This window comes from Martes martes (genome assembly GCF_963455335.1).
Source record: "Martes martes genome assembly, chromosome: 8".
NCBI lineage: Eukaryota > Metazoa > Chordata > Mammalia > Carnivora > Mustelidae > Martes > Martes martes.
The window spans coordinates 104882602-104938476 of NC_137895.1; the positions used below are offsets into that span (position 1 = coordinate 104882602).

The 55875-nt window shown below is 47.9% G+C and overlaps 1 protein-coding gene and 1 pseudogene across 6 annotated transcripts; both read right to left on the reverse strand.

Moving 5' to 3' along the window:
- Nucleotides 1–1732: 1732 nt before the first annotated feature.
- On the reverse strand, nt 1733–34621 carry SLC6A13 (solute carrier family 6 member 13). 5 transcript variants are annotated; one of them, XM_080811745.1, is made up of 15 exons: nt 34433–34621; nt 33724–33879; nt 23578–23712; nt 20394–20534; nt 16839–16923; nt 16068–16200; nt 15018–15152; nt 9353–9456; nt 8310–8434; nt 5636–5748; nt 5172–5309; nt 4355–4457; nt 3778–3878; nt 2619–2789; nt 1735–2274 (listed from the first exon to the last, which is right to left on the reverse strand). In XM_080811745.1, the coding sequence occupies exons 2-15, from the start codon at nt 33797–33799 to the stop codon at nt 2152–2154; spliced, it is 1683 nt and encodes a 560-aa protein (XP_080667871.1). In that variant the 5' UTR covers nt 33800–33879; nt 34433–34621; the 3' UTR covers nt 1735–2151. The 5 variants fall into 5 exon arrangements, with proteins under 5 accessions (XP_080667872.1, XP_080667871.1, XP_080667870.1 ...); XM_080811744.1 differs by having other exon boundaries at nt 33724–33902; nt 34433–34593; XM_080811746.1 differs by lacking the exon at nt 23578–23712 and having other exon boundaries at nt 1733–2274; nt 34433–34594.
- A 530-nt stretch (nt 34622–35151) lies between these two features.
- LOC308347159 (sodium- and chloride-dependent GABA transporter 2-like) lies at nt 35152–36086 on the reverse strand (annotated as a pseudogene). The gene is made up of 2 exons: nt 35798–36086; nt 35152–35208 (listed from the first exon to the last, which is right to left on the reverse strand). The product of its transcript is annotated as a sodium- and chloride-dependent GABA transporter 2-like (transcript).
- Nucleotides 36087–55875: the final 19789 nt, after the last annotated feature.

Consider the following 55875-nt stretch of genomic DNA (forward strand, 5'->3'; position numbering starts at 1 on the left):
TTAGAGCAGATCACCCTCATTCATCCGGTCCAACTGGCTTAATGACCTCACACCGCTTGGCACTGAATGACTGAAAGGGCTCTCACACCCATGACCACATTTGAGCCCTACAACAGGACCGCATTTAGGTGGGGGCACGGTATTCCCTCCATCAGAAACACGCGAAGACTTCAGTTGCATGGGACTGCCATAAAGACAAGTTAGAGGCAGGTCAGGACTGGACCCTGCATCTCTGAGCCTCGGGCCAATGGATTCTTTTCAGCCTGTATTAATGAATCTCCCGTCTAGGATTCGAATAGCCATCACCGGACTGCAGGCAGGCATCCCCTCCCTGGCCTCACAGCTGCTTGCAATTGTGGTCAGATGGCTGGCTGGAGAGCCAGCACACCCTCAGAATGGCCTTCCCAACCCCCGCCCACACCTAAACCAGCAGCCTCCTTCCCAGACCCCATCCCTCCTTCTCATGGCATTTTGCTTTTCCTCCATAGCATCGGCCACAATTTGTTATTGCAGAAATGGTATCTATTTTGTACCATCATGAAGATAGCACAGTGTCCATAGTGGTGTTCTGGAAACATCGTCAGATGGATGGAGACGCCAGGTTTCCCTCGCACATTTTCTCCTCCCACCTTACTACGGTGACTGAGCCTGGCGCACTCAGCAGATGCCCAGCCAGGCACGGTGCAGGAAGGAGCAGCCGACACCAACAAGCAGAAGGGTCACGACCACTGACTTTGATAATTTCTCCAAACAGCAACAAAAAAAAAATCAAAACCTGAAAACTAGCAACAGTTTCAGCGCACTTTCCCACTAACCCGTAAAACAAACTAGGGAAATCACGCAGAAATACTGTGCGCCCTTAGTCCGCAGCTCTCAGATTCGCAGACGCTCCCCCAGACACCAGCAGAAGAAGAACCATCTGAGCAGAGGTGGGTCAGGCAGACACCGAAGCCTCCACACTATCAAGGAGAAAGCACCATGTTCAGGCACATACACACACACACATACATACACACCAAAAGATAAGTGTGCCCCAGCTCCACACATAAAGGCTGCAAACACACTCGTAAGTGTCCAGGCCACGCCCACTGCCCCCCCTCCCCCCCTCCCGAGGAAGGTCAGGATCTGCCTGCCACCTGGATCCTCTCTGCAGCCCGACCCTAAGAGCTCCTCCGCAGCTCTGGCCCAGACCTCAAGACTTGGTCGTGGCAGTGCCGCCCCCTTGTGGCCACGTCCAGCAGTGCCGAATCCGGCAACCGCCCTGAGCAGAAGAGCGAGGTGGTCCTGAGGAAGCAGGGTCCCTCTGCTGGCTGAGCTGGGGTAGGACCCGTTCTGCCAGGGCTGGTCGCATCTGCTGCCTCAGGTCTGCAGTCACTGCTGTCCCTCGCGCTCGCGCTCGGGTCTCAGAACCTGGGCGGGCATGCGCGTACACACACTGTTTTGGCAGGTGGGGTCAGGGAGGGAGGGGGCAAGGGGAATGTGGGGGGAAAGAAGCCCAAGCATCACGCTTTCCTCTTCCTTCCTCCAGCTAGGGCTCAGTTCTCCCTCATGTCCCCCTCCATTGCCCTGCTTAGTCCTTGGAGCAGAGGAGGAGGGAAAGGGCTCTGGGGAGGTGAGAGCATGGACGGAGTGTGACAGACCCCTCTGGTGTGAGTGTCTGAAGATGGAGGGTCTCAGTTGGGTCCCACTGTCCTTCCCCTCTGCCCCTGGGCCACAAGAACTGAGGGAGGGAAGGAGAGACGGAGCCGAGAGGGGGCAGAGGGGGGTACTCCAAAGCCACAACTTTAAAGTGAGATGGTGCTCAAGGCAGCCCAGGCAGGAACCAGGTGGGACAGCCGGCAGTCGGTGGGAAGAACGTGGATTTAATGGAATGAAAGGTAAGAGGGACAGGTCTCCCGCTCCACCCACCAGCCCTCACCCGGCCTCCCAAGGCCTGTCTCAAAGGGGGTGCTCTCGATACCAGCATCTCACACCTGTTTGGCCAGCCCTGGAGCAGGAAAGTTCTGGAGGGAGGAGCCTAGCCCCAAGCAGATTCCAAACCATCCCCTTGTGTCTCATCTACCACAGGTGGAGGCAGAGATGCCCAGCGGAGGGGCTTCTGCAGCTGGCCCCCAAGCCAGGCCCATGGGCATGATCCCGAGCCCCACGGCCCTAGCAGTGAGACTCTAGCTCTGTGAGTATGAGAAGCGACGTCCTGGGTGTGGCAGGGGCCGAGGGTTCTGCTCGCTTCCATCCAGGCAGGTCCTCAGCTGGGCACATGAGATGGCGAATTCTCTGCAAGGCAAGTGGGGGTGGCTCTCGTGAGCTGGTGTCAGGGGCATGGCTGCCCGCCTCCTTCAGCAGCTTGCCAGTGTCTGCCTGCCACCCCCCTCCCCAACACACACACACATACGTGCCCTCCAGGTGGCCGGGTGCCAACCCCCACGTCCCAGCCTGTGACTTGGAGGCATCAGTCTCTTTCTGAGAGTTGTAAGAACTCACTTTGTCCCTCCCCAGCAGCCTCTCCAGGAGTGGTGTCACCCCTGTCTCCCAACTCCTACCCTGGTGGGTATCGGTCTATCCTCATGGGGCCCTATGTCATCGTCTCGTGTTCCTGTCCCTCGCCGCAAACCCCCTACCTCTCTGAAGGAGCCCTTGAGGGTCCCAAGTTTATAGAAGCTCCAGGCGGGAATGCAGACCATGGAGGACAGAGCCAGGAACCAGCCCAGGGCATCACCCCACCACGGGTACGTGTACTTTTTGTTGTAGGTCAGCGGAGTGTACTTGATCAGAGAGAAGAGGAAGGTGGCCTGAGGAGGAGAGGAGAAGAGAAAGGGTCTGGGAGAAGGAGCCTTGTGCCCCCCACGCCCCCTGGAAGAGCTGGCAGAGATCCTTCACTCTGCAAGCCTGGACTGGCCTCCAGGCTCATCTGGGTCAATCAAACCCCAACCCCGAACCACATTCTACTCAAAATCCACACCTTCTCAACAGAACATCCAGGGCGCCTCCCCTCTCCCTGCAGGCCCCGTGCCCCTGTGCACCTCTACTGGAGCTGGCCCTCAGCTAGGAAATGGTCATGAGGCTGCTAATGTTTTCAGGTGCTTAAGACTCCAGCACCATCAGGTGGGGCTGTGAGGGCCTCAAGGGCAGGGGGTCGTGCCTCCCTCCCCCTGAGCCGCATTTACACCCTGTGCCCCGAAGTGGGCACTTGGGGAGCAGCAGACATACAAGATAAAGCCCCAGGAGGCAGCACGCCGGGGCTTATTGCTCAGAATCTGGAGCCAAGCTGCTGGGCTTGATCCTAGCTCACTGCTATTTCCTCGCTAGGGCAAATGGCTTACCCTCTTTGGCTTCGGCTTCATCCATAAAATAAGTATAATAGTAATTCTTCATGCAGTCCTTGTGCAGATCAAGTGGGTTAAAACGTGCAAAGCACCTTATTCCTGGCACAAAGTGTGAGCTCTGTAATGGTGTTCTTATAATTGCTGCGGTTACTAGTACCACCACAAGCAGCCCAATGCCCTTGGGTTGCTGTCCTGATTGTGACATTCGACTCACATCGTGGTGTTGGTGAAACCATCTGGCAGCTCTGGATCTCAGTTTGACCTTCTGTGAATTGGAAAGGAAGCATCTACCTTGCTAACCGTTTTCTAGAATCCAACAGGAGGAGGAGTGAAAATGTAAAATGATTTTCAGTCCCCGTGGAGAAGTCCCTTCTAGAGCTAACAGCCTATCTACCCTCCTACGACCACCATTTCTCTTTGCCTTCATGTCGCTTTACCCTTGAGGTTCTCTTACCGTGCACACAGCTGGGGTGAGGAAAAGCCAGCAATATTTGATAAGAGGCCATGGTCTGTATCCAATCATATCTTCAATGTTGTCATAGAAGCGCCCGGCTCCTGCCAGGAAGAAGAGAAGAAAGGAAAGGGGGAGAAAGGACATTCTTCAGCATCCAAGGCACGGGCCAGATGGGCAAGGACCAAGAAATAGACGATAACATGGTTGTCTTTCCAAATGACTGCTGGGAGACTCTCTTCCCCAGGGATTCATAGGCATACACAGCAGGGGGCAGACCTTAGCATAGCAAAGACAATGACTTTCTGATCGTCAAGGTCGTCAAGGGCTGAAGAGGTTTGGCTCGGACAGGATATGGGCCCACTCGGGGCAGTCTGGGTACGGCTATGGCCAGGAGGGCGCCGAACAACCTCCGGAGGGCCCTTCCAATGGTAGCGATTTAGGATTCTTGAGATTTTTGAGGTCAAGCAGAGGGGGCGTTCCAGGAAAAGGTGTGTGAGAACAGCAGATGACTCTTTGTCCAAGGGCCATGAGATGGCAGTGAGCCCTGGGGTTAGGACCCGGGGGGAGGGTCACTCACCATAGACCCAGGCCACACAGAGGGACTCAAAGATGGCCACAAACAGGAGGCACATGCCACTGGCAGCGTAGTAGTCAAAGAGTTGAAATACGTACATACCGCCCTGCCAGAGGAGAGAACAGACCAGAACTGTATCCGGAGGAAACAGATTTACTCACCCTGGCCTCCAGCCTCACACCCACAGGCACAGAGCAGACCTGGTGATCATGGGAGACAGATATTAAAACAGAATATAGTTTGTGAGCTGGGAGGCACTAGGGCCAATAGGAGACAATATATTTTTTTTTATTATTTTCGGAGGGAAGATAGATAAAACAGGCGGCTATTGTTAGCTCATCCCTGAGAACATTTAGGGATTGACCCAGAAGTCCGAGACGACGTGTGTACTCTTTGGCGGAGGATCAGGACAGAGGCCGTCATCAGTACTGTGAAGATGACAAACTCCATCTCCTTCCTTCTCCCTTGAGACAAAACACAGAATAGCACCCATCCCCAGGGCTCCCTTTCTGCCTTTGAAGTCTTTCCCGGGAACGTGGTTCAGCTGCCTGAGAAGTCATGGGAGCTTGCTGGAGAGGCCATTTTTCCTAACCCAGAACTTCCTGACCATCCTTCTCATACGTCTTAGCTTACCGTGGAGCCAAACCACCCCTAAGCCGCCCCCAGATGTGGGTGGCTGGTGTTTCCAGGCCAGAGAAAGGCCTCACCTACTTGGTGCTGGCTATGGCTGGGAAGGGACGGAGTCCCAGGGCCCTGAAGCCCGGGAGCTTGGCTTCTCCTCCTCCCCCGGTCCCCACCTTCACACCTCCCGGACCCTCACCTCTGTGAGCATGACCAGCCCGACAAAGAAGGAGGTGACAGACACGCCCAGAATGAGGAGCTCCCTCCGGTTCTTCTTGCGGAATACACGGGGGTACATGTCCACCAGCGCTGTCACCAGGCTTTCTACGCACACAAACTGGATGAGAGGGCAAAAGAATTGGAGGGAAAGAGAGCTCCCAAAATATGCTGCTGCCGTCAGCCACCTCTGGCTTCTTGCTCCCAGGCTCAGCCCTGCCCCGGCGCTCAAGTACTCGGCACCGTCCTGGTGTGCTCAGGTCTGGACCTACCCTGCAGAGTCCCTCTTGGTCCCTAGAGGGGCCTCCACCTGAGACATTCACCCGGTCCCCAATTTTCCTAAGGTCCCGCAGGACATCGGGCTCAACCTCCTGTCCACAGCTACCCATCCTCCAGCCCGCACAACCCACTTATCTCTCAGGCTCTCGCATAACTGCTTCTTGATACCTGGCTGTCCAGTCCCAGGAGGACGACCATGAAGAAAAAGCAGCAGGCCCAGAGAGGAGAGAAGGGCAGCATCACCACGGCCCGGGGATAGGCGATGAAAGCCAGGCCGGGGCCTACAGCAAGGAGCAGAAGAACATGGCCCAGTGCCTGGGCTGCCTCCAGACCACATGGGATCCCAAGGCTGCCCGATGCGGGTCATGGAATCACAGGAGCCAGAGGAAACCTCCCCGCCAAGTTACCATCATCAACCCCAACCTAGCCTGGGAGAAGCCACCCGAACCTCCACCCGGTGCCCACATCTCCAAGGCACCACCTGCTGTGTTCTTGTTGGCAGGAACAGAGCAGAACCACCTAGAAGCTGTGGGTGTAAGGGGCTTTGGGAGACGGAAAGGGGGAAGATCACCTGCATTTCTGTGAGCTCTACCCCAGATCCTCAGGGCTCACTCTTGGGATCTATTGCCCCAAACCAGAGGTTTCACCCTTAAAAAGAGCTCAGAGGCCAGGCAGGCCATGTACATTTGTTTGTTTGTTTGTTTGTTTTAAAGATTTTTATTTTATTTATTTGAGAGAGAGAGAGAGATCACAAGCAGGCAGTGAGGCAGGCAGAGAGAGAGAGAGAGGGAAGCAGGCTCCCTGCCGAGCAGAGAGCCCGACTCGGGACCAGATCCCAGGACCCTGAGATCATGACCCGAGCCGAAGGCAGCAGCCCAACCCACTGAGCCACCCAGGCACCCCGGCCACATACATTTGTGCCGCTGACCCAGGGTCAAATGAGCGCGGGCAGGAGTTGATGAGACCTGCCGCTATCATGACTCCACCACGGCAATCGGCGAGTTCTCTCTAGAAGACGCTCCCAAAGAAAATACCTCCAAGGACTAGATTGAACCTGGGGCCACCAGTTTGCCACCTCTGCACCCAGAGCCTTTTCTGTCATTCAGAAAAGGCTAGGAGTGATTGGGCATTCATTTCAGAGTATCACTGACGTAACAGTCTCTCAAATTAGCTGGCTCAGACGACAGGAGCTGATACACCTGCCCACGCCTGGCTTCATCCAACAGAAGCTTCCTCGGAGAAACAGTATGACTGGGATCTTGGATGGTTGTTTACCTCCTCGAGCCCCCCTCACCACACTGGAGGGATGGGGATAATCCCAGTTCCACCTCAAAGCTTTTCCGTTGCTGGTGCAGGCAAACTGCTTCCTGCAGTGCCTGTCACTGAGCAAATGTTTAATAAAAGTGAAACAATAGTGGGATGCCTGGGTGGCTCAGTCAGTTAAGGTTAAGCATCTGCCTTTGGCTTGGGTCATGATCCCAGGGTCCTGGGATCGAGTCCCGCATGTAGGGGCGGGGGTTCCTGCCCCGCAGGGAGCCTGCTTCTCCCCTATGCCTCTGCCTGCTGCTCTGCCTGCTTGTGCTCTCTCTCTCTGACAAATAAATAAATTTTTTAAAATTCTATTTTAAAAAAAGTGAAAAAATATCGGGTTTCCTAAGAATCAGTGATGTCAGTTCCCAGTGCTTGGCCCTCTGTGTAAGAGGGCATGCTTGGGAAGGCGATGATGGAACGCTGTCTTGTGGCAGAGGGCGAGAGGGTGGTCCTCAAGAGTAGGGAAGGGCAGGAGACATTGACAGCTCACTCAGGTAGGGGACTGGTTCTTGATTAAAAGCAACAATAGGGGTCGCCTGGGTGGCTCAGTGGCTTGAGCCTCAGACTCTTGGTGTCAGTTCAGGTCCTGATCTCAGAGTCCCGAGACTGAGCACCCCCCATCCCATGGGACTCCGCACTCAGTGGGGAGTCTGCTGACAATCTTTCCCTCTGCCCTCTCCCCCCACTTGTGTGAGCACTCACACACTCTCTCTCTCTTTCTCTGTCTCTCTCTCAAATAAACAAATCTTTTAAAGAATAAAATTAAAGCAACAGCAGGGGCACCTGGGTGGCTCAGTCAGTTGAGTGTCTGCCTGCAGCTCAGGTCATGATCTCAGGGTCCTGGGATCGAGCCCTGCATCAGGCTCTGGGCTCAGCAGGGAATCTGCTTGAGATTCTCCCTCTGTCTCCCTCTGCTCTCCATCCCTCCCCCTGCTCATGCTCTCTCTCTCCCTAAAGTAAATAAATAACTCTTTTAAAAAATAATAAAAAATATAAAAGCAACAACAACCATATTTTGTTGACTACGGCATGGTGAAAAGGAGGAAACTCCACACCAACATAAACTTATCTTCCAGATACATTTTGGAGTGGGCAAAACAAGACAAAGGACAGAACAGCATCTGTAGTATTCTATCAGTTGGTTTTCTAGAAGGGGGGTGAGGAAATAGAAATAGTACTATGTGCTCAGCTTGTATGAATGTTCACATACGTGCGTATGTGTATGTGTGCCTTTCTCTTCTCACAGATGCCTAAAGTGTTTCTGCAAGGAGAAACACGAGCCTGACCATGTTGGCTGCCTCCAGGTTAAGGAAGTGGAGGCCAGGTGTGGGCAATGCTCCCCGTACACCCCTCTGCCCTTTGAAGCTGGGGTGAATGTGGATGTGCTCCCCCAGGTCTTCCCAGGGACGTGGCCACCGAAGGGTGAGCACCTCAGGGTAGGTGACATTAGAAACATGTCCAGACCCCAGTTGGCAAAGTTTCAAACAAAGCTCCCAGAACCCAGTCCTGGCACGCAGCCCCCAGCACTCACCAGACTCGGCCACCTCAGAGATGGGCACCCCCTGTTCCTGAGACATGAAGCCCAGGACGGAGAAGATGGCAAACCCGGCCACGAAGCTGGTGCCACTATTGAGGAAGCAGAGGGCAATGCAGTCCCTGTGGGGCAGGCGGGGGACAGAGATGGGCCGGGTCAGCACGAGGATGCCAGCAGGAAGCCCTTCGGTGGGCAGACAGCCCCAGCCCTTCACTCGGGCCAGAGGGGGGCTGCCAGCAGGATCCCGACGAGCATTCCAGGCCTGGGTTCTGCCCCCACACCCGCCCCCCTCAATCTATTAGCTAAGACTTGGACTCAGTCACAGTGGTCCCAGAAGAATAAGGTTCTGAGGAAGTAATACACTCATCTAAATATTAGGAACTGCTGCAGAGCTCCCCCCCTCCACCCCTGCCCTATTGCCACCACCTCTCTCAGGACGCTTCCGCTCAGACACAATTCAGTCTGGCATGCTGATGTGGAGGCTATGGACATGGGCAATCCCAAGCAACATGTGATTCTCATCCCCCAAATCTGATTTTGAAAGACAGAACTTGATTTTTTTTTTTTTTTTTTTTTTTTTTTTTTTTTTTTTAGCTTGAACTTGTCTGAGAAGCTCTGATATGAAGCCAGGAGGCTGGAGGGAACCCGGCGGGGGCGGGGGCGGGAGGCATGAGATGGGGAACAGTAAGGTAAAAGTAGGTGAGGGTTCAGCGTTGGCTGGGGCAAATGAGGCTCCACTGCATGGCACAATGAATGACTTCCCAGGTTCGAGGCCACTAACCTCTCCATCAGCCCACAGGGCTGGACCAGCTTCCCAGCCAACGACAACCACCCCAGCCTTTGGAGGAAATCCCTCTGCCCATGCTATCCTTGGCTCCCCTTCAGCAACTGGTGGCCCTGGGGCACGGGAAAGTGAGGTGAAGATGGGTGGGGGAAGGCAAATCCATGAGCTGTTGCACACTTCAAAGCACCCAGACTTAGCACACTGGCGGGGCAGGGGAAAGGCAGGATGGGGGCCCAGGCCCCACCCCTCCAATCACCTGTAGCAATTGTTGTTGTACTTGTTGTAGCTGCCCAGGGCGGTCAGGCACCCCAGACAGATGGCAAAGGAGAAGAAGATCTGGGTGCCCGCGTCCATCCACACCTACACAGGGAAAAGGCAAGAACGTTGCACCCCAGGAAAGCTGGGCTATCAGGGCTCCATGGCGCACACAGGCCTGTGGCTGAGCCGGGCGCTGGCTAGCAGTGGCTCAGCCTGCAACCCGACTATCCCAATAGGCCCCCAGAGGGCATTTCTTGGGCACTACCAGGATGGCGTGGGCAGCAGGCTCTGGGAGAAGCCTGAAGGACCCAGGGAAGAGGAGTCTGGGAGGGAGTTCTAGGACTAAGCCGGGCCTGGCACCAACTTTCCACAACAGAAATAAGGCCCTGGTTCTTCCTCTACTTTCTCCCTTCCTGGGTCCTCCTCGCAACGGGGTTGGAAGGAACCCAGAGGACAGGATCTCTGGACCTAGGGGGTCCTTCATATCAGTGCCATGGCGAGAACATATCTTTGCCCCGCGCCCCTCAAAGTCCTCTATCTGGAAAGCAGAAAGAGTCATCCTCAGCTCACAAAAGCAAGAGGCTGAACAGGAATGCACGTGCTTTGTACTCCTTGGGGGGAAGAGCTCTGCGGCTAAACCGGGGGCCCGGTGAGGACCATTATTGTCTCAGCTGGCCGAGCCGGCCCGGACATGTTATGATTTAGATTTAACAGCTACAATAACATCCCGAAGAGAAAGCACATCAAGGCGAGCAGGACTGGGCAATCCTGCTGATCTGCAGGAGGTGGGGTCCCTGGGCCACAGACCCTTCCCAGGCACCCCCTGTCTTCAGAGGATGCAGCACCACAAGGGAACACTAAGCTACGGGCGCAGAAAACATCAGGCCTAAACTTTCTGGGGTCCCCATCTCTTGCCTTTGCCTCGCCCTCCCCTAGCAGCTCCCAAACAGACCCCTGCTTTCCTTCCTCTCATGTCAAGCCCCCAGTACCCACATCCACCGAAGCCCGCCTCTCCCTGCTTCCCTGACCGTCACCCCCGCCCCGGCCTCCCTTGCGGTCTTGTCACATGCGCCCTGCCAAACTGCCCATTTCCCCCAGCATTGTGGTGGGGCCCGGGGACCCAACAGCAAGCTCCAGTTGCGATGTCAGGTCTCTAGGACTTAAGAAAAATGCAGAAATCTGTATTATTTTCAGAGCTTCCTGAATGATCCTAGTGTCAGCCAGAGGCTGGAATCCCCGCCCTACAGGCCCTGAGAACCAGCGCCTGGAACCCACCCAGGGCACCTACTCCTCTCATTGTATTCCACTTTTGTGGGACGCGGGGCAGAGTGGGGAAAGACAGTGAAGAAAAGGGGAGACCATCTCTGGGCTCCTGTCCCTTCTGCTCACTGTGAACCCCATCCCCACAGAGGCTGTGAGGAGAGTCACCTCAGGAAGTCAGTGACTGCGGGTCCCTCTGTTCTGTTTCGTTCCTGCTCAGTGGGTTACTGGTGGGACCCTGCGGCCAGAGGCTCTGAACTTGTGCAAAGGTCTGACCCAGACCCAGAGAGGGAAGGCTGGGAGACACCCCTCTCTACCTGGGGGCCCACAGCCACCAGCCTAGATGACCGCTCCCCAGCAGGCCATCCAGGAGATAGCCCAGGAGCCTGCCCAGCCTCGGGTCTTGGAAGTTTGCTTCCCAGGCCTGGCAGTGCCCATGAGTTACCGGGGAAACTCTCTGCTGCCCTCAGAGACATTCTGCGGCTGCCCACACGTAGGCAGGGGCCGCAAATCCCAGGTGATGAAGTTTCACGAACTTGGCCTTGGGAAGGAAAAAAAGAAAGATTGTGACTTGGCAGTTCACCCTGCCCTGAGGGGGACAGACTACGACTGGGTTGGGGGCAGAGGTTAATGAGAACAGAGGAAAATGCAGCAGGAGGGCTGAGAGTTCAGAGGGTGAGGGTCAGACCTGGAGCCTCTGACTAAAACCTGCTCCCCAGCAGCTTGGCAAGCCCCCCGCTCTTGGCCCAGCTGTGGCCTGACAAGCCTGCTGGGATGGGGAGAAGAAAGGGGTCAGAGGAAGGGCCGCAGGAACAAGTAGAGCTGGCTGTTCTGTTCCCCACCGCAGGCAACCTGCTCCCTGACCACGCCAGCAGTTCTGGTTTCTAAAACAAAGCCCCAGTGTGTCTTTGGCTGCGACAGGAGACTGATCAAGAATAAAACAAGTGTGAGAAACACCTGGTAGAGTGTGGGCAAAAGGAGAGCGCGATCTTTGTGGGGAGCAGAGGACAGAGACCTCTAGAAGATCCAGGAAGGAGGTTTTCGACTTTGAGCTCAATCCCAAGGATGATTATGTTCACTATTTTTAGGAAGGCACTAGTGTGTAATGGAAAAAGCCTGGGCTTCGGAGTCGCACTGAACTGGGTCCAACTCTTAACTCTATAAATTCCTAGCTGTGTGATCTTGGGCCAGTCCCTTAACCTCTCCGAACCTCACTCTTCTCCTCAGGGAAATGGGTACAATAACAAATAAAATAATATATGCAAAATCCTCAGCACACAAATAAGTATTAGTTCCCTGTCCCATCTTCTGGAATAGTGAAAAGCAGCCCTGAAAACCTTCACATTCATACTCTTTGGAAAATGTATATCATGGTCATCAGGACAGCAGACTCCTTAAGACCACTTGCACAAAACCCAAGCTCCCCCGCGTGCTAGTTTTTGTGGACTGGGGCAAATTTCTTAAGTGTTCTATGCTTGAGTTTCTTCATCTGTAAGATGAAGCTGACAGGCATTCATGGGGCTTCGTGGGGACTCCCCGGCGTCATGCCTTCAGTAAAAGTGCCTGGCAAACAGCAAGCACATAATAAATGTGTCAGCTCCTGCTGCTGTTTGTGGTTACTCTGGTTACTTCAAAAAGGCAACTCACCTTTCAGTGATCATGAGGTCCCATAGAAGTCAAAATAAAAAGACCCATTCTAATCAATGTTCCAACCGCCTCCCTAAAGAAGCCCTTCATTAGAAGAGCTTAACGTTGAGATTTCAAAGGTTCCAAGAGGGCTCTTTGGACACCCTAAGCCCCTATCCATCTACCGAACAAAGGCAGCAGAACAAAGCGCCAGGCAAGGGAAAGAAAGGATTGCCCAGGAGAGTCCTGGTCACCAGGAGCGCCTCCTGCGTGTGAAAGGGATGAGCCCCAGGGAACACTGGGAGGGCAGTGACCTGCCTGACATGCAGCAAGTCTGGCGGGAAGAGAGGAGGGAGCCAGATAAACCCAGCATTGTCTCTGCCCGCCTCCCCGCTCCCAGACTGAGTGCTTGGCAGACAGAGATGTCTTTGGTCTTTGTGTTGGCTAGCAGGAATTTCGCACCTTTCTCAAGTGCCAGGCAAATGCCAGTTGGAATTCTCACACTTCCTGGGGAGTGCCAACTACATTCAATTAGGGCTCTGGCAGGGCCATCACACCTGCGGGCTGCTGCTCTGTTCACCAACAACAGAGGCCTGGCTGCAGCCGGAGATGGGACCCAGCGGCCAAGACGGCTGCTGGGAAGCCCAGACCAAGCCCGGCTCTGGAAACATCTCCCTCCTCATGGCCTCAGGGGACTTGGAAGGCACATGTTCTCTGCACAGCCTACAGCTGGTTGGAGTTGGAAGGGTGGTATCCTGGATGGCAGTGAAAAGAGGTTTTACTCCCCGCAGTGACCCAGACACAGAATCATGGCCTTGTTAACACTCAGAGTTAAAGGCTGTCTGGTCCACCTCCTTTGCGTTTGCTGGAACAAACCTGTCGCATAATAAATAGATGTTGAGTAAACTTTTTGCTGACCGAATGAGCTTTGAGAAAAACAAAGCTGAGCAGATGAGGACTTTGCCCTCAAGAGATCATAAAGCATATGGGATTTGTCGTCATTCAGACCCGGGTTCCAGCTGCAAATGTGAGGATGAAAAATGCATTAAGCTCTCTAGGCCTCCCTCTCTTATAAAATGGGGTCAGCTCACTGACCTGCCGAGAGGGTTAGCTGTGACACTGCACGTAATGACGATAGGGACATAGTTAGGGCTCAGTCACTGTCGACTATAAACAGCTGATTAGAACAAATGAGGCATTGATCACCGAAGCCAAAAATCCGTTCAAGAAATACCAAAGCCCTCCTTTCCGTTTCTCTTTCGGCCTCCCTGCCCGTCTCCCTGCCTGAACACGGGCTTCTCCTTTCCAGCCCAACACCCCAGACGAAGGCAGACGGCAGCTTAGCCCCCGGTTCATCCCTCTGCTCTTCCAGAACAACACTGGAGCCCTCCTGCTCACGAGACCCAAGCCAGCCTCTCTACCCCTGGCCTTCAAAGCTGGTCCCCACAACCTCCTGCTTGCCACGACCCACAACACTTCGGTTCCAGAGACGTCAAAGGGCTTCCGAATCACAGAATAAAATTACACTTTGTTTGGCCAGCCCCTTACTTGCTGTGTGACCTTGGGCCTTGTTTGCTCATCTGTTCAATGAGGAGTTTGCCCTGGTTGATCTCTGGGGGCCTTTTAGCTTCAACGACCACAGTTCTACGCTTTGCTCCCTAGCCGGACTACGGCCCATGTGCCTCGCGTGGAGATGAGGCAAAGGCAAGCCGCACCTCCGCTGTGTCCAATAAACGGGGGAGGGAAGGATAAGCCCACAGTCCCCCAGATCGATGAGCAGGACCTGGTACGCCAGGCTGCCAGACTCCGAGAGAAGCTTTGGAAGACGAGTGCCCTGGTGACTTCCGGTCGCCGGCAGAACTCAGGATGGCAGGACTCAACTCAGCTGGGGTGGCTGGGAACCGTGAGAAAAATGCAGCTGCTGGATCCCACCCCCACCCCTGTTCCAGATCCTGCCCAACAGGGACCTCAGCATTTGCAACGTGTGCAAAGCCATTGACTGTTCTCGTCTCTTCTATGCTGGGAGCCTCCCATCTTGTGTCTCCTCAGGGCCCCTTTCCAGACACAGAGAGCCCCTCTAGCACCCAAAGAAAGGGTGACCTCGGTGCCAGGAAGCCACAGCACATAGGCGGGGCTCGTAGCTGGGCAATGCATTTTAGGAGCCCAGGGGTGGAGCTTACCCACACTCCCCTCTGGCCCTCGACACCTCCTGGCTTTGCCACCTTTTCAAAATGGCTGCCAAACAGGAGAAGATAAGAAATCTGTCAGGGGTGGTAGCTTTTCTTTCAGGCCCTGCTTTCCAAACCCCTCCAGGAAGCAAGCAGCAGCACCCCCTCCCCGGGCCAGGCCACAAAGAAGCTGGCTGAAGCAGACAGGACGGGAGGGAAGGCGAGAGGAGGGAGGAGGCAGGGGCCTGTGGACAACTGATGGAAACTCAACACCAACCCAGCTGGCCGTGGGAGGGGCTGGGGAACTGGGGGACCTTGGAATGGGCCACGTGGGCAGAGGGAGGAAACCAGCAGGGCTGGTGGAGGGGTAAGAAATCGAGCTGAGAACACCAAGAGGAAAAGTGGGAAAGTGGGGACAGGCTGGAGCGCCTGAGGACGAGGCCTGGGCTCCCTGGCGGCTGCGAACCAAGCTGGGGACCACAGACAGCTGCTCACACGTGACCAGAGACCCCCTATGCCACCATATACGCCACCACAGGGTTTGGGCCAGGATCAGGGAAAATGTCTCCAGAGCCACGGGATGGCTGGCCCCTGTCTGTGGCTTCTTACCTGGGGATCCCACAGACGTGTGAGGTTGGGGTACAGGTAAAACTGAATTCCTCGGGCTGCCCCAGGCAACGTCACCCCTCGAATTAACAGGACCACCAGCATGAGGTAAGGGAATGTGGCTGTGAAGTACACCACCTAACCAGAGGGCAGATGAAAGACAAGGAACCCGTGAGTTTGGGAGGAGGGGCCCCAAGACCCACCAAGACCAAGACCGGCTGCAGAGGCAGGAGGCAGGAGCTCCTCGCTCTGAGCACACAGAGGAGGTCAAGACAGTTTGTCTCTGCCCCCTCCTTCTCACCCCTGCAGCTGTTCCGGCTCCATCTGCCCTCGGCCCAAAGCCACAGCCTCCCCTAGCCCCCTCTCCCTCCAGCTTAACGCACCCACCTCCCCCTGACACGTACCCTGTAAATATCTGTTAAGTGAATGAATGAACTCGGGCATGCTCCCAGCAAAGGTGCTTAGATTTTTGGCAAGGGCTGTCGGGTACCAAAAGCTCTCTAACACGTGATCCCTGTCCTCACAGGGCTTACATGCTTAGCGCAGCTGGGCAGCCAGATCAGGAAGGAAGCCTTGTCAGAGGCCTCCAGGACAAGAGTCCAGAAGAACTCAGAATGCCCTCCAATGCCTCATACACTCCACGGCAGAGAGCGCCCACCCCCAAGTTCTCGGGGGGTTGCGGATCATTTTGAGATGAATTGTCTCAGTGGGATTCTTTTTCCAAAGAACGGTTGAATAAATCAGGGAGCCACGATGGGTGTTCATTTTGCAACGTGCCCCCATGTGCAGCAAATTACAAGATCACGTTCCTTGGAGCTGTCCTTCCTGCCTCTCTCTCTCCCGCCTTTCCATTCCATTTCCCCACATACCAGAGTGCACAGGAGCGAAGCAAGGAGAGGCCCAGAATCAAGGGAGCCACGTACAATCTTGAGGGGCTCATTCCCTCCCGTCCCTGACCAGGTTACAGCTCTGGGAGCTCCTGGGTGACTGGGCTGCCAGGGAGGGCAAGGAGTCCTGGGACAAGAGAAGGGCCAGGAGCTCTCCAGCACACACCTTGCCCGTGGACTTGACGCCCTTCCAGATGCAGAAGTAGCAGATGACCCAGGCGAGCAGGAGGCACAGGGCCAGCTCCCAGCGCAGGGCCCCCAGGTCATGGATGCCATCAGAGATCTTCAGGACCCGCCTCCTGGGGAGAGAAGTTTGGGCTGGGCTCCGCCTTTGCCCCCAGCCTCAGTATTGTGGCCCACGTGTCTTAGGCAGCAGAGTCATGCCTGCAGGCTCTCGTCCAAAGGCTCGTCAGCTTTTTCGCTCAGATCTACAAGGCTCTCCTTTGCCCAGAGATGGGGATAGATAGCAAGGGAGACAACTAGAAACTGTTCCCAGGTTAAGTGTGGTCTGGGAGGCTGAGCACCAATTTAACCTAGAGAGGGAGGTGCAAACACATATCTTCCCAACCAGGGTTTCGGGATGTGTTGGTGTTAGGAATCACTAGGTGAACATGGATATGAGGGAGGGGGGCTAGGAGGCAGCCTACAGGCAGCTGCAGGGCAGAGGGAAGTAGGAGTGTCCACACACAGGCATGTGTGCCATCTAACATGGGGGTGGGGATGGGGGGAGGGAAGACAGGTGTGGCCTAAGAAAAGTTGCAAAATTCTCATCTCTGAAACCCATTCTGCATTAATCACGAATACAAGCCCAACGGGGGGCGGAGGGGGGGGCAGGGGAAGCCACTTAGGTGACAGGGCCACCACCACACGAGCTCATCCCTATGCCCTCTTTTCCAACACACAGCCCACACTGGGATGGGGAGAGGGCCTCACTTACTCCCAGAACTCGATGACAGGAGAGGTGGCATTCTCAGAGGTCACATTCAGGGAGCCATTGGTCCTCTGGAACTCTACACAGTATTCTACCCGTGGGTCCCAGGGAAGGAAGCAAGAGAAAGGTCATTCACTATTTGGCATGGCCAGAGAGAGGGGTGTGAAATTATAGGGCAATGGGAAGGAAGGGATCTGGAAGGAACCGGGCTGAAGTTGTCCATACACAACATCCTCAAACACAGATAACTTCAACAAGCTTACTGCGCCTTCTCCCGCATGACTTTACGGGCAGGTTTCTAAATGTCTGGGGACATACTCTTACTAAAGCATCATAAGATGGGATCACGAAGGGAGCTCTGCTTCTGCCTTCTTCAAAGTTTGCAAATATATCTAGGTCACTGCCTTGTATGAAGGCACAATCTCTGAAGGATAATAACACTTTCTAGGGAAGACATGTAGTGGAGCGGCCAAGAGCTCAGATACAAGGTCAGAAAGTTCTGGCTCGAATGCTGACTCTCTGGTTATTTGCTGTGTGGCTCTCTGACGTCACTACGCTCCATCCCAGAATGCACACAGTGATACCCAGTTGTGAGACTGATGGGGGACTAAATGAAAATCTGAGTGTAAAGCGCCCGGTAAGTAGTGGCTCTTAATTATTTGTAAATGACCTTGGAGTTTCACGATGGGGGAGGGGCTTGCATTCTTTTTTATGTTATGTTAGCGTAATAATCCTAGAAAACGTTAAACCAGATAGTTTTCCCCGTTGTACACATGAAGAAAGGAAATCTTCTTAGAAATGGCCTGTCGTAGTTCGTAAATGACTAACTGAAGGCTGGAATCCTGCTTAGCAAATCGTATGCCTTACCTTCAAAACACCTGCCATCAGACCGTTCTCATTACAGCCATGACCAGTGCCCTGATGTGGGTCCCCACCATTTTGTGGCTCCTCCGCTGCCCTCTGCTTCCTACCCTTGCCTCCCTCGTGCAATCTCCACAGAACAGCCAGAATGATTTTGTTAAAATGTAAGTAACTCTACGTCACATCTCAGTGACATAAAACTCTCCAATGAGCTTCCCACTCCATGCAGAGAAAGAAGACATGACCCCTATAATGGTCTCCAAGGCCCTTTTCAATCTACCACCATTACTTCTGACCTTGTCCCCTGGGGGGTCCCCACTGACCTGCTCCAGCCATACCTGCTCCAGCCACACCCTGCTGTTCCCTGGATGCTATAGGCACAAGGCCACCTCAGGGCCTTTGCACTGCAGCTGACTCCCCACCACCCCTCCTTCAGACTCCTGTGTCATCTCAGCAAGGCCTTCCCTGATGACCCTATTGAAAATGACAACTCCCACCCCTAAAACTCCCAATTCCTCCTCCCCGTTGTATGTTTCTCCCTAACCCTTCTTCTAACATAATACATATTAGGCATTTAATTTTGTTTACGGTCTGTGTCTCGCCATTAGGACAAAACCTCCATGAGGGCAGGGACCTTTGTGTGCCTTATCATAACCCCAGTGCTTAGAACAGAGCCTGGCACAGGGTAGGAACTCAATAAATATCTGTTGAATGAATGCCCATGGAGTCTTCTTTCCATGGAAACCCTTTCTCTCCTTGAAGCTTTGGCTCACCCAGAAAAGTGGTGTTTCATCTTGACAGGATGGGATGTCCTCTGCTACAAAAGATGCTAGGCTCTGAGTAAAACCAGACTCACTAGGAGAAATGTAAAAAATATCAAGAAGCAAAAGACTCGGGTATGGAATGTGCCTTGAGATTGTCTCAGAGATCCCCCAGTCAACCCCAAGGTTTGTAGGCCTCACAACACCCTGAAGCAAAAGCCCTAGGCCACCAGAAATTTGCAACATTTCTACAAAAGGAACTCCCCTGAGATCTGGATCAAATCAACATCTGACAAGCTGGTTGTCAAGGGTGATTTCAGGATAAATAGAATGAAGGAGGGACGGAGTGGGGAAGGAAAGAAGGGAGGAGGAAAGAAAGAAAGAAAGAAAGAAATAATAATAAAGAAAATACTAGAATAGAACCGATTTTTAAGACTGGACTCATCCAACAAAATATTTTTTTGAGTGCTTATGATGTAGCCAGCACCAGAAAGTAAGGTAAGTGCCACAGTGGAGTCAGGGCTTGGGGCAGGCACCACCAGGCATGTTTAAGAAGGACCTAAGGTGGGGAGCCTGGGTGGCTCAGTGGGTTAAAGCCTCTGCCTTTGGCTCAGGTCATGATCTCAGGGTCCTGGATGGAGCCCCGCATCAGGCTCTGCTCAGCAGGGAGCCTGCTTCCCCCTCTCTCTCTGCCTGCCTCTCTGCCTACTCGTGATGTCTCTCTCTCTCTCTGTCAAATAAATAAAAAAATAAAATAAAAATCTTTTAAAAAGAAGAACCTAAGGAATCTAGGGCTGTGGGGGGAGGAGCCTCCAAGATCGGACTCTTCGCTTGCCAACTGGTGGAATAAAGGTGGCGAAGATCAGCACCAGAACTGCCTGGAAAGGGATAAGGGTCTGAGCGCCAGAGGGGCCTTGCTAAGCATTGCCAAGTGTGCCTCCTTGGCAAGTAAAGGGCTCAGACTCCAGGTCGGAACTGAATACCTCACCTAAACAAAACAAAACAAAACAAAAAAAGGAGTCATGGCACAGGTCGGGCCCCCGTGATGAGCACTGAGGGATATTGGGGCCGTGAGAGCAAGTGGAGATATTGGGTCCAGACAGGACAGCTCCCCACCTGTGCTGTCCTTGGGTTGGCCGCCAGCCCCATGGGGCTACTTACATTTAAGCTACTTAAAATTAAACAAAAACTTAAAAACTCAGGTCCTCACACACATTGGGCCCATGTCAAGCTCTCCACGGCCACGTGGAGCTGGCGGCTACCATGTTGGAGAGTATGGAGAACTTTTCCTCATCGCAGAAAGTTCTCTTGGACGGCACTACCCTAGGGATTTTCAATCTTTGTACTTTCTACCAAGTCGACTCAGTAGGCCTGTGGCCACGGGTGGCTCCTGTTGTCTTCTAAGAGAGTCACAAGCAGTCTTACAAGCACAGGAGAAATCAAGCATGTTTATAAATCATAAGGAAGACGCACAAAACAGCTTATTCCCTGGTTAAACTGAGATGGACCGTGAGATCGAAAGACCCAAGATAGTACCAGAAAGAAGACGTGAGGAACAAAGATAACGGACAAACAATACATATACCGAAGTGATCAGACTTCAAACTGCAAGAAATAAATGGCTAAACTACATAAAAAGAAATCAGGTCTATTTGCATAATCTGTGACTTCATAATCTATGAATTGAATACACTAATTTTTTAAAATTTGAGTACAGGTGAGAGACCGTTTTTTTTTTTTAGTGTGTGACATTTTGCCCGTGATGCTGGTGAATTCTCATGCTGATTTGATACAAGATTTCTGTGACCTACTTGGCGGATTATCTAGAATGTCCCAAGTTAAGGTTGGGGATGGGGTGCCGGGGATATACGGATAATCCCAGTCCTGGTTTATGTGGCTGAGTGGCAAGAGGAAGGGGACTCGCCAGGGGTGACCTTACCTGTATTCCACTCGTGGTGGCAGCTTCCCCAGGGAAGGTCGATGGTGAAGCTGCTAAAGAGGTAGAAGAGGGCCCAGGCCAGGACAATGATGTAGTAGATGTTCAGGAGGACGACAATCATCTGGGAGGCATAGCCAATGCCTGCAGGGGAAAACTGCAGAATTGGGCTAGGGACAGTGGAGAGAGTTCTCACATGCCCCCCCATCCCCGTCCAGGAGAGGGTTTGCTCTCCACTGTCAGAGCCCTAAGACAGCACTGGGCCCAGGCATCCGGCTCTCTCCTCTGCCTCCCTGGCAGGTGACAAGGGGCTTTTCTCCCTGCCTTCCGTTGCCCTCTACCTTGGCTCCCTGTGTCCTTCCATCTTTATCAGTTCTGAAAATTCACTGATTTAAAGTTATTTTTTAAATGTTAAGGCTAACTTGAAGATTTCAATAGTAAATATTCCCTGGAATTAAGTTGATGTTTTTTTGAAATATAAAAATACATGTTAAGAGCAGGAACAGGGGTGCCTGGCTGGCTCAGTCCATAGAGCATGCAACTGCTGATCTCAGGTTTGTGAGTTCAAGCCCGACATTTGGCATAGAGCTTACTTGAAAAAAAAAAGTGCACGTATAGACAATTCACATGGGAAAAAATACAACTAGATCCGCCCTAATATTTGCGGGTGTGCCAAAGGAAATGATGGTGAGGTACCATTGTGCATAGATAGCCATAGTGAAATTTTTTACAAATGATGTAACTCAGTGATTTCCAGATTTGTCCACATATTAGAATTACCTGGGAATATTTTTAAAAATTTCAAAGCCCAGACCAGACCTAAGACCAATTAAATCACAATCTTTGGGGGCAGGGCACAAGCCTCAGGATATTTTGAAGGTCCCCAGGTGACTCCAATGTGAAGACAAGTTGGGGAACCTCAAATACCCAGAGTTGTGAAAGATACGGGGGAAAGGTGCTTACTCGCGTATAATGACATGGCAAATCAGTATAACACTTGCATAGGGCAATTTAATAAGCCAGATCAAGAGACATCAACTTGATTGTCCATTTGATCCAGTGATCCTAATCCTGGAAATTTATCCCAATGAAATAATTCCAAAAAAAAGAGAGAGAAAACTATCTTAACAAATACACATGACAGCAGAATATAACAGCTTTACAAGTAATTGAAAATAAGCCAAAAGCCCAAAACAGAGAACTGTTAAGTAAATTATGATATATCCACTCAATTGAAGTTTATGCAATCATTAAATTATTGTTATATAGAAAATGGAAAATAAGGGTGCCTGGGTGGCTCAGTTGGTTAAGCATCCCAACTCTTGATTTTGGCTCAGGTCATGATCTCAGAGTCATGACAGGGTCATTAGATGGACCCCCGAATCATCAGCCTCCACACTGGTTGTAGAGCCTGTTGAAGATTCTCTCTTTCAGGGGTGCCTGGGTGGCTCAGTGGGTTGAGCCTCTGCCTTCAGCTCAGGTCATGATCCCAGGGTCCTGGGATTGAGCCCTGCATCAGGCTCTCTGCTTAGCAGGGAGCCTGCTTCCCCCTCTCTCTCTGCCAGCCTTTCTGCCTACTTGTGATCCTCTCTCTGTGTCAAGTAAATAAATAAAATCTTTAAAAAAACAAAATTCTCAAAAGATTCTCTTTCCCTCTCCCTCTGCCCCTCACCCATCCTCTGTCTCTAAAAAAAAGAAAAAATGAAAGGAAGGAAGGGAGGGAGGGAAGAAGTGAGGGAGAGGGTGATAGGAAGGAAGGAGGGAAAAGAAAGGAAGGAAGAGAAAGAAAGAGAGAGAGAGAGAGGGAGGGAGGGAAAGAAGGAGAAAGAAAATGGAAAATAACACTAACTGGAAAGTGGGGACATAAACTGTGTATATCCCGGATTAATAGATATGTAAGCTCTATACAGAGAGAAAGAATGAATGAAATAAATCCCTAAAACTGGAAATAACACAAATGTTTTAAGGTGGGTGATGGTTAAACGAACTGTGGTATGTCCATACCATGGAATACTACTCAGCAATAAAGAAGAATGAACTCTTTATACAAGAACCTGGATGGATCTCAAGGGAACTGTACTGAATAAAAAAAGCTAACCTCAAAAGGTAAAGACTGCACAATTCCATTTATATAACATTCTCAAAATGACAGAATCATAGAGAACAAATTGGTGGTTGCCAGGGGCTGGGGATGGGGCAAGAAGGGGCAGGTGTGACTACAAAGAAGTAGCATGACAGAGACCTTTGTGATAATGGGACAGTCTGTATATTGATTGTGGTGATGGTTAAATAAATCTACATGTGATAAAAATAACAATTATACACACACACACATACACACTAATGAGTGCATGGAAAACGGGATATTTGAATAAGGTCTGTGGATAGTACCAATATCAATTTCCAGGTTATGATTTTTTTTATAGTTAAGTAAGACATTACCATTGGAGAAAACTGGGTGAAGGGTACATGTGACCTCTCTCTACTAGTTTGACAACTTTCTCTGATATATAATTATTTCAAAATAGAAACTTAAAGAAAATCCTATGTAGAGAGAAATATTGAAATAAAACACCCTAAAGTTTAAATAGCTGTTTTGTCAAGACAGTAGAATTGTTACTGGTGTTTTTTTGTCATTTAAAATTGTCTTTTTGGTCCTCCTGGGTGGCTCATTCATTAAGCATCTGCCTTCAGCTCAGGTCATGACCCCAGGGTCCTCAGATCGAGCCCTGCATCAAGTTCCCTGCTCGGCGGGAAGCCTGCTCCTCCCTCTCCCACTCCCCCTGCTTGTGTTCCCTCTCTCGCTGTGTCTCTCTCTGTCAAATAAATAAATAAAATCTTTTAAATAAGTAAATATAAATATAAATAAAATTCTCTTTTTAAATGTCTTGTAATTAATTAAACATTTTGAAACAATACAAAATCATTTGTTGTACATTTGTAAAATATATAGCTAAAATAGCTTTGCACTCTACTTATTTAATCTGAAATCTTTTTCTCCATCCTCAGCCCCATCTACTCCATTCTCTGATAGATCAGTGCAGCACTGGGCCCACAAGTGGAGGATTTAACATAAAGACACAGAGTATTAGGTCAACCAGCACTGCTACCAAAGCACTCAGTCATCCCAAATAAGGTTTATAACCATGTATGCAGGTATCCTGGAATCAGGCACAAGGCTACTCACCCTCAAAGATGGGGCAAATCTTCCTCCAGGCTGTGATGCCTCCCTGGCTAGTGTACTGGCCCAGCGCTGTCTCCAAGAGGAAGACAGGAATGCCACAGGTAAAGAGGAAGATGAGGTAGGGGATGAAAAAGGCACCTGTGGGTTGGAAACAGGTTTTCCATTACCTGGCACTAGCCTCCTTGTGGTCCACATTCATCTCCTCCCATTACCACCCCGCACTGCCAGTCAGAATCCCCAGGGGTGCGGGATGTGCAAAACTGTGGGGGATATTCCTCCGGATATCTGGAACCATAGCAGAGATCAAGAGTCACCAAGTTACCTGACCAGCCCTTTCTTTCACTCTGAAAGTTTCGATCTATACCTACCAGGGTCTGCTCCCCATCAAACATCAATTATGCCTTCAATTATCCATAACTGTGCCAACAGCAAGGAGCTCATTGAATAATGGACATCCCAGAACATTAACATAGCCCACAGACTATAATTCTTTTCAAGGAAATTACTGTTTTGAATGCTAGATAGAGACTTTGAGCAGATTGAAATCAGATTTCCCTTTAGTAATCCCTTCTGCTTCAGTTTTCACAATCCTTTCTGCTCGGCTTTCTGCTGAGACAAGAGTGCTGATGCTGGAAATGCTGGCATTTTCTCCACTGTAAACCTCTGTCTGTTGCCAAGGTAGACAGAGGAGTTCACAGAGTACCAAGAGAAAAGAGAACTGGGAGATCCAAATACCTGCAGGGTGTCCACTTCTAGCTTTCAACTGAGGTCTGATCCAATAAAAAAGAAGTACATATGTCTGAGGGAACTACCCAAGGTAAGGGAAAGAACTGTTTCAAAAGATGGAGAGTAATGGCGCTCACACAGGGCTGGGAGAAGGGCTGGGAGAAGGGCTGACTCGCACCAGCCAGACTGGAGAGTCCCAGAATTCACAAGGCATTGGAAAGAGAAGGCATTTCCACTGAAATGGAGAATAATTAGCCCTAGATTGAACACAACTCTGGTTCTGTCTAACAAATCTTGGAAGCAAACCCCAAAAGTATCAAATAACTTCGCTAGCTCCAAACAAACTAAAGAATATTTGTAGGGGGTGCCTGGGTGGCTCAGTCGTTAAGCATCTGCCTTCCACTCAAGTCATGATCCCAGGGTCCTGGGATTGAACCCCACATGGGGCTACCTGCTCAGTGGGAAACCTGCTTCTCCCTCTCCCCCTCCCCCTGCTTGTGTCCTCTCTCTCACTGTGTCTCTCTCTGTCAAATAAATAAATAAAATCTTTTTTTAAAAAGAGCATTTATAGAAATATAAAAATACTCAGCAACCAATAAAGCAAAAATCGCCAGGTTTGGTGTCCAATCAAAAATTATCAGGAAAGGGGAGCCTGGGTGGCTCAATTGGTTGAACATCTAACTCTTGATTTTTGGCTCAGGTCATAATCTCAGGGTCATGGGATTTAGCCCATGTTGGGCTCCACACTCAGCACAGAGTCTGCTTGTCCCTCTCCCTCTGCTCCTCCCCCCACTCACTTGCTCTCACTCTCACAAATAAATAAATAAAATATTTTGTAAAAATTACCAGGAAAACAAGTAGAAAAATATCACTCATAATGAGCAGGTAAATCAATTGATGGAACCCAGCCCATACTTAAGCTGATGTTAAAATAAGCAGATATGAATAGAATACACTAGCATGCTTATTATAATTGTGTTCCATATAGTCAAAATGTTAGACAGAGATGTGAAAGATACTGAAAACACCCAAGTCAAATGTCTAGAAATGAAAACCACTAGGGCACTGGCTCGTTCAGCCCGTAGAGCACGCGACTCTCAGTCTCAGGGTTGTGAGTTGAAGCCCCACGTTGGGCAAGGAGCCTACTTTAAAAAAAAAAAAAAATTAGAGATGAAAACCACAATGTGTGAGATGAAAAATAAATTGGATGGGATTAGTGGCAGATTAACAGCAGAAGAAAAGATTAGTGAACTTGAACCACAGAGTAGAAACTATTCAAAATAAAACAAAAAAGAGGTTAAAAAAAAAGTGTCAGTGAGCTATGGAGCAATTTCAAAAAGTCTGATATACTAGCAACTGGAGTCCCTGAAGAGACAAAAGATGGGGAGGGAGGGTCAGAAAAAAATTTGAAGAAATAATGGGTGAAATTTTTCCAAATTTGATGAAAACTATAAATCCACATATCCAAGAAGCTATATGAGCCTCAAGATAAGAAACATAAAAAACACTATAACAAGGCACATCATAATCAAATTATTTAAACCAGTGACTCAGAGTTTTTAAGAGGAAATCTTAACAGCAACCAGAGAGGGACAACTGGGTGGCTCAGTCAGTTAAGCATCTGCCTTCAGCTCAGGTCATGATCCCAGGGTTCTGGGATCGAGTCCCACATTGGGCTCCTTGCTCAGTGGGGAGCCTACTTCTCCTTCTGCCTGCTGCTTCCTCTACTTGTGTTCTCTCTCTCTCTGACAAATACATAAATAAAATCTTTAAAAAATAAAAATAAAATTATGGGGCACCTGGGTGTCTCAGTGGGTTAAAGCCTCTGCCTTCGGCTCAGGTCATGATCCCAGGGTCATGGGATCGAGCCCCACATCGGGCTCTCTGCTCAGCAGGGAGCCTGATTACCTTCCTCTCTCTGCCTGCCTCTCTGCCTACTTGTGATCTCTGTCAAATAAATAAATAAAATCTTTTAAAAAAATAAAATTAGTCAGAGAAAAAAAGACACATATGTACAGAGAAACAAAGATAGGATGACCTCAAATTTCTCACTGAAAACAATGCAAACAAGAAGACAGCAATAAGAGGGCACATTAGTTCAAGTACTGAAGGAAAAAAGAAACTTTTAGCTAGACTCCCAATAAAAATACTGTTCAAAAACTAAAGTGAAGTAATGCTCCTTAAGACAAGCAAAACCTGAAAGAATCCATCCCTAGAAGACCTGCACGATAATAAAGGTTAAAGAAAGACCTTTAGGCAGAGGGGAATATGATGCTACACAAAGGAACAAAGAATGTTAGAAACGGTAACTGCATACATAGATAAACATCTAAGAATTTTCTCTTATCGCCCAAATCTCTTTGAAAGATGACTGACCAGTTACACAATATGAGGTGGAGTTTATAACATATGAAAAAGTAAAATGTGTAGCAAAGAGCACAGAAGTCAAGAGGAGAGAGATGAAGATATATTATTGTAAGTTTCTTGCATGTAAAGCAATAGAATATCACATGAAGGTGAACTGTGATAAATTAAAGATGCATGCCACAAAATAAATAAAATCTTAAAAAAAAAAAAAAAGAAAGAAAGAAAAAAGGGCACCTGGGTGGCTCAGTGGTTTAAAGCCTCTGCCTTCGGCTCAGGTCATGATCTCAGGGTTCTGGGATCGAGCCCCGCATCAGGCTCCCTGCTCATTGAGGAGCCTGCTTCCTCCTCTCTCTCTGCCTGCCTCTCTGCCTACTTGTGATCTCTCTGTTAAATAAATAAATAAAAATCTTAAAAAAAAAAAAAAAAGATGCATGCCACAAAACCTAAAACAATCATTCAGGGGCGCCTGGGTGGCTCAGTTGGTTAAACGTCTGCCTTAGGCTCAAGTCACGATCCCAGGGTCCTAGGATCGAGTCCCACATGCTGAGCAGGGAGCCTAGTTCTCCCTCTGCATCTGCCCCTCCCCCTGTTCGTTCTCTCTCTCTCTCTCTCTCTCACAAATAAATAAAGTCTTTTCAAAAAATAAAATAAAACCATCATTCAACTAACATAACAAAGACTTGTGGCTAATAAGCCATCAAAGGAAGAAAGCCAACAATGAAATAATAAAAAAATAACCAATTAATTCAAAAGAAAGCAGAAAGATAGGAAAAGGGGAACAAAGAACTGATAGGACAATAGAAAACAAATAGTAGGGCACCTGGGTGGCTCAGTGGGTTGGGTCTCTGCCTTTGGCTCAGGTCATGATCTCAGTGTCCTAGGATTGAGGCCCGCATAGGGCTCTCTGCTCAGTGGGGAGCCTGCTTCCCCCTCTCTCTCTACCTGCCTCTCTGCCTACTTGTGACCTCTCTCTCTCTCTCAAAGAAATAAATAAAATCTTAAAAAAAAAAGAAAACAAATAGTAAGATAATTTATTTAAACTTAATGGGATAAACTTAACTAATAATTGCTTTAAATGTAAATAATCTAAACATTCCAAATAAAAGACAGAGATTGTCAGAGGGGCTTCAAAACAAAAACTAGCAAGACTCTGCTATATGTTGCTTAAAAGAAATGCACTTTAAATATCAAGACATGAAAAGAAGGAAATCCTGCCTGTTGAGATAAGGTAGATGGACCTCGAGGACATTGTTTGCAGGGAGAGAATAAGAAACGATACGTTCAAGGGCTGCAGCATTCCCCACCTGCTGGCCGGATGGCAGGAGAACTTGGCTCTCCTCTGGCTTTGGCCTCTAACTTCCTGGGGAACCTAAGCAAGTGTCCTTTCTCCTTTATGTTTCTCATTAGCAAAGCGAGGAGTAGAGGAGTGATGTCAGGTCCCTTCTGGACTTCACATCCCAGCTTTGTCATCATCCAGGGTCCCTTTGCTCATGTCCCAGTCCCAAACCAGTAACCACAGACCAGGGCACCAGAGGCCTCAGCCACCATGAGTTCAGGACTCCATCAAAACCTGTATGTTCTCAGTTATATGCAGACCTGAAAAGGCCAAATTTGGGGACACCTGGCTGACTCAGTTGGAAAAGCTCATGATTTGTGATCTCAGAGTTGTGAGTTCAAGCCCCACGTTGGGTGAGGAGATTACTAAAACAAACAAACAAACAAACTTTAAAAAAAATAAAAATAAAAAGGCCCAATCTGTGGAATTAAAGGGTAGAACCGTGATTGCCAGAGGTTCAGGGATGGGAGAAATGAGGAGATAAACTTGCACCTATAAAATGAATAAGCTCTGGCAATCTAATGTACACAGCAGTGTGCCTATAGTGAATAACATCATATCATATATTTGAAAGCTGTTAAGAGACTAGATCTTAAGTGTTATCACCAAGAAAAGATAATTACGGGAGGAAATGGAAGTGTCAAATAACCTGATTGTGGTAATCATTTCACAGTAGATAACATTGATTGAATCATCACATTGTACACCTTAATAATATCTCAATAAAACTGGAAAGACATTTAAAAAAGCCAAACCACGTCTGTGGTTGTACTTGGACAGGGTAGCAAAGGTAAGAGAGGTGGGAGAAAGGGACAGGAGGGAACTTGAGGGAGTCATGAATACAATACAAGTTCATTATCTTGATTGTGGCAATGGTTTCATAGGTGTATACATGTCAAAAGTTATCAAACTGTACACTTTAAATAGGCACATTTTGTTGTAAATCAGTTATATCTTAATAAAACTGTTTGAAAATGAAAGTTAATGGAGACTAGGATTCTGCAGTCCCTCACCTTCCAAATCTCTGGCTTGTAGTCTACATGTCTCTAAGTCCTGCTGAGGAAAGCACCTGATTCCCACAAGGCAAAGAAATAAAGATCATAAACACCACAGTGTAATAAGTCCATAAATCAATCCAAGACATTGAGCAGGAAGGGAAAATTCCAGAAGAGAGAACTCAGTAGCCAATTTGAACAGTTATGGCTCAGAGTTGAAAACATGGCAGAAAAAGAAAGAGAGCAGAGAGAGACAGAAAGACAGAGAGAAAGAGAATTTTCAGCCCAATTCAAGCCCCTCCTCCCCACCTTTATGCTACCTGATCTTTCCCAATAATCTGAGCCAATGTTTAACCACAGAGGGTTCCATGGTCAGCTCTGCTCCCCTAGTCCTCTGCCTCTGGGAGCACGTGGGCAGCTGACCACAAGGGGCAAGGTCCACACTTGACAAGCTGAGCCTCTGGCCTTACAAGGGGAAGGGGTCAGGGGAGTGATGGACCCCAGAGGGACCCAGGTGCAGACTTGGGGGTCCTAGGGGGTCCCCGGCCTCTTTCCCTACCCAAGCCCCAGCCACCATGATTAAAAGATGGACCTAGTCCTAGAGATGGAGGAGGGATCTCAGTGACCTGCTCCCCCATCCCGGCAGGTTAGTCTCCTTCCCCAAATTCTGAAGGGTCCTGGCATGTTTCCCGTGAGATGGGGGAGGCCCCATGTCCAACCTAGAAGGGAATCATTCTGCAGGCCACTCTTCTCCAAAGGAACCCATTCTGTGGTGTCCTCTGTAATATTCCAGCAAATATTTAAAAAGCCTAAACTGATAAGATTCTACCCAGTGGTGAGCATCCATGAGCCGTTACATGCCAGAAGCAACACTATTCTGACTGCTGGGAGCCGAGTCATTAACTGACAATGGTAACAAACCATCACACACTACTAAAATCACAATCGTTATTCTTATATGGAGAAAAAAGCACTCCTCCTTTCCCTTTGTTCTTTATACTAACAAGCAACATCAAGGTGATCAGTCCTCCCAGGGGCCAGGTACTATTTAATCCTCCTAGCCCTGGTGCCCCTATGGCCTCTGTCCCTGTGGTCTAGGGCTGCCCTCCCTCCATGGCCTGCTGCTCTAAGATCCCTATTCCTAGAAATCCAGCTGTGGGGCATTCTGTTGTAGTGGCATGTGGGGTGTCCAGGCATTCCAGGGGTGGAGGAACTCAGTCAGCCAGTAGCCAGGGTCCAGGGAGCTAGAGAGAGCCCAGCTGAAGCCCCATGAAGGATCTGGGTGTCTGGGGACCGAAGATCAAAAGGGAGGAGGGCTTGGAGGGAGACAAGGATCAAGGAAGCATCTGTCTTCACACAAAGTGACCTCCAGCTGGTGTTCTATGACTAGCAAAAACCAATGATTCCTTGCATGAGTGACCTCTGCCCCTGGTTTTCAGCAACCTTGACTTAGAAATTAAGTATAGGGGCACCTGGCTGGCTCAGTCGGAGGAGCGTATGCCTCTCTTGATCTCGGTCAGGGTCTTAAGTTCAAGCCCCACATTGGGTGTAGAGACTACTTAAAAATAAAATCATAAAAATAAATACAAAAATCAATTTTTTCTAAAAAATAAATTAAGCATAAAATGGTTGGCAGATGATGTTTTTGACTGGGCTGAGACTGGTGGACAAGTAATTTACATTCCCTCCCGGCAGAGTTGAATCCTCTTACCAAAACTCTGTCCTACCACCTTCCCCCCAACATGTCTTTTGGGTTCTCTGGAGACTTCTCATCCCCATGGTTAGAGCTTTAGGGGACAGGCCTCGGTAGGAGGTCGTGTTTGCATTTCCCTCCAGGTGGCTGAGGGTGGAGAGCAGGAGAGCTATTTCAAATGCTCAACGTCTTCCCAGGCAGGAGACCCAGCCCCAGCACCGGGGCACCGCTGGCTGCACAGGACACCCTGTCATTTCTCTTTAGCACTCACACTGGCTCCCTCCTAAGCAGGAGGGAGAACACACGGCAGACATGTACTCTGTCCACTCCTGAGTTTTGCCCAAATAACCCGTACTTCCTATTTCTAATTCTCTGCTGCCCCCATTACCTCGAACCCACTGTGCAAGCAGAAGCAGTCACTGCTCTGGCCTCCCGGAGCGACCGTTCCTACAAGGTCACCAACTAATGGCCCCCATGCCACCAAAGCCAACACTCCAGTCTCCTCCGCAACTTTCCTGACCTTTCTACAGCATCTGATGTCGTTGTCCTTCCGGCCTCTCTGACCTCATGGCTTTCCTTGCCTCCCAAAACACTTCACTGTCCTGGTGGTCGTCCTTCTGCACTGTTGTCTCCTTATCTGCCCCCTGCTCTTCCCTCCCCTTCCCCCATTCCTTGTTCTCTCTTCTCACCATGAAAGGGCTAATCACCCACTGATTTATATCTCCCATCTGCATCTCCCTCACAGACTCCAGACTTCTGTGTTTTACTGCCTAGTGGACAGCTCCCCTTGGATAGCTAAGAGATAGCTCAGGTCAGTGTTCCCAAAACGCAACTCCTTATTTTCTTCTGAACACCTGCTCCTCTCGTGGCCACATCACAGCGGAGGGCTCGTCCTTCCTCCCCAGTGCTCAGGCTGTAGCCCTTGGGACTGCTGAGACCAGCAAGCATCAGTGGGGGGTGACGAGAAGTGTCAGATTCTGCCTACATCATGGGGGGGGCCTCCAGTCCCAAGAGTTCTGGGTGTTGAGGAACTCAGTCTATCAGCAACCAGGGTGTAGAGAACCCAGCTGAAGGTTCATGTTCAGAAGTACCCAGAATCTGGGTAGTTAGGTAGATTTGAGGGTTGGGGGGGGAGGGGAGGAACTAAGCGTGACTCTAACATCTTCAACCTTGTAACTGGTCTGCTTCTTCCCTGGTGCCTATACACTCTGTTCCCAACAGCAGCCAAAGAGATTCTTTCAAAATGTAAGATCAATGGGGCACCTGGGTGGCTCAGTCGGTTAAGTGTTCGCCTTCGGCTCAGGTCGTGATCCCTGGTGCTGGGATCGAGCCCCTCGTCAGGCTCCCTGTTCCGCAGGGGGTCCACTTCTCCCCCTCCCTCTGCCCCTTTTCTCCCCTGCCCCTCCCTACTTGTGCTGTCTGCTCTTCCCGGTGCGCTCTCTCTCTCTCTCTCTCAAATAAATAAAATCTTTTAAAAAATAATGAAATGTAGATCATGTCACTCCTGCGCAAAACCCTGCTCTGAGTCCCCACGTCACTAGAGTCACAGCCGAAGTCTCAAAGTAACTGACAAGGACCTCCCCAATCTGCCACTCCTGTCCCATTTATTTCTCTGACCCCGGCTTCTATCTACTCCCCTCCTCACAACTCTTCAAACCAACCAGTCAGCCTCTTGCTTTATGACTCTTAAATCTTGTGTGCCCTCTGCTCGGAGCACTTTTACCCTCAGTAGCCACACAGCCAACTCTCTCACTCCTGGCAAACTTTGGCTCATATGTTCTCAGTGTCCCCTCCCCACCACCCCTCCCACACACTCCTGATCCCCTTACCCAGCTCTCCTTGGTCTTTCGCCATAGCACTCCTTAACTTCTGATATACTGTATAATTTTCCCATTTAGTATGTTTCTTGTCTGTTTCCCTCCTCTAGAATGTCAGCCCCACAAGGACAGGGAACTGTTCTGTTCTGTTTATACACGGATGCCAACAATTTAGAAGAATTCTGGGCAAATGGAAGGTAGCCAGTAATTGCTGTTAAATGACATGGTCAGGGTCAGGGCTTGTGTGGGCTGTGTGCTGGGATGGCTGGCTGAGACTGGAGATTCTAGAAAGCCATTAGGGGGTGGGCTGGCCCCAGGTTTTGGACAGCAGAGAGGGTGCTCACCGAGTAGATGGTTGAGGCAGGCAAGGCTCCCATCCATCTCCCTGAAGAGCCTACTAGCCGCTTTTGACTTGAGATGGGCTTCTTTCTATTACTTTCTCAGCTTCTCTGGTTTTTGACTATAGTGTTTCACTGTTCTCCTGCTATTTTTTTTTTTTAATTTCACCTGCTTTTCTATCATATTCTTGCCTCAGCCCTTTCTCTGCTCGGGAACTTACTTCAAATTGGGATCTACCAGATGTTAAAGCTGGAAGGAACCAGAGAAGACCTCGTTGGTATTTTAAGTTTGGAACAAAAAATGTGTTTTGGGAACTTTTTCATTCCTGATCTCATCGCTGAACAAATATGGATAAAAAGTGCCTACCTAACTTATCTCCCCCTCTGCCCCAAGTCCCAAAGTGGCGGTTTAAGGCTGGGAAGTTGAAGAAAGGGCCCAGAAGCAGGCTGATAGGGTCCATTACCTGAGCACGGTTCACCCCAGTGTATCCCCAGCATCTTTCTCCAGAACTTGCTCAAAACATCCCTCTCATCCCCTAGGAGTCCCCAGGGATCCCCAGTTGGAGAATCATGGGTTTAAGTAAAATCACTACACCAGGAGGAAGAAGGGTGAAATCCATGTAAGTAGTCTCCATTCTCCTCACCTTCCTGTCCCACACGGGTAACAAAGGGTCCTGTCAGAAAGAGGCATCAGTCTGTTCCTTGCCAGACAAGGGGGTGAAAAGAGCAAACGTTGGGGCTCATTCCCTGTAGGAACTTGCTTTCCCGGGAAGGTGAGAGGAGCTGAATGATGACAGGAAGTTTAAACCAGTAGGACTACCACAAACCAGGCCTGTCCGTCTAATGACCCCACACATCCTAGGTGAGTCCCCCTTACCTTGGCAAAGGAGGCTTTCCATTAATTCACCCGGTGGCCCTGGATGACTCATGCCCTTCAGAGCAAACCTGAGCATCAGCCTCTAGCTCCAAAGCCCCTCAGAACACTTCCCTCCAGTTGCTGACGTCCATCAAGGAAAAGACGAGTCCTAAGGCCCTACGTTTGATCAAGGGAAGAGACTGTGGGTGGCAGTGTTAGGGATTAAACAGTTTGACGGGATCCAGGACCCAGGAAAGGTCTCTCCACTCCCAGTCAGAATCAGCACCACTGGAAGGCCGGCTCTATCCAGGGAGGAAGCCGCCAACTAGCCGTCACACCCACCCCCTTCCCTCACAAGCCCATGGCAAGAACCAAGGGCCCCCCCGTACTCTTCCTGGGCCTGCATTTCCACCAAGACAGCATCACACTCTCCCGGGCCTGCACGCACTTACCACAGAGCCCTGAGGCAGAGCTCAGATCCAAAAACTGCCAGACAAGCTCCCTTCAACGGGGTGAGCCCACAATCTGCCCCCACTCACCACACACACACACACACACACACACACACTCTGCTCCTGGTCACAGCTCCCTTTGCTTCCCCTTCCCCAGCCCAGTGGTTTTGCACCAGAAATCACTGGAAATCACTCCCTCCCGCCTCTTCGTGCCACTCCCGCTAATTCCCAGGCCAACCTTTACCCAATTCCAGAGAGGCTTGGGGAAAGCCGCTCACCTCCTAATCTTCCTGCCATGTGAGGAGCTAAGCTGGTTACTAGGCTCCAGATACAGAGTCCCAAAGCCCAGCTTAGCCTCCAGACTCCTCCTCCGCCCTGGACCAGCCTCGTCCCTCCACCCAGCTCACTGAAGGGAGGCATGTGGAGTGTCCAAGGCTGGGTTCGAAGTGGGAAGACCTCCTTTCTTCCCTCACACAGTGCGTGGAACAAAGTCCTGTGATTTCAGGCTGCCGGCCAGAAATCCCCGGGGGGAGAAAGGACATATCAGCCCATCCCTCCCCTCTGGAAACATACAAGTTAACTTCCAACTCCAAGGCCAGGCCTCCAATGGCCACGATCCTGGGAACAGTGCTCCGAGGCTTCAGAGCTCCAAGCCAGCCCTCCCACCTCCCCTGTCCAAAACCACTGGGAGGCGGAGCTCCACGCATCCAGAGGATCCGACTCCCCGGGCAAAGAACAGGTGTTACGTTAGGGTACCCACCAATCCTGTGGCCCACAGAATAACCACGGCCCTCAGCATTTCCCCCACGTGACCTACCTCGCCATTGCCCCTTCCTCCAGCCCAGACGTCCAAACTGGATCTGGGGAGCCCCAACACCTGTACGCTTTACCCACCAACAAGGAGATCTTCCTAACCTACTGCTCACCCAGAATGCTTCAGGACCTGAGAAATCCCTCTGAGCTCTCCCACAGAGGGCTGGGATTGCCTGAAAGTGAGTTACTGGTCAGAAAATGACCACCGCTGCAGGGCAGGAGCAGAGCTGCCCCCAGCGGGCTGGAATGGGGTGGGGGGAGCAAGAAGCCAAAAAGGACCTAGGAAAGAGCTGAAGTTAATGCCACCTGCCCACAAAGTTCAGTGGATAATTTTGAAGGGAGAGCCACTGGTATCAAAGGTTATGACACTGGGCATCAGTGTCACTGGGCATCAGAGGGGTTGGGTAATGACTACCTTGGGAATGGCATCAGGCCAGTGGCATAGGGGAAGACACGGACTAAGGAGTTTCAGGACCACGGGACAGTTCACTAGCAACATCTTCTCCAACATCGTTGCCATTTGTTAAGCTCCTGACCCACGTGACCGCTGATCCTCACGGCAGCTTGCAAGGCAGGTACTGCTATCTTAATTTACAGGAAGAGCCACTGAGGCTCTGAGGGGCTTAAACGACTTGCCCAAGATTACACAGAGATTAAATAGCAGAGCCAGGGTCCAAACTCTGATCCATCTGGTTCCAAACCTAGGATGCCACAGCAACATAGAAAAACCCTGGGGAAAGTCACATAACGTGTCTAGGTCTCAATCTCCTAGGTCTGCAGTATCCTTCCTGACTCATAAGGGTCTTTCCAACTCCAGCATTTCTGTGCACCCATGGGACTCCCCAGAGGAGCAGTACGTGTGGGAGATGGAGAAATCCTCCTTCTAGGGGTGGGTGGGCTGGCACAGTGACTCTCACCTCCCCCATTTTTGTAGCAGAGATAGGGAAACCTCCAGACATTGCCGAGACCAATGATCTCCCCAGCCACTGACAGCACAAACTCCATCTTGTTATTCCAGTGTCCCCTTTCCAGAGTGCCATCTTCCTTCGCCTTTTCCAGGACTGGGTATGCTGGCTTTGTCTCTCCATTACTGGTTGTGTTCGAGACCCTGCTATCCATCCCACCTGGAAAAGAAGCAAAGTGCTCTGTGAACTGCTGGGAATCCTGGGAAGAAACTCTTCCCATTTCTTCACCAGCAAATTCCCAAAGGAATGAGTGCACTGGAAGAAAGTAGATTCCTACCCCCTTGCCTGTAGACCCGTGTTCTCCTTAGCATCTCTCATTGGTAAAGACTGAGTAACAGCTGCTGAGAATGTATCTTCCTTTCCTGTTCAGAAAGAAAGCATGGAGACCGAGGTACAGGCATGTGTTCCACAGGGCAGGTCCTCTTGGGTGGGGGCTTGTGGATATGGAAGAATTCACATGGCCCCTGGGTTGTCTAAGTTCCTCTCTGCCAGCCAGTGTCTATATTCTGTTTGCTGGGGACAGTTGAAAGGATCCTCAAGGCCACCAATTTCCCTTGCAGGAATTTAGTCAAGCAAAGTAACTGTGACTATGCGTAAAGATTTGGCATTGAAGATGTTCATTATTTACAACAGCAAAAAATTAGAAAGCATGTAAGGTCCCAAAGTGATAGACAGGTTAATAAATTATGGTACATACAGACACTGGAGCCTTATACTATCATCAAAAATTGTGTTGCAGGAGAAAAGGTAATGAAATGAAAGTGCTCACAATATGTGAAGTGAAAAGTTATCAAAGAGCATACACGATACCAGTATGCTTGGAAAATATTTCATAAAGTGTATGCATTGAAAACTTAGGATAGCCACCAAAATGGTTCTCTCTCCATGGTTGGAATATAGGAATGTTTTCCTTATTTCCATTTCCTACATTTTCATCAAAGAAAATGATTTATTTTGTACTATTTAAATAAAAGCAAGTTTTTAAAAAATCCTTCCCAAGGAATGAGAGAGGCTGAGGGGGTCCTGGAATTCTAAAGAAGATGGGCTGATTTTTTCAGCTATCCTTCCCTGTCTCTAGGAAGTCAACATAAAAGAAAGATGAACTATGGGCTTTTTTTTTTTTTTTTTTGGTGATGTTACACATAGGAATCTGTTAGAATAGAGAAGAAAACATGAAATTAGTAAAGAAACACTGTAGGGCACCTGGGTGGCTCAGTGGGTTAAGCCTCTGCCATCGGCTCAGGTCATGATCTCAGGGTCCTGGGATCAAGCCCCTTATCGGGCTCTCTGCTCAGCGGGGAGCCTGCTTCCTCCTCTCTCCCACCGCCTGCCTCTCTGCCTACTTGTGATCTCTCTCTCTCTCTCTGTCAAATAAATACAAAAAATCTTAAAAAAAAAAAATTAAAAAAAAAAAAAGAATCACTGGTCCAGGGTCACCTGGGTGGCTCAGTGGTTAAAGCCTCTGCCTTTGGCTCAGGTCATGATCTCAGGGTCCTGGGATCAAGCCCCTGCTTCCCCCACTCTCTCTCTGCCTGCCTCTCTGCCTACTTGTGATCTTTGTCTGTCAAATAAATAAAATCTTTTTTAAAAATTTAAAAATTAAAAAAAAAAAAAGAAAAGAAACATTGGTCCAAATGCTTCACTGCCCTATTCTAGACTCTTACCAGGATTAAAGATAAGACTGGACATGGTTCACATTTAGTGAGCAACTACTACCAAGTGCTTTACATATATTTGTTTCCTTTAATCCACAGCCACCCTGAAATGTAAGCTTTGTAAATAAGGGAGCTGCAGCTCAGAGAGGTTAGGTGACGTCTCTGCGGCCCTACAGTGAGATAATGGCACAGGCAGGACTTGAACCGACTCTGTCCCTGCTCTTTCCATTAAATCTCTCAATTACATTGGCTACCCAGGTTGATCAGCACGTCTCAGTAGTATCTTCTGATGACTCCCTCCTGATTTTATACAATGGTCCCTTTTCTGGAAAAGGAGGCAAACGGGCTTTTTTCATACGCCTCGGGAAAAATTCATGCTAACAGAACTTTCTCAGGGAGAGCCTCATCTTGCCCAGGCTCCCCTATGGCTCCGCCTCCCCAGGGGGGCCACCTCAGGGATTCAGAAAGTCAAGGAACAGTACGCACCTTTGCTCATTTGATAAATTAGGGAACAGGTTCCAGAGATTTTGAGCTAAGAAGGAGAAACCCAACCAGCTGGTCCTGAGAAGGTTCCTCAGTCCTTTCAAGAAACTTGTCTAACGCCTCATGCTCGTTCTGAGCCTCTCTTTACCATCCGATGGGAGTCTTCCAATGGTGGAATGCCATCTCCCTCCACTACCTCATCCTCCCAGACCCTAGAAGAAACTGCAGGCCTCTCCTGGGTCCCTGGCCTCATGACGGTGCCTCTCAGAGGTAGTGTGCTGCAGTTAGAAGGTCATGAGCTGGGTCAGACACAGATCTTAGCTCTGCGCTGTGCCACTCGCTGTCTGACTCCGGGGAAGTGAATTAACTACTCTGAGTCTCCATTCACTCATCTGTGAAAGCGAGAAGGACTAAGTGAGGCACTAGATATATATAAAGGAAAGTACTTCATATAATAACAGCACTCAGATTTTTATTTTCTTTCGGTCTTGCCGAAGAGGTGTTCATTGTCTCATCTCACAGAGAAGAAAGGCTTTCTTTCCTCTCAGTCTACGGTTCTCGTCCTCTAAAGCCCATGTGCCCTCAAGTCCATGGCCACTGAACCTTCAGAAAGCCCAGAATATAGCATCTAGTCTCTGCACAGGCACACAGAAGTGGCAGGATCTGTTTTCTAGGAGAACCAAAAAATCCTTTGGTTGTACGAACTATGATCTTACCAACCTGTAGTCTGAAACCCAGAAACAGAAGAAAAAGAGAGAGAGAGAGAGAGAGAGATAGAGAGAGAAGAAAATGTCACCAACCTTAGTGCGGTTGCTGCCAGAGGTCCAGTGGGGGGGGCGGGGGGAGAAGAATGATCTAAGGGGGAAGGGGAAGGTGCTGGCTATTTAAAGTGTGGTTCCAACTCCTCTGCCGCACTTGTAATTCTAAACTTGGCCCAGCCCACATTCCGCCTTCTGCCTGCCCCCCTCCGAGTTCCCTCCCCTGAGCACCAGACAACTCACAGCCTGGGAGTGCAAGCGCACCCTGGCAGGTCAGGCCAGTTGCTTGAGAGGCCAGGCAGCAGGCTGTCTTCCCCAGCCAGACCTCACAAGCTCTTCCCTCTGGCCACCTCGGGGTCTCCCTAGAGGGATCCCACCTTCCACCCTTCCCCCGGCTCCAGCGCTCCTATACTCCCATCAGGAATAGGTGTTCCTCAGGTGCCCAGTAAATTGAATGTGCATTTCTCTTAGCATTCTGCAGTTTATGATTTGGTGTGGACCGTGATTAAGAACAAAGATACACAGGGGCGCCTGGGTGGCTCAGTAGGTTGAGCCCCTGCCTTCAGCTCAGGTCATGATCTCGGGGTCCTGGGATAGAGCCCTGCAGCGGGCTCTCTGCTCAGCAGAGAGCCTGCTTCCCTTTCTCTCTCTGCCTGCTGCTCTGCCTACTTGTGATCTCTCTCTCTCTGTCAAATAAATAAAATCTTTAAAAAAAAAAGAATAAAGATACATATGGGCACCTAAAAGTAATGTCATGTTGTGAGTCAACTATAACTCAATTAAAAAAATACATTAATGGGATGAAAAAAAAATCAATCATCATTTTTGTAGGTTGTACCCTACTATTTTTTTTTTACTTTTTGTTTTACTGGAAAAATTATAGGCATAAAATTCAATAAAGGGAAACTTGTCAGAAAAAAGGAATAAAAATACGTAGATTATAGAAATCTGAGAAGTCAGAAAAACACCCTCAACACACACACACACACACACACACACACACACACACACGTTTTTTAAAGATTTTATTTATTTATTTGAGAGTGAGAGAGCAGAAGCTGGGGGGAGGAGCAGAGGGTGAAGCCGACGCCCCGCTAAGTAGGGAGCCCCACCAGTGGCCCAATGCAGAGCTGGGGCTGGATCCCATGACCCTGAGATCATGACTTGAGCCCAAGTCAGAGGTTTTACCGACTGAGCGCCCCGGCCCCTGGCGCACGTGCATTCGCGCATTTATATACATAAGGGAAAGTCAAAACAATTAATACTAGTTCTATCTGGAGAGTAGGGTTGGGGCCCGGAAATGAAACATGAAGTAAGGGACATTTTTCACTTCTGTTTTCGATTTTTTGGATTGTTAAACAATGTGCTAGTTTTGATTTTCTTTTTTTAAATGATTTTTTATACCAATAAAGAAAAGAAAGTGCCAAGCTTAAGCCCTAAACTCATCCTAAGTGGAAGAGCTGGCTGGGAAGAGGAGGCGGCCGCCGTCTAGTCCCCAGCATTTCGTACTCCGTGTCAGGGCGGGAGCAGAGTGGGGGGGCAGAGCACCCACCCAACACCGAACGCCCCTGGGGTGCATGCTGGGCCCGGATGCGCCCTGGGTGCCGAGGCCAGATGGTCCAGGGCAGAGTGCCGGCTCCATCACTTTTCGTGTTGTGGCCTTGTTGCTCAAAAACCTTGTTCTCAGGCGCCTGGGTGGCTCAGTGGGTTAAGCATCCACCTTTGGCTCAGCTCATGATCCCAGGGTCCTGGGATGCAGCCCACCTCAGGTTCTCTGTGGGAAGGCTGCTTTCCCTCTCCCCCTCCCCCTGCTTTCCCACTCCCACTCCCCCAGCTTGTGTTCCTGCTCTCACAGTCTCTCTCTCTGTCAAATAAATAAATAAAATCTTTTAAAAAACCAAAAACCTAACATTATAAAAAAAAACACACAACAACACAACTTTCTTTTGAAAAATCTATAAAAAGGTGTGCCTCCTCCTTACCTTGCAGGGTTGAGTGAGGTTTCGGCAGGTAACGAGCATATGTGAAGGGCCCAGTTCATGGGTAGCAAGCCTTCAAATGGTAGCTGGTATTCATCCTTCAGAAATCATTCACAGTGAGCAGAGAAGGTTTCCTGAAAGGGATGAGATTCAGAGACCCCTGAGCAAAGCTGGACTCAGGCCAGACAGTAAGAGTCTGGGGCTGGGGGCGGGGCTTGGGGTGGATGACTGAACGGGATAAACGAAGGTGTCTGGGGGTGCCCCGGTGGCTCAGTCGGTTACGCATTTGCTTTCAGCTCAGGTCATGATCTCAGGGTCATCGGATTGAACCCCACCTCTGGCTGCCAGCTCAGCTCTTTCTCTCTCTCAAATAAATAAATAAATCTTAAAAAAAAAAAAAAAAAAAAAGCCCAGGGAGCCTCACAGAGACAATTATTCCCGTGTTTCTGCTGCTCTTCTCTCCCCTTCCGACTATCCCTCCATCTTATTTAACTGTTAAACAAGAGACCAAAAGTGTTCTCCCAGAGAGGTTGCAAACTCATGCAAAAAAGTCCATCTTCAAAGGCAATGCTGTTAACTTCTGTTTTTACTTACCATCAACTGCTACTTACTAATGACCTATTAACTGAGCTGCTAATCATTAGAAACTGACGAGGTAACTGGAGTGTACTGAACCTCAGATCGATACAGGAATAGTATTCTAAGTTAGGACACCAGACAGCCATCAGCAATGTTGCACAGCCCCTCCTATGCCCTCTATGTGCAAAAACTAGGGTTCCCTATTTCCAGGAAAGACTCCCAGTGACCAGGGCACCATCAGGATCAGGCTGAGTTCCTTTAGCCTTGAATTAGAGTCGTTTAGAGTTGCTGCCCTTGTACAAAGGAATGTTCAGTTTTGCTTGTTGATCCTGTTGTTTTTATATAACCACTTACATTTTACCTTTTTAAAACTATTTTATTTTTTAAGTAATCTGTATACCCACTGTGGGGCTCAAACTTACATCCCTGAGACCGAGCCGCTCACTCCACTGACTGAGCCAGCCAGGCACTCCTACGTGTTATCATTTTGATTGCTGTTTTGTTCCTCTCCAAATCTTTGTTATCCCCAATTTCTTTTTCCCCCGGAAAGTAGGAACTGGTGCTGTAAGTCTTCTGCCCTGTTTAGGTTGACCAATTTTTAAAACGTTTGAAAATCGCTGGTAAATGAATGGCAATTGTTCACAACTCCCTGTCTGGGGTTTAGCACAAATCAGGCAGGACTACCCTTGCTTCTACTTCACTTTGCCATCAGCCTTTGCCCTCCTGGGTCAGGAAACCTGAAAATAGGGAACACTAGAGTCAGTCTTCAAGAGTTCTCACTCAAGAGGGGGCATTGGTTCTAAGACTCCTTAGAGACCGTTAGGATAATGGAAGGATGTGGTCTTCAAACAGAAATAGAGTGAACCATGGAGAAAGAGGGCCTGGCAGGTCTCGGCTTCTAGCCCATTGACCCCGGGCATATTTCAATGTCAATATGCCATGATATACTCCCGCAGCAATTTTTTCTCTCTACTAGGAGTGGCACAAGGGCAAAAAAAATTTCAAATGAGGGGCGCCTGGGTGGCTCAGTGGGTTAAGCCTTTGCCTTCAGCTCGGGTCATGATCTCAGGGTCCTGGGATCGAGCCCCGAGTTGGGCTCTCTGCTCAGCAGGGAGCCTGCTTCCCCCCCTCTCTCTGCCTGCCTCTCTGCCTACTTGTGATTTCTCTCTCTCTCTCTCAAATAAATAAATAAAAATCTTTTTAAAAAAATTTCAAATGAGCATGATTCATTTCAAAAAGAGTATTTCTGAGCAACACCAGTTTCAACATTGGAATGAGTTGATGAAGGAAGTGGAGAGAGATCTTTAAACGAACAGGCACTGGGGCACCTGGGTGGCTCAGTTGTTAAGCATCTGCCTTTGGCTCAGGTCATAACCCCAAGGTCCTGGGATGGAGTCCCGAATCGGGCTCCCTGCTCAGCGGGGAGTCTGCTTCTCCCTCTGCCACCACCCTGCTCGTGCTTTCGCTTGCTCCCTCTCTCTCAAGTAAATAAATAAATAAAATCTTTTTAAAACAATTAATAGGCATAGTTCTGTTTAACCACAGGGGTGAGGAACCTATTGACCTTTTCGATCTCTTTTCAAATATATGAAAGGGAAGAAAAGAACAAGAGGAAGGGGCCTGGGTGCCTCAGTGGGTTAAAGCTTCTGCCTTCGGCTCAGGTCATGATCCCAGGGTCCTGGGATTGAGCCCCGCATCGGGCTCTCTGCTCAGCGGGGAGACTGCTTCCTCCTCTCTCTCTGCCTGCCTCTCTGCCTACTTGTGATCTCTGTCAAATAAATAAATAAAATCTTTTAAAGAAAAAAAGAAAAGAACAAGTGGAATCAACTACACAAATTATGGTTTTGCTAAAACTGGAACAACTCAAGCCACAAAGTGAATAAGGATGGTACTGGATTTTAACCCAAAGAATGAAATATATTCACAAATCCATGCTAATAAAATAAGTAAATAATCAATCAAATAAATGAATGGGAGGAAAAGGACAGCTCTTCTCTACAGTAGAATTCTAATTAATAAAAGTAGAAGGAAAGCAAGAAATAGAAACTCACCACTAGGCAAACCCCACTGTAATCATTGTTGGAGACAAGATCTACCGCTGACTGCTAAAATGAATGGGTGAGAAGTTTACATAGTCTCAAAGCATCTCCTCCAAGATATTTATTAGCTACAAAGAGAGAATCACTTCATGGTGGAGACATCAGACAGAAACCACCATAACCAAGTGACCCAGGCCAACATCTCTGGTAATAAGACATACTGCTATCCATATCGTGAACCGAGGAAATGATGTACTAAGAAAAACACAACCACGCTCCTGCCAAAAATGCAGTTTAGTCATGAGGAAACCTAAGACAAAGCCAGAGGGGGACACTGGACAAAATAACTGACAAGGAGACAGAGACTGTTTTAGGCCGCAGGAGACCGAGGGGATGCTAGAACATAAAAGGGCCACTGACCAGTGTCAAAACCAGTGCCATGTACAGAAGGCCTCCAGGCCGATGGCGCTCCGCCCATGCTGGGTTCCTGTTCTGACAGTCGTGGTCTGGTTGGATAAGATGGTGACTTGGTGGGCGTACGGAAACTGTACTATTTTTGCAACACTTCCTTCAGTCTAAAACTAATTTAAAATAGAAAAGGCTTTTTTTCATGGTTTGCTCCCTGACTATTGCTGTCCAAGCCCTGGATCCTACTGGGGAAATCCCTGGGACCACAGGTGTCCTGAACACGCAGAATTCTGTTCTCAGGTGCTGGGTTGGATTCCAGGGAGGATAGCCTGAACTCTCGAAGCCCAAGGTCTTAAAGAAATAAAACTTAGGACGAAGAATGTTAGTATCAGTCATCGCCGTTCTTCGTTTTATTGGGCGCTTCCAAAGCGCCAGGCACTGTGCTGAGGGCTACACGCGTGCCATCTAATTTTATCCTCAGAATAAACCTCCGAAACAGATGTAGATGCCACTTTTGTGCAAGAGGCTTGAATGATGGGAGCCCCCACAGGACCCCCAACCACTCTGGCTAAATACAGACAGGCCCATCAGGTGACCCACCTCAAGATACCCATAAGCCCCAGCTGACCAATGGGTTACTTACACCCAGACCAAAAAAGGAGACTTCCATATGTTCCCATACCTCCTCACCCTCTCTCCTTAAATACAGCCCCGACCCGCTGCCTCGTACCACACCGCCCCTCCTCTGCTATCCTGCCCTCAGCTCCCTTGCCCTGTCTTCAATAAACCTCCAAATTCTTCGTTCTGCCTCCAGTGAATTCTCTCACCTCCCGTCCTGCTGGCTTCCCCCCAAGCGGGTGCCCCCACATTTGAGGGCCCCCATCTGTTCAGGAGAGATAACAGAGATTGCTAGTATGACCTCTTAAAAAATGAGACCCAATGGGGCGCCAGGGTGGCTCAGTTGTTAAGCCTCTGCCTTCCGCTTGGGTCCTGATCCCAGATTCCTGGTATCGAGCCCCACATCAGGCTCTTTGCTCAGCGGGAAGCCTGCTTCTCCCTCTCCCACTCCCCCTGCTTGTGTTCCCTTTCTCACTGTCTCTCTCTGTCAAATAAATAAATAAAAACTTAAAAAAAGAGAGACCCAGTAAATTAATTAATTAAATACCCAGAAATTAATTAATTAATTAAATTAATCAATTAATTAAATACCCAGAAAGGAGATGACTTTCTTAAGGTCACGTAACTAAAAAACATTAGAGGCAGAATTTGAACTCAGGCTTATGAGATTTCATAATCAATTAATTAATTAATTAAATACCCAGAAAGGAGATGACTTTCTTAAGGTCACGTAACTAAAAAACATTAGAGGCAGAATTTGAACTCAGGCTTATGAGATTTCAAAGTCCACTACTTACAGCTACCAGGCTACACTTTAACTCCAGGAAGAAAAAAAAAGACAAGAAAAAGGCTACAGAGCACAGCTCTGGCTCTGTGTTTGTTTGGGCTACCGCCGGCCCAGGGGATTAAACAGAGCTCTCTTAGGAGAGAGGTGGATAATGAAATGACAAGAAAAAAAATACTCCTTTCACCGAAAACTTCATCAGACCTGAACTATTTTAACAATCTAATTAGAGGCAAGTCTCCTATCCAGCTGTGTGTACAATCGTCCCCCACTGCTCTACCTTCCCGAGCAAAGAAGGAAAAATCGTAACTTTCCTCTTTAACTCCAGAAAATTGTTCTTTTCCAATCGTATCCAGTCTCTTCTGATCCCCGTTTCCCCAGGTTTCTCATCGGATCCTCAGAATACACAGAGAGGAGAGTTTGCAACATTAAGGTAACTAGCCTCAGCAGGAAACTTCTGGCTGATGAGCAGTGAGCGATAAGGGGCTCTGACTGAATGGAGGAATTCTCAACATAGCTTCGACACCCTCACACGATAGCCCAGAGCCACGGTGAGAGATTAGGACAGAGGGACCACGTGTAGAAAGAACAATTTCAACCTCTGTACAGTCTTTTATGCTGAACATTTTTCCACAATACTGCAGGCATTTATTTGTGATAGGCAAGGACGTACATCAATGCCCTGATCACTTAGCCGATGGACACGACGAAACTAGAGATGCGCCCATGATCTCACCTCTCACAGCTGAGGACTCTTTTCTTCATCCAGAGAGGGAGAGGGAACCCAAAAGAGTTTGCTCTCAAGGCCGTGGCCCCAGCTTCTCACATGCCCTTTCCCCTGTTCTCAAGCCTCCAAACAAGTAGCCCTACCCCAGCCTTCACTCTTGTTACATCTCGCTCCAACTCCCTCCATTAAGAAAAAGGAAAAAGAAATTTCTAGAATAGACTGACATCATTTGGCCATTTTCCTCTCAATTCTTCTAAGATTAATATGTAAAATCTTCTGAATCAGAAATCACAAAGTATTACCAGAGAGTCTGGAGGAAAGCTTGCTTCCGTGGGCCTTGTGTCAGCTAGGAAAGAAAGGATTAGGAGAGGATGACCTCCCTAAGGGGTTTCTGCAAATCCTTCTTTGACACTAAGAACTCAACCACTCTAGGAGGTTGTCAGCTTGTTAGAATGTTTACCACTGTGGCCCACAGCCATGCGTGTGAGAATCTGGCCCACGAACTCCTGCCAACTTTGCTTCCCTCTCCTTTCAAACACCGTCCTCCCCTCCCGTCAAATGCTCTTTCTCAAAGGCTCGCCTGGTCTGCTCTCCCACATTCACTCCAGATCCTACCTGCTCTTCAAGACCAGCTCAAATCCCACAGTTTCCATGAAGTGTTCCTCAGAACTGGACTTCTGTGGCAGCCTGTACCATTTAAAGATTTATATATTTTAGTGCCAGGAAGAGTGAGAGAGTGTGAGAAAGAGCACGAGTGGGAGGGGCAGAGGGAGAGCAGGAGTTCCAAGCAGACTCCCCACTGAGCGCAGAGCCTGATGCGGGGATTGATCTCAAGATCCTGAGATGGGGACCTGAGCTGAAACCAAGAGTCAGACAGTTAACCGAATGCACCCCCTAGGCGCCCCCAGCTGTCTGTACCATTTAATTCAACAATTTCTTGTGTGTGTTTCCTTATCAGTTTCAATGCAAGAGTTTGTGAAGTCCTTGAGAGGGAAGAAGAACTTCGTTTTCTCTATTCTCAAAGAATACATAGTGTTAGGCACACGGGAGGTTCTTGATGCCTACCTGCTGGCTGATCCACTTCAGGGAAGCAGGTGTGTAACTGGGAAAGGAGGCAACGGGAGGTGGATGGAGATTTCTTCCCAGATGCACAGCCCGGGGTGTTTTTCAAGGCAAAGTTAATGCCATCAAAATCTGCAGTGTCTTTCCCACAGCAGATGTTCATGAGAGGTGGAAATCAGGAGGATGTGATCCTTCCCTAGAAAGTGATTCCCCCCGAAAAAAAAAAAAGTGATTCCCTGCACTGTACATCAGAATCACCCATAGGACTATATGAATTTAAAGATAGCTATATTTAACTACATAGATATAGATAGATATATAGATATATAGATATCAATCTAGCTAGCTATAGATACATATTATATATGTAATATACATATATACATAATATATAAATACATAATATACATATAATAATATACATATTATCTATAACATATATAAATTTATAATCTGGGTCCCACCTAAGAGATTTTGATTTGTTCTTCTAAATGGGGTGCGTTCCAGATAGTTCTGTATTTTTAACGCCGTACAATGTGATCCTGTTGTGCACTGACCCTGATTCTCACAAAGATGATCTTGATTGAGAACTACCGCATCTGAAGAAGGCTACCCCATTAAAACCTACCTCTAAGGGATATAGAGAACAGGCAGACAGACAGATAGATGTAGATATAGACAGATACCTGTGCAGATGTATCTATACCTATCTATCTACACCCCAAGAAGCTAAGGGTCTATTACATACGCAAACCATTTCTAAATAGGAAGACCATACACTCCACTCAGAGTCCCCTCTCAAATCACATCAGTCTTAGCAAGTAAGGACCTGTTATCTTCACTCTTAACCTTGTTTGCCCATTGGAATCACCTGGGAAACGTTTTAAAAATTGCTGACGCTTGGTTCCCAACCCTAGATTCTCGTTTCATTGTTCTGAAGTGCAGCTTGGCCATTGACTTTTTTTTTTTTTTTTTTTTTTTAGATTTTATTTATTTGAAAGAGAGTGAGAACTCCAGTGCACATGAGCAGGGGGAGGGGCAGCGAGAGAGAGGGAAAAGCAGGTTCCCCGCTGAGCAGGGATCCCGACTTAGGGCTCGGTCCCAGGACCCGAGATCACAACCTGAGCCAAAGTCAGACCCAACTGAGCCACCCAGGCACCCCTTGGCCTTGACCTTTTTTTTCTTTAAAGCTCCCTGGATGATTCTAATGGGCAGCGCAAGCTGAAAACCTCTGTAGCCAAAATCCCTTCGATGCAGCGATCTCATTTCTCATTCCACCCTCCAGAAAGATGTGCTACAGCTGGCCTTATATTTGAAATCTTTTTGAAAGCCACCCTCAGCCCTTTCTTCTCCAAGATAAATAACCCCCAATCCTTTCATCTTTTCCAAGAGCTCTCCTTCCTTACTCCACCCACTGTTTTCACTGCTGTCCTCTGGAAGCTCTCCAGGCTCCTAACATCTCTGTGAAGCTGGAGTGCCCCAAACGTCCCCGTGATTCCACCATGCCCTATCGGCATTGACCCGTTCGGGTTGTGTTTGCGTCAACAGTGGCTCAGTTCTTGGTTTCTACCAAACGAGAAATCCAGCAATCGAGGAACTCCACATACATACCCGCAAACCGAGGAGCAGAAGCCCAAAGAAGTGACTGTTGAAATCAGGTGGTAAGTCCTACCAGGTGACCAATGGCAGGTGTATGAAGGAGGCAAAAAGAAAGGCCATAAATGCAGAAGGAGGGAAGAGCACATTTCAGTGTGCTGGAAGAAATGGATAACCTGGAAGGCAGAAGTCCAAGATCTCTGCAAAGCAGAGGAGGCGCAGATACAGCTATCGAAAAACACAACTTAACAGAGAAACACCTTCAAACCTGGCAATTTTGTGTGAACTCAGCGCAGCATCTCCTTCTCCCTCCACCTGTCCATTCATCATCTCCCATAGTCTCAACACACCCCACAAACCAGACAAAGCTTTGCTTGGTAAACAAATATTTATTGTACAATCGTGCTTAATTAGTAATATTAGAAAAAACAAGGTGGAACTAGACTGTTTATACATAACATTTCCCCGACACATTTTTCATGCAAACATTAGCCATGTTTTAGAACTGTTTAGAACATGTTTAGAAATGATTTAGATGCTATTGTATTAGCACTAGAAGCATGGAAAAGTTGACATTCGGATGCCTGAAAATGTTAGGGCTATGTCATTCTCACACATGATTTAGGATATATGTATATATGTGTATGTATGCATAGCACTTACAGCAGAATATTAAATATATCCCAAAAAAGAACTGCAAAGCAACACAGAAAGCTAGCACTGACTCATGCCCTTGCTGAGGTATTAAAAAGCTCTCCAGGTGATTCCTATAAAGGAATCACCCATCAGTAGCACAGATGGAAATCTTACTACCTTCGAAAGAAATTACTATTAATTTACAAACTTGGGATGAGAACTTTTAAAATTCTGAATTCTTCTTCTAGTCCCTTGTCTCCTATCTTTTATTACCACACTTCAAGAAGCCAGTTTACAAGAAACTCCCTCCTAAACCATCCCTAGGAACAAAATAGAAACTCTCAGGGTATTTAGGAAAGATAGGAGTGTAATTACAATGATGAGGGGATCCTCACATTTCCGTATTTGTGAATTAAAATTAGGAATGGAAAGTACAGCAATTATTGCTCACAGCCTCCAAAAGCAAGAGGCTACAGAAGACAAGAAAATGCATGGAGAGGAGGCAAATTTGCAAAGACTCTCAGCTATGCATCCTGTGAATCTTATGAATTAAGAAATCCAAGGAGATTTGACTCCTTCCTCCAGAATTACAGCTTAAAGATTAAAAATATGCTTTGCATAGACATTAAAAAGGATAGGAACAATCTGGAATGTGTTCAGAAGAGAACTACCAGGAGGGTCAAGGAGCTCAGAACACATAGGAATAGATGTGATGTGATCTGGAGCTTTTTACTGCTCTAAGAAGCAGAAAAGATTTGTTCCACTGAATGAAGGAGGAGATTGGCCAAAGGGCAATTATAATTACTTCAAATTGCAGCAGTCTTATAGAAGTTAAGCCCAAGTGAAAAAACTACTCCTTTTCTTTCTCATGAACTTTAGAAAAACAAAGCCATTATGCTTTTCTTTTTCAATCTAACTTGAATAGGAAAGTACGGAAACTGTGAATGTTGCTAAGCCTAAGGAAGTCAGTTTCTTTTCTCAGGCACGTCAGTCTTAAGCTGATGCAACAAATTACTCACCCCCACTGTGTGTGTGTGTGTGTGAGAGAGAGAGAGAGAGAGAGAGAGACAAACAGATGTAAGTTGCCCCCCCACACAATCACTGCCTCTCTCCTTGAGCAGGAGCTGGACCTCTTAGTTCTAACCAACAGATCACAGCAAAGGTGACGGGACATATGTGATTAGGTGTACATGATTACATAAGACTAATATCTGTGGGGCACCTGCGTGACTCAGTCGGTTAAGCATCTGCCTTCGGCTCGGGTCATGATCCCAGGGTCCTGGGATTGAGTCCCGCATCAGGCTCCTTGCTCAGCAGGGAGCCAGCTTCTCCTTCTGCCTGCTTGTGCTCTCTCTCTCTCTGACAAATAAATAAATAAACTCTTTAAAAGAAAGAAAAGAAATGCAAAGCCAATGCTCGAATACTTTGAAGAGTGAATGAGTATGCAGTAAGAAACTTAAGAAATGTAGTTGACAGAGGAATAATCTAAAGAAATTTGTCATTCCTCACACCAATTAATTCAGGATGGAACAAAAATTTAGTATAGACAATAAAACTAGAAATGTAGTAAGCAAAATCACAGAGGTATTTTTATTATCTTGTAGAAGTCATTCTAAGCATGTCAGGAAAACCAGGAATTATAAAACTAAAGAAGTTCACATCATAAAATAATAACTTTTATAAGGTAAAAAATAGTAAGAATAAAAGACTAATAAAGTCATCAAAAATTTGCAACACAAGACAAAGAAATAGTGTCCTCAATATACATAACTCTTAAAAATCATTAAGATTCCATATGATGCAAAACTACACAGCCATTAAAAAGAATACAAATCTGGGCGTGCCTGGGTGGCTCAGTGAGTTAAGCCTCTGCCTTCAGCTCAGGTCGTGATCTCAGGGTCCTGGGATCGAGCCCCGCATTGGGCTCTCGCTTAGTGGGGAGCCTGCTTCCTCCTCTCTCTCTGCCTGCCTCTCTGCCTACTTGTGATCTCTTTCTCTCTCTCTGTCAAATAAATAAATAAAAAATTTAAAAAAAAAAAGAAGAAGAATACAAATCTGTATTTTTGTCTTATAGGAATGCTCTTATTATTAAGTAAAAGAAGCAGTTACAAAGCAGCAAAGTGTAACCTTATTTATGTAAAGCTGCACATATTTGTGTATATCCCTATATAAATATGCACAGATAACTCTCAGAAAGTAAATTTGGTTAAATCTTAACAGTAGTCATTTATTGGTGGAGGGTCATTTTTCATTTATTCTTAATATTTTTCTTGAACAAATGTGCATGTATCATTTTTAATGTTTTTTAAAATTTTTATAAAGATTTGGGGTGCCTGGGTGGCTCAGTCATTAAGTGTCTGCCTTCAGCTCAGGTCATGATCTCAAAACCCCAGAATCCAGCCCTCCATCTGGCTCCCTGCTCAGTGGGAAGCTTGCTACTCCCTCTCCCACTCCCCCTGCTTGTGTTCCCTCTCTCGCTCTCTCTGTGTGTTAAATAAATAAATAAAATCTTTAAAAATAATAATAACAAAATAAAATTTTGTGAAGATTTTATTTGTTTGTTTATTGGAGAGAGAGGAGTGGGGAGGAGCATAGAGAAAGGGACAAGCAGACTCCATGCCAAAGGCAGAGCCCAGTGCAGGCCTTGATCTCATGACCCTGAGATCATGCATGGCCTGAGCCATAATCAAGAGTCAGACACTTAACTGAGCCACCCAGGCACCTCTGTGCTATCAAGAAAAATAAAATAAAATAAAATAAAAAAATAAAAAATGGAAATACATTTTCTTCAAAACATTTTTGGAAGTACTAGTGCAAAAATCTATATTCGGCAGAGAAGTTAAACAGAAAACATTTAGTGAAAAAACACCAATGTGAAAGACACTGAAAAGAAAACAAGTTCATGGATGGGATCAATAGCAGTATGTTGTAGTCATTTCTGGAGACTACATTATCTCAGGGAGAATGCTCCTGAGATCACCTCTGTCATTGGTAATTTACAAGCAAAAGGGAGAAAAGCAGACTAGACATGTTTTAAAATAGCTTGGGGAAAAGCATGGGAATCAATTTTTTTTTTTAAGATTTTTTATTTATTTATTTGCCAGAGAGAGAGAGCACAGGCAGGGGGAGCGGCAGGCAGAGGCAGAGGGAGAAGCAGGCTCCCCGCTGAGCAAGCAGCCGTGGGAGCTCGATCCCAGGACCCTGGGATCATGACCTGAGCCAAAGGCAGATGTTTAACCAACTGAGCCACCCAGGTATCCCAGCAATTTTAATTATGATTCTAAGAAGTATAAAAGGAAAATAATAGAATGGTCTATTAAGTTCCATTCAAATTAATGATCTTGTCATACTAGTGATGGGTGAATACACTGGCATAGGTGAGAGACACACACATGAAAATATGTGAAATATTCTTATTATACACAGCCCTTAAAAATCATTAAGAAATCTTTTAGAAATGTGGTTCTGAAACTTTGGCTGCATTATTAAAATCACCTGGAAACTTTTTTTTTTTTTTAATCCTAACGCTTGAGTTTAGAAAAGGCAAAGCTATGGAGACATAAGTAGACTGGTAGCTGCCGGGAGTTGGGAGTGGGAATGGGATGACTTTGAAGAGGCATGAAGTTTCTTTTTGGAGTGATGGAAACATTCTTTTTTTTTTTTTTTAAGATTTTATTTATTTATTTGACAGACAGAGATCACAAGTAGGCAGAGAGGCAGGCAGAGAGAGAGGAGGAAGCAGGCGCCCTGCTGAGCAGAGAGCCTGATGTGGGACTCGATCCCAGGACCCTGGGATCATGACCTGAGCTGAAAGCAGAGGCTTTAACCCACTGAGCCACCCAGGTTCCCATGGAAACATTCTAAAGTTAGACTGTGGCGATGGTTGCACAATACTGTAAATTTATTAAGAACCTTTGACTTATAAAATAAAACAAGTGAATTTCATGGTATTCTATCTCAAAAAAGCTGTTCAAAAAAATACTGGCACCTGGGTTCTACTCCAAGACACTCTGATTCAACTGGTTTGGGGTGGGAGTGGCAGGGATGGTTTTCTAAGGCTCTCCGGATGATTCCAGTGTGCTACCAGGGCTGAGAACCACCAACTCAGTTCTAGGAGACCACTTTAGAGAATTACTTTCCTGTTACCAAGGCCAGATTCTTTGAGATAGGGAACAGACAGAGCTTCGGACCACCTCTGGTTTCCAGTGTACGTGTCCAACTGTGCAAATGGAACGTTAGTCGCATCCATCACGACGTCCACCGTGTTGAGGTGACACTACACATCTAGTTTCACCTTTAGAATTGTAGCTTGAAAGCTAAAAGGATGCTCTGAATATATATTTAAGATGGATATGAAGTTGGACTTCATTCAGATAAATCCAATGAGTTTGAGTTTGAAGAAACTCAAAGTCATAGCACATGAGAAAGAATTAATATTAAGCCAGAAGATTGACAATGAGGGGTGGAGAGGTAAAAATAATGGTCATTGTCAAATATTGAAACGCTGCCAAAACGGAGGCAGTCAAACTAGTTTTTCACATCCTTAAAGGAATCAAGATCAAAATATGAGGCTACAGGAAGATGGATTTTAGTTCTTTATAAGGAAGATCTTTTAAAGATTCCCTTTATTTTTTTTTTAAAGATTTTATTCATTTATTTGACAGAAAGAGAGAGACATCAAGAGAGGGAACACAAGCAGGGGGAATGGGAAAGGGAGAAGCAGGCTTCCAGGGAGCCCAATGTGGGGGCTCGAATCCAGGATCCTGGGATCATGACCTGAGCCGAAAGCAGCTGCTTCGTGACTGAGCCACCCAGGTGCCCCTATAAGATCTTTACAATAAACTTGTTCTAAGCATTGTGCTAGAAGCTGGAGATACAAATATAGTGACTATGATGCAGTTTAGTGTTTCTCCATCGGCAAACATCACAACAAACTGGAGGGCTTGTTAAGACGCAGGTTTTGGGCTCTGCCCCCAGGGTTTTGATTCAAAATGTCTGGGGTTGGGCCCAAGAATGTGCATTTCTAAACACATTCCCAAGTGTTGCTGATACTGCTGGTCCAGAGACCACACTTTGTGAACCACTGTATAATCTAAAATGCTATCAGCTCCATGAAAGGACACCTAAATCAGATTAGGAGGAAAGGATTAATCTGAAAGGCTTCCCAAAAGAGTTTTGGGGATGAGCTGAATTTCAAAGAATGAGGACTTTTCAAAAGACAACCATAGGCCCAACATGGAGTCACTTGTGTCAGGCCAAATCACAGAACTGGGACTTAATACCTAACCCAATGCAGTTTCAGCCTCCCCCAGAGAAGTAGTCATAATCAGTCAGTCGGGAGTTTTCTGGTGAGCATCAGTGAAGTAATCTGTCACATAGGCCCTCTCTATCCCCCCCCTCCCCAATAGAAGATATGGTAGTCAGCTTGAGACCTCCTGATCTTTCCCCTAAGGGAAACTGACCTAGTCTGAAACACTTTCTTTTCTTTTGCTAATAACATCATTGCCCCACCCTCCTTCCCTATAAAAAATTTCCATTTTGTACAGGTCCTCAGAGCTTCCCTCTAACTTGGCTAGATAGGATGCTGTCCTCATGAATCATTTAATAAGCCAATCAGATCTTCACATTTACTCAGTTGAATTTTTGTTCTTTAATGGGAGGCAATGTGGATGAGGGCATGGCAGCCCAAACATAGAGTATGACATACTGAGAGATAATAATATATACGGAGGAACAAAGGCACGAAACAACATTCACTCAAGTCATTTATTGAATGCTTGCCGTATGCGGGGGGTTCTTCTAGTTGCTGGGTACAAAGAGATGAAGGAAACAAAGCTTCTGGCCTCACAGAACCCATAAGCAAATACAACACATATTGCCAAGTCCCATCAGGGAGTAGAACAAGCTGTCGTGAGAGAACAAGGGGCCTCTGAAGAGGTAGCATTTAAACTGACATCTTGAGAATGAGAGAACTAGAAGAGCATTCCAGAAAAGGCTTAGGAAACCAACATGGGTCTGAAGTAGTGACTTAGGGTGTGTGCGGAAAGAGATGAGCTTAGAAAGGCAAATGGGCAGATTCCATAGGACAGTGTAGGTTCTTTTTTAGTTTTTTTTTGTTTTTTCATAGGACAATGTGTTGAACAGACTGGCTCTTTAGATAATTCATTCTAGTAATTTGCAAGATTAAACCAGCTTGACCGAACTAAAGACTAGTGCAGAAATCCAGGTGAAAACGGAGGAGGGCTTGAGTAAATGCATCACAATGGGAACAGAGGAGATAATTGCATACAGGAAGGGAGGGATCAGAAAGAATATAGGATGGTTCACAGAATTTTGGCTTGGGCACGGAGCTATTCTTTTGGAGGGAATAAAGAAAGAGGAACTGACTCGGGGGAGGGGAGAAATGTTTGGTTTTTGACACAATGAGTTTAAAGTGATTAAAATAATACAAATAGAAATGCTTACCAGACAGTTAAGGAGCAAAAGAAGGCAAGCATGGGCAGGTGGTAAAAGTGGTAAGGGGTAACTGGAAGTGAACTAGGGCATCCAAAAAGGGTATACAGAGAAGAGCCTCTGATGAAACTACTTTAAGATGTTGATGATATAGGTGACTAGGGAG

What these genes read in the sequence shown, in the direction of transcription:
- SLC6A13 (XM_080811743.1), bottom strand. Translation starts at nt 34,574, where the DNA reads ATGCCTCCCTTCAGTGAGCTGGGTGGAGGGACGAGGCTGGTCCAGGGC. An exon ending in GATTTGCCCCATCTTTGAGG is followed by an intron (nt 20,535 to 23,577) that starts GTGAGTAGCCTT and finishes TTTCCCCTGCAG; the next exon opens with GCATTGGCTATGCCTCCCAG. An exon ending in TCAAGGGCTCCTTCAGAGAG is followed by an intron (nt 2,275 to 2,618) that starts GTAGGGGGTTTG and finishes CTTGCCTTGCAG; the next exon opens with AGAATTCGCCATCTCATGTG.